The sequence below is a fragment of the Zingiber officinale genome, chromosome 3A (assembly GCF_018446385.1).
Source record: "Zingiber officinale cultivar Zhangliang chromosome 3A, Zo_v1.1, whole genome shotgun sequence".
In the NCBI taxonomy this organism is placed as follows: domain Eukaryota; kingdom Viridiplantae; phylum Streptophyta; class Magnoliopsida; order Zingiberales; family Zingiberaceae; genus Zingiber; species Zingiber officinale.
The window spans coordinates 152,437,692-152,509,780 of NC_055990.1; the positions used below are offsets into that span (position 1 = coordinate 152,437,692).

Sequence of the window (72,089 nt, forward strand, 5' to 3'; positions counted from 1 at the left end):
CTGCATGCATGACACTTGTGCTTAACATGCTCTAAGAATGTGTCATAAGCAACAAAACGTGGCTCGTTCATGTGGCAAGAAGCATAGAACAACATGTGGTGCGCCAAATGTCGCGTTTCTATTGAGCCACATAGGCTGAGCAGGAACACATAAAATAGACACGACAACTTATAACTGATACATGTGAGCACACTGTGCCCCAGTCGTCGTCTATTTCGTACAATAATGTTCACACAAGAATCCTTTGATTCGTGTAATCCAGGCTCTGAATTCACATCTCCTAATGCACTATCGAATAGTCGTAATGTCACTTAACTAATGTGAGACTAATACCTACAAGTTATATTTCCATTCATATTTTTCTAATAATTTTTTGGTTTCTTGATATAAAGATGATAAAAACATATAGATTAATATTTGAACTAAAATTCAATGCAAATGGAATTAAATTATTGTATTATCCAATTACTTGTATTTAATTTGGTAAAAGAGAGAGAAATTGTTAAATTCTTTAATAAGGATAAAATAACAATTTGGAACCTTTTAAACCAAATGATATTAACGTAATTGATAGCACTCCTCTTATATTCCTGCAAATCAGTATAATTTTCTTGGGTCGGTGGGAACTTTCTGTTAGGCCGGATTCATCATCCTTAATATTAGTCAGTTTGAAAAATTAGATATCAATACATTTACATCCAACATCACGTCTTTAAGATTGATTGTACCATCAAAGTATATGTAAAGCATACAACTTAATCAAGATGAATCCAATAGTAAAAATAAAATTTCTAGTTTGTGAGGAAGTATCCGTGTTTGACTTACTAGAAAATCAGTGATCCAACTTCATAAGATTGGTCATTAACAAACATTATCTATTACAAGGGAAGTGCATTAGATCTCCTAGAATTAAATTTATTCACGAGTGAGGATTCATATATGAGTGAAATTTGAAATTTATGAAGGTATTGAGGGAATCTTAAGCAGCGACTTGATTACAGGTATTGAGATACAATTCATATTATTGAATTTAAGGTATTGAGATACAATTCATATTATTGAATTTAAGAAGAACAAGAAATTTCTTCCGATATATTTCTACTCCTTTGCCGACCCAAGTAAACAAGCCTTGGGCTACCTAAGAAACAAGGATGGAAGTTATCCTATAGATATTGTATCAAAGTGGGTTCGAAATGTGAATCATACTAATTCATTCTTATGGGAGTGGGAAATTAGAAAAAAGAAGAAGAAATACTTTTTCTAGAAATATGGATAAATGGAAGTTTAACTCCTAAGGTTGGACTTTATGAAATGTAATTTGATTTATTTATTTTTTCTGTTTCTATATGGGAGGAATTGGACATTAATTTTAAATTAAAAGAAAATAAAAACAAGTTTATTCTTTGATTTTTTTTTTACTTTTCAAGATAGATTAATTAATCTAAAGAAAAATAAAAAAGAGTTACTTTATCTATAATTGTCTCGAAGGGTCAAATATACATTGATGACATTTTGAAATCAATTCACATAAAAAAAAGTTTACATTTTTTAAAAATCCATTGTAATTATTTATTTAAAAAAAATGGAAAATTGAAAGCAAAAAGAAAATTGGGTTTTTCTTTTACATATAATTATTATTTTCTGGAATGATTGTAAAAAAAACAAAATATCTTAAGAATAGTAAGAACAAAGTCACTGATCCTTAGACAGCTAGCGTGAAGATCTTCTCGATGTCCCTCTCGATGTCCCTCGATCTCTCAGGTTCCTTCTCCCTCCTCCCCATTCGATCTCTCGATAACGGTTTTAGCTTTGCTTTTGTTTTCTCAGAAAGATCTAATGACTAGCGCATGAAGTGTTATCATCATGAGATCTGGAATTCGAATCTCGACAAAGTCGAGGTCAATATCTCCTTTATGTGTTAGTCACTATTCCAAAGACTAATAACCGTTCATGATTTACCTCTTTCATATTGATTCTGAGATTGATTAATGAGTCCCCTCGGGGCGGAGCGATGGTTAAGACATGGGGTGTTGCCACATGAAGTCTTGGGGTCGAAACTCGGCATGACCGAGCATAACCTCCCCCATGTCTTGACCATTTGCACTAATAGCTATTAACCACCCGTGATTTACCTCCTCTGTATTAACCTAGGGACGTATTAACGGTGACGCTGAGGGCAAACGAATCACCTTTACTACCTGAGATCGATTAACGAGGTACTAAGACGAACGTATTTAACTTTTTGCCATTGATACAGTCTTAACCTTAATCATCTTTCTTGGTATTCCTCTAAAAACGTCATTTTGACACTTAGCTGCTCTGTCCTGCGGCTTCGGCTTCTATACTGAATAATTTCGAGATTCAACTAATGACTCGAAGTATGAAAGCTGTACACTATGTAGCTCAGATCATTCCAATTTAATGCGTATGTTTTCCTGCCTGCTCTTTCTTCCTTTTGGGTTCGTTAGGTTTGATTCATTAATTCCCTGCTATTATTTTATCTTGCACACCACAAAGCAATTAGGTGGAATCATTAGGATTCCGACGATTTGCTGACCAAAAGTTTGATACATTATTTGTTTATTGTTGGTGACTGATTAATTTAAGGGAATTAGCTGATCCAAGTTTGAAACATTGAATCATGTTGATTCAATGGGAACTTCGAACACGGTACCTATGAAATTGATCAGTCTCGGTTTACCAATAATGTAAACGGATCGATTTGGACATCCATTTATCCTTGCAAGTCAAGTATTGATGGTTGGTGAACACCTTCCTTTGGATTATGCAGAAACACGGACAGCAGATAGAGTGCCTTCAAAATTTTTGAAAAGGAGCTTCTAAAACTTGAGAAATAAACTGCAAGCCATACAAACTCGGGAGTAAACTTCTCTCTCTCTATATTTAAATCTGACATTACCTGTCAAAGAACAAAAGGTTAAACTTAAAACAGTGAAAATGCGCATCTGAAATGAATATTTTTTTTTAAAATAACAGACTCAAGTAAAAAAGTATATTGAATGAAAAAATGTGGCTAAAAATTCTGTTCTTTGAAAATATATTTTCAATTTGCAGGTGGAGCCGTGAAGGAAGTTAGGTCTTTAGAACCATGAAGGCAAATGTCCATTCTCAATTTCTCATGCAAAAACTTATTTGTGCATTTATAGAGTCAAATGAGCAAACAAATATTAAAAATGAAATGTAAATATAAGTTAAGCACCTTGTAAAATAAATAAATAAATAGCAGTAAATGGATTACATTATGTGTATGGAAGATGGCCCCGAAATAGCAGCAACTTTCTGAGCTTTTTGGCCTTCACATTTGTACAAGCCTTTCAGTTCTTTCTTGGCCCTCCGTGATTCTCTTTTCTCTTCTTTTACAGCAGCCTACATTAAAAAGATGTTCAAGGATGAGATGGAGATATTTGCAGAAGTAGAGATCAATATGAAAAATATTACTCAAATAGTCAAGAGATATACAAATTCAGAATGTATCCAGAACAGTTAACTTCCATTAGATGGAGAAAGCACTTTGAAGTACTCAAAGCTAGTGAGCTAGATATACTAAACATGTACAGACACTAAAACCATTAAACAATTGTATGTACCATTTACACAACAAAGTCAGACAAATGAAAAATGATTAAATCAAACCTTTCTCTCCTTCTTTTCAGTCTTTGACTCCTCGCTGCGTGATCTCCTCTTAGGTTTATCATCAATCAAGGATGCTGGCAATTTTACTTTAAGAGCTTTTGCCTTGTTAGGTAGATAATCAACTGGAAGCTTATCCTTTCCTCGAAGAGCAATCACATTACTTTTTATACTTGAATCTCCAGGAAATTTTCTTGGAAGCTTCTTGTTTAGATTTTCAGGAGCCAGAATTCTTCCAGGGTGGTTGTCAAGATTTGAATAAGTAGAAACAATTGTCTCACAGTCCCAACCTTCAGATTCATCACTACTTTCCTCAACAAAGACTTCTTCATCATCCTGACTTTCATTTAAGTATTTTTCAGCATACTCAACACATCTACGGATCACTTCAGGATCATCTACCACTGTGCCTCCATTTTTCTCTTGATGGTCATACTTTTTATCTCCTGGAACTTTGTACTTGCCCTCAACTTCTAATTCGTCTAGTGCAAACTCTTTAAGGGCATCATGAAGCTTAGAATTAAGCACTTCACGTTCAGCATCACCATAATGAACATCATCATCATCACTATCATTGTCATACTCTCGGAGTGTAAGCTGGGAGAAAACAAACCAATGAATATTGTATGGACATCAAAAAGGCAAATGAATTTTTTTCTTTTAAATACATGAGCAGAGATACATCTAGATATTACTGATAAGTAATTACCACAGATCAAGACACACTTTGAAGAGAGGCCAATCCTAGACTAGGAAAAAAAGAATTCCTTGAGTGTTCAAACATCAAATATTGGTTTACCTCATCTAATTCCTTATTATCTATTCACATAAGGCCAAGAAGACAGAAGAATTTACCAGTTATAATCTAAGTGCCAAAATATTATGCATATAGTAGATCCACCGATATAATTGCCAGAGGAACTTAGCAATCCAATGGTGGAAGTACCTAATAAAGAGTCCATTGACCTTCTTGCAATGCATGATAAGCTGATGTAGGTTGTAGCAGAAGCTCAATAAAATGAAAGGTTGAAGATTCAAGATGGATGTGATGCCTAAGACTAAATAAATTAAACGTTGACACACCTAAAATGAGAGACTAGGAATTAACACAGCTGATGTCAGTATTCCTCATGTCACTTGGCAATTGTCACATGCACATTTTACTAGAGCATGAACACTATAAAAACACACAAGTATGACATTACACCCTCTTTTAATCAAGAAGCAATTGCCCAGCTGGATCAGTCAACTAAAATGTTGCATTTACGTGATACTAAGCATTTTGGACTATGTGATTCGCACAGTTTGATTAACAAGAAAATTTGCTCATAGGCAAGTAGTTGCTAGGACAGAACCTGAGCAAAATACAATTACAAATAAAAAGGTAAACAATCACAGTCATTCTTCTAATTGTAGGGTAGACTGTATTTATCACAAATAGTGATGATTTAAGATTGATTATTCTTCAAAACTAGCCAGTAATTGTAGGATACATCATATTTATCATAAATAGTGATGATGTAAGACTGAGACGGACTAGATTGGGTTTTGAGTTTGGCAAATACATCAAGAAGATGCAGACACAGAGTAATCACCTAATTAGAAGTGGGAGCTTTATACTAGGATTTCTTCTGCAGCTTGCTACAGTTGGAGAAAATCCTATATGCAAGGTTACCGTTGACAGTGGACACAAGCCTAGTAAAAACATGCTCTTGACACACACAAGGGAGGTCCATCAGAAATGCTCAATATCTAAAAAGAGAATATATATATAGTTTTAATACTATAACCCAAATCCTAAAGATTAAATCCTAAATTCTAAATCCTATACTCTGTGTGTGTGTGCAGAGTGACAAAACTAGGGATGATATGCTGCACACCCATCCGAGAGCACATAGTGTTTTTTTCCCTTAGTTGTCACTTCCTGTAGCCTAAATACTATACCCTAAACTCTAAAAAAAATTAACACTAGGTGCTCACGGATAGGTGTGCAACATATATATATATATATATATATATATATATATATATATATATATATATAATTGTGATACAATTTAGTTAATATCTAAAGGCAAGATATCTGTGTTTAAAGTGAAAAAAAATATGAGAACATAAACTTAAGGAAAGACATACCAAATCAAACTGTTCATCCAAAAAGCGGCGTACTCTCGGTTTTTCATCACTTATAAAATTATCATTAACATACCCTCCCACTGTAACTGTTCCATCCACCTCCTGCTCCTGTAGATCTAAACCACCATCTGCTACTAAAACATCCTCTTCTTCAGCACCAGCCTTGACCTCCTCTTCTCCCTCTTCCTCTACATGTTTAACCTGTTCTTCCTCTTCTTCAGGAAGGTTTGCTTTGACCACAAAGTCCTCTTCAAAATCCTCATCCTCTGATCCAAACCGTGACAAATCACTGTCATCTAGCAATCTCAAAACATCTGGATCCACAACCCTCTGGACTTTGACTGATCTCGTGCCTGAAGCAACAGCATACATCATGTCTTTATCAGCATCATCAATAACCTCAGAATTAATCTGAAGCCTTGAAGCATCATAGGCCTAGCAAACAAGTCAAGGACATTATTGAAAGAACCAGTAAAAAGGTTTTTTTTTTTTGCTCTGTTGAATTGAAAAATGCCTTCAAATATATTAAGGGATCAACAATATGCAATGATTACCACTAAAAACATTTTTCCCATATACAAAGATAAAAACATTTTTTATCTTAGAAAAGAATTCACATACCTTGACATCGAGTGTCATATTGTCGAGCTTGGCCTTAGGGTTCTCCAAGTAGGAGGAGCCTCCACCTGTGTTCTTAATTTCACGCATGTGGATTAAATAGTTGTATCCATCATCAGGGAGGCCCAATTCTAAAATCTCCCTCCTGACATGATCTAGCAGCTCCCCTTTCTTAGAAGAGCTTGACATGGAAGTGCCAGCAGCCAATGGTGGCTGCAAGCTGCTTGCACACCCCTCATCATCTTCGTGATCACCTACAGCATCAGCAAAGATGGAATCTGATTCTTCATCTATATCAGAATGGCCAAAGTTGTCATCGTCATCGGAGAATCCAGGACACTGGAAATTGTTAGTGTCTACCCTGACAAAAACACGATCATTCACTTGCCCACCAGAGAAAAATGCAGTACTGTCAGAAGTGTCACGGGCGAGGAGGTGGAAGGTAGCCGACTTCTTCTTATCAATAAACTTCTTCTTCCCCATATAAAATTGACGAGAATGGACTAAAAAAAGGGAGATGGCAAGAGTTAAACAGCTACAAGCTCTTCTGGCCTATGATAGAATGTTCTAACCTGATTGTAAATCAGCAAACGAATAAAAGGTTAAAGTTTCCATAATAATAATAATACCATCGGCAAACTAACACGGTGAAGACAAGAATGAAAATAGAAATAATTGGCCTTCAAAGTGATACTAACTCCAAAATTTGGTTAAATTTTTTTTATAGTGTAAGCAACAAATGTTAGTTATTTATTCATCATTGGGAGAATTATTTTGAACTGGGAGATCAGTTGAGCTTCATCAAATTTAATCTATCACTTGAAGATACTGCAACAAATATGGGAGGACGGATGGTCAAACTACAAAATTTGTTCTTCACTGTGGAAGAAACAAAATCGAAACTCCTAAAAACAATCCAAATTTAGGGAGTGTGGAGTACATTCTTGAGAAAAGAAAAGTCAAAATTCAAGTGCTAATTGGTTCAAAAGTATGTAAGATATACCTAAGCGTTATGCCGTTTAGGACCTGTTCAAAGTAGGGAGGGGAGCAGCGCTGGTCCTCGAAGAAGCTGGGGGGAAGGTAATATGGAGAAAGAGGTGAGAAAATGGGAAAGGGACAGTTCTCCGATCGAAGGCGAAACCGCACTGGCGGCGCCGGCAAGCGAAACACACAAGGTGTGAGGAGGGATCGAGGAGAGCATAAACGGGGGCGGCGGGAAGATCAAAAGTGATGGAGTTTAGTCGTGGAAACAACTCGGGAAGGGAAAAGTAGCGCAGGTTGCGATTGGAATCTCGCGGAGAAGACGAGATCGTAAGATGTAGGCGAGGGCGATGAGAAAGCTAGAGAGGTGACTTACGGGATTAAATAGTTGAAACCGCACCCAAACCCTACCTTATTCCGCGGAACCAATTTTTTTCCAGTAAACCAAACCGAAGAACCATGATTCCACCTCTAAGTTGGACCAGGTACCCAGTAGATCCGGGCCTCAAATAGGCCGTGTGATACAAGGTCCAATGTGGTCCACCAATCGAGCTGGGAAGTGTGACTTGGACTGCATATTACTTTAAAATTTTTAAAATTATTTTTTTTTACAAATTTATATATAACTATATTGCAATTTTAAATATTTTTCTTTTTGTATTTATTGTTTTTAAATTTTCTATTATTTTATTTTAAAAAATTAAGCCTAATTAACTTGGGTTCAAGCTTACGTTTTATACAATTTACTAATGTGACGTCATATTAGAGATGTACCATAAGAAATCTTACCATGTTCAATAAAAACACAGCATACAAATGGGTTGATCGGCCTGTGTTATGCCTAGCTTAATTAATCTATACTGGCATCTCTCTTTCCACTTAAAATTTACCAATTTAAATCCATTTTGAATTCAATTTTATCTAATTTACTCTTATCCTTAATGCTATAATGATACTTATAAGGTGGTACGATAATTAAGATATGAAATATTATCATATGAAATTTTAGGATCAAAACTTAGACTCTCCGACCACTATACCTTGATATGTGCTGATCTGGATTTATTATTTTTAATATAATAATTTTCTACGTAATAAAACCTCATATTTTGCTCAACCGTGGATTTACCTCTGCTGACCTGGATTTATAAAGCATGCGATCCACTTTCTGAAGTTGTCAGTCCTATGGCTACTGCACTCTCGTTCCACAGCAGCGCTTCCATCAACGCTCATGGCATTTCCTCTCGCACATACCAGCGTAAGCGGCAGTCGACGCCTTCACTCGAGCCGCACGCTCGCCTCCTCACCGGTGCGTCGGTTTCCTCCACCGGGAAGCCTCGCACTTCCCGACCAAACCAGGCCCGCATCGCCCGCACGCTTCTGTCCTTCATAACTTTCGGCCGCATTCAGGAAGCCCTCTCTTTGTTCGAGAGCACCCAGAAGCCTGACACCTTCCTGTGGAACCTCATGATCAGAGGCTGCGCCACCGCCGAGCTCTACGAAAATGCCATCGGTTTGTATCGCCGGATGCAGGCCGCGGGCGTGCGGGCGGATCACTTCACCTTCCCCTTCGTCATCAAATCCTGCGCCAATGTCTCCGCTTTCGAGGAAGGGTTGAAGGTTCATGCGAAGTTGTTCAGGGTTGGATTGGATTCTGATCTCTTCATCTGCAATTCTCTTGTGGCCATGTATGTGAAATTTGGGTTTGTCGAAGATGCCGAGAATGTGTTTGATGAAATGCCAGTGAGGGATGATGTTTCGTGGAATTCACTAGTTAATGGGTATGTGTCTAATGGAGAAGGATGGAAGGCTTTACGCTGCGTGAAACAGATGCAGGAAAGGTTTGGTAGCAGACTTGACTGGTTTGGGATTACAAGTGCTCTGGCTGCTTGTTGTTCGGTAGGGAGTTTAAAACACGGGAAAGAGATCCATTGTTATGTGATGAGGAATGTGTTGGAGCTTGACATCAAACTCCAGACGACTCTTCTTGACATGTACTGCAAAACTGGAGACTTGGCCGGTGCTGAAAGGTTGTTCGACTCAATGTCTGATAGAAACGTCGTAACTTGGAATGCCATGGTTGGTGGCTACTCCCTGAATGGTGAACCACAACAGGCATTTGCTAGTGCTATACAAATGCAAGACAATGGCGTGGATCTGGATGTAATCACACTGGTAAATCTTTTACCAGCTTGTGCAGAATCTAAAAGCTTGCATCGTGGGAAATCAGTTCATGCATTTGCCACCAGAAGAGGCTTGATTCCTCATTTGGTTCTTGAGACCGCTTTGGTTGATATGTATGGTAAATGTGGAAAAGTACTGTCATCGCTATATCTGTTTGAGAAAATGTCTGAGAAAAGCTTGGTGTCATGGAATGCAATGATTTCAGGTTTTGTACAAAACGGGAGGAACATGGAGGCAATACAACTGTTTCTTGAACTACAGAAAAGTTCTTTGCTACCAGATGCCTTCACCATCTCCACCATCACCCTTGCATATGCCAAGCTAGCATGGCTATGGCAAGGGAAGCAAATACACAGCTATTCTCTTAAATTGGGTTATCAAAGCGACTCGGTTGTCATGAATTCCATCATATGTATGTATGCAATGTGTGGTGATATGAACACATCAAGACTAGTGTTTGACAGACTGACGCACAAGAATGTGGCCTCATGGAATATGCTTATAATGGGATATGGAATTCATGGGCATGGGGAAACTGCGCTGAGACTCTTTTCTGACATGAAGGAATGTGGATTGAAGCCTGACCAGAGTACATTTGCTTCTGTGTTGAGTGCTTGCAGCACATCAGGCTTAATCGATGAAGGCTGGTTGCATTTTAGTTCTATGAGACCGGAATATGACATGAATCCAGAGATTGAGCACTATCGATGCATGGTTGATCTCCTTGGACGGTCAGGAGATCTTGAAGCAGCCACAAACTTAATAAACAAAATGCCTCTGGTTCCTACTGCAAGAATATGGGGATCATTATTAACTGCAAGTAAAAACAATAGAAACATAGAAGTAGCAGAGTATGCAGCGGGGAAAATCTTTCAACTGGAACATGAAAACACTGGTTGCTATATCCTGTTGTCAAGCATGTATGCTGATGCAGGGAAACGGGAAGATGCAGAAAGAATGATGTCTCTTATGAAGCAAGAGGGGCTAGAGAAGACAACAGTTAGGAGTTTGGTTGAGCTTGGTCGTCGATCATACAGCTTTATCAATGGTGATAGATTGCATGCTCAAAGCAGCCGGATCCATGAAGTTTCAAGCATTCTCTTAAATAAGATTGGAGAAGCTACATATGAGCCTGGTAATGTGTTTAATCCAACAGATATAGTAATAAAGAAAAATAATTCACCAAATAGGCATAGTGTAAAGCTAGCAGTTGTATTTGGCCTGATATCCTCACCAGTTGGCGTTCCTGTCTTGGTGAAGAAGAATGGCACAATGTGTAATCGATCTCACCAGGCAATTAAGCTGATATCTGGTTTTAATGGACGAGAAATTATAGTAGGTGACACGAAGATCTATCATCATTTCATTAATGGAAGATGTACTTGTGGTGATTATTGGTGAATTTGAAATGGAGAAAATCTATTATATCAGCAGTTCACACTTTTCTATCAAGAAAACATGTTCCAGTTCCACTGTCCCAAAAGCAGGGGAGGGAATTAAATGAGAAGATGAGCATGCATGCATGCTTAAGAAGTACAAGGAATTAATGGAGCTTATAAGAAACTATGATGTAAGATAAAATCAGAGCACATACAGGATAATTACATCAAACAGCGGGTCTGAGCAAGGTATGGAGACCAATGGTGGAGGGTGGGTTGCTGTTTAAAGAAACAAAATCATTTTAGATACAAGCTCTAATATGAACTAGTTACGAAATTGAAACAATGTGTTTATTCATTACTGTGCTGATACATCAAAAAGACTTTTTCCCCTTACGGTTTTAAACAATTGAAACAACCCTATAAGTCCACCAATGTAACAGATCTTGGAAAGACTTTACTCTAATGTTGGAGCATTGAGTCTATGCAGTGAGTAGAGAATACTTTCGAGTTGTTTTTGTATAGTGTGTTATATGTAAGCTGCCTTTTCCTAGGTTAACCGTATTTGCATTTATGCACGAGTTTGTACGGAATTTTTTTTTGACCTAGGTTAACCGTCGCAAATCAGCGCGGACTAGCAGGCGTGTTTCCTTCCACCCAAGTAAACAAGGGCCTAGGCGAGGCGATCTGGCATTCTGGCCCATGTCACTTTCCATCGGCGTCTCAGATTATTATATATTTTGGCCCAGCATCGGCACTTCTTTCCCGCGACTTCACACTCACTTTAAGAACCAGCGCCACCACCATCTCCTCCTCCGCCGCAAGAAAAGAAGCTAATTCCTCCCTTCTCTCCACACCACTACCACTTTCATCCTCTTATACTTCCAGTTTTTCCTCCAATGCGTTCTTCTCTTCGTCGTCGCCATTGCCATTTCCATCTCCATCTCCGTCGCCATCGCCCCCAACCCTACTCCGATGGATTCGACACCGGACCAGCGCGTCCTCCTCCACGGCGACCTCGACCTCCAGATAATAAGCGCCCGTAACCTCCCCAACATGGACCTCTTTTCCGAACGGCTTCGCCGTTGCTTCGGCTGCTGCGGCCTCCCCTTCCCCCGCTCCGCCAATGGCGTCGATCACTCCCACCGCTCTAAGATCATCACCAGCGACCCGTATACCACCGTGTGCATCTGCGGCGCCACGGTCGCTCGCACCCGCGTCATTCCCAACTCCCAGGAGCCCGTATGGAGCGAGCGCTTCAGAATCCCGCTCGCCCACAACACTGATCGGGTCGAGTTCCAGGTTAAGGACAATGACGTATTTGGTGCTGAGGTTATAGGGACTGCCTCTGTGTCTGCCGCCCTTGTCGCCACTGGCAGGCCCTTTGAGGGGTGGCTTCCAATTATCGGGTCATCCGGGTTTCCACCGAAGCCAGACTCCGCTCTCTACGTTTCCTTTTTATTTACCCCTGTGGAAAACAATCCAATATACAGTCATAGTATCCCTTGTGATCCAGAACAATTAGGGGTGAGGGACACTTACTTCCATGTGAGAAAAGGCGGAAAACTAACTCTCTACCAGGACGCACATGTTAAGGAGGGAGAGCTCCCTGAGATTAAATTGGACGGAGGGACGGTGTTCAAGCAAGAGAAGTGTTGGGAAGACATATGTCATGCAATCATTGAAGCTCATCATTTAATTTATATTGTTGGCTGGTCACTCTATCACAAAGTGAAGCTGGTAAGGGAGCCAACTAGGCCATTGCCGGAAGCTGGGAACCTTACTTTGGGGGATTTGCTGAAGTACAAGTCGCAGGAGGGTGTTCGAGTCTGCTTGCTTATTTGGGATGATAAGACTTCACATGATAGGCTCTTCTTCACCAGTGTAAGAAGTTTGTATCTTCTGATTATTATTTTTCTTCCTTGATGCTTGTTATGTTTCAGGTGTTTTTACTGAACAATTGACTTCAAAATAAGGTGGAGCAAGGTATTATCTAGATCAATTATTGATGCAACATGAGCACGGATATATCTCTTAAACAAAAACATACCATGAGAGCATTTATGAAACCAAAAGAGAGAGAGGGTGGTGGCGGTGGTTGTGATGTGAGTTGTTAGGGCTCCTTCCATAGAACAAGTAAAGAGTTATCTCTTCTTAATCAATTTCCTAAATGGGTTCTTATTTAACCTAATGGAATATAATAAACATTTTAAACCTTAAACAACTTTTACAAATACAAAACTTCAAATTTAAAAATAACCCTAAAACTAAATCCCAAATTCTACTATTGCATTATTCTCCCTCTCAGAAGAACATGACCTTATCAAATATTAGGAAAGCAATAAGGTCAAATTCAATCATGACTAGCACAAGCGTTAAGTGGATGATGAAGGAGGTGCCTTTGGAAATGATGACTCTTACACTTGTGATTGGATCTCAACAAACTTTTCAAGAGCAATATGAAAAAAAGTCATCTTTGATGATCTCAATTCTTTCTAATTAATGAAGTATCTCTTAGTGCTTCTACGAGGGGGTTAACATTCTTTGTGTATCAACTATGCTTTCAATTTGGAGAAAGCTAACTATGTCGCATAGGGAAGATCAAGTACAATTAACAAGTTAACAACATAGCCATTATCGTAGTTTGTCTCACAATACGGTGATTGGGGAGGTCATAGTCAAGATTGCAGGGAACATATTTAGGCAGTCCTCATAGTCATAGAAAGTAGCTAAGACATCATAGGGATCATGTTCACTTTCACATCAATGGATCTACACATATGACCCTGCAACATTAGCAACCCTGCCGAAGTGTTTTAGATGTGGTCCATGAGACCATAGATTGTTCTTTGGATATGCTCCCAAATTGAGTCAACCCTTCATTTAGAGTCCATTCTAAATCCTAAACCTTTAGGCTAAATACGCTTTGCTCTACTCGAGCAAACCACCAAGTTCTTCCTCATTGTTACCTATAGGGTAGAGCATATTTAGCTCGAGGAGGGTTTACTTGATCTTGGATGGACTTTAAATGAAGGGTTGACTCAACTTGGGAGAGTCTAGGCTACTTTTCTTCACCAAGTGCTTTGTAGCTTATTATTTGAGGAGCTTTAGTGTTGTACATTCTCATTGTACAACCTTACTCTATTGTCCCATTCAAAGGAGTGGTTTAGTGGAATTTAGAGCGATGCACTGGACGTGTTGTAGGTCATGGATATTAGGAGTAAAGTCTTTGAATCATGTTATATACTTATTAGGGCGTGTGTAATTATTTTATTTATTTTTCTGCATTACTTATTACTTTGATAAGTAATAAACTGGAATTTTGGCGGGAAACACTAGAAGTGAAAGGTTTTAGGCTTAGTAGAGTAAAGACAGAATATATGAAATTTAAGTTTAGCAATATTAGACGTAATGAGATAATTGTTAAGATAGGATATGACGAGTTGTTTGGAATTGAGAGTTTTAAATATTTATGATCATTTTTGCAAAATGATGGAGGGAGTGAGAGAGATGTCTTACATAGAATACAAGTAGGATGGTTGAAATGGAGGAGGGGCGTCAGGTGTTTTATGTGATCGTAAAGTACCTCTAAAACTTAAAAGGAAGTTCTACAAAATGGCGGTTAGACCTGTTATGTTATATAACCCTAAATGTTGGGCTATGACTTTAGCACATGAGCAGAAGATGAGAGGTGCAAAGATGAGGATATTAAGGTAGATGCGTGGACATACGAAGATGGACAGAATAAGAAATGAGAGCATTAGAGAAAATAGGAGTTGCATCTATTCAGGGAAAAACTCCGAGAAAAATGTTTAAGATGGTACGAACATGTACTTCGACTAGGCGATGCGAAACTATGACAAATAAACACATCAAACGAGGAAGACCAAAAAAGACTTGGTTAACAACAATAAAACAAAGTAAAATTTATTTAAGTATAGATGATGGTATAGTAGGGGCTAGAGTCCAGTGGTGTAGAAGGATCCATATAGTTGATCCCACCTAGTGGGATAAGATTTGGTGCTTGTTGTTGTTGTATTACTTATTACTTTGATAAATTACACATTCACAAATTGTATTTACTGCACATTGTATTTGACGTTGAATTGATTTTTTGTTATACGAGAAAAAAGAAAGAAATTCGACACTGTCTACTCAACCCTCTAGCTAGACCGTCATTGATCTAAGTATATGTAGAGCTGTCAGACGGGTCAACCCGTGGTCGAGAGTCAGCCTGTGGCGGGACGGGGTGGGCTGACTCGCCATCTTGGCGGGGAGTGAAATCCTCAACCTAACCCAATCCAAGGCAGGTTATGGGTTAGGCGGGCCAACCCACAGGCCATCAAAAAAAAAAAAAAAAAAAGGTTTCATATCTTCAATGTTTTACTTTGGAAAGGTTTTATGAATCAAATGTATCTAGAAATAGGTATTTTAAATGTAAATGAACACAAATAAGTACTCATGTTTGATGAAAAATATTATTTTTATTTCAAAATTATAATAAAGAAAGATAATAAATTAACATAAAATTTGGCTTACATGTGTTTCTCAACACGCGGGTCAACCCAAGCCCATTGCGGGCCGACTCGTGTGGGTCGTGGTCCTAGGAGGGTTGGATCGCGGAGGATTTGGGTTGATAAAATTTTAACTCAATTTGCTTAAATTGTTTGGTGGAACGGGCCAACCCGATGGACTCAACCTAAATTGACGGCTCTAACTATATGTTCACCTTACTATCACACATATGACACACCAAAGATTTTATTTGTGGCTCTTTTTCTCCAAAAAGGACTTCACACATCTCTTATGGGACCTGAATAGATGGGCGCTTATGAACTTGATAACTCATGTGAATTTGACCAGGCTAAGTTTTAAGACAATGGAAAATTTCCATTTAAAAGAGAAGTTGAAACAATTAGTGATTGATAAATAAGTTATGTGGTTATGGTTTATGGAAAAAGGCTGAATAAGATTAGTTATTTGCAGATTCAAATTAGTTTGAAATTTCAGAAGAAATCAAATATTTAGAACCTCTTCTACATCTGTTTATTACAGCACATGTAACCAATATTTTGTCCTTTCTCCAACAGATTCAGTTGAGTTCTGAGATCATAGATTATGGCTCTTATAAAACTCTAGAAATACATTTCTTGTAGTGTAGTCAATTAGAAATTAGAATGCATATCTTGTAATGATAGTTAAATTAGAAAACATTCTTGTAATGTTAGTGAAATTCTTTTTAACGACATGCCTTCATTTTTCTTGTGTGAAATCATTTGACAGCAAGCAAATCCTGTTAATCAAGATCACCACATCTTGCATTCTTAATGATTCTTTTTAATGGCACGCCTTCATTTTTCTTGTGTGAAATTATGGCAGCAGCAAATCTCTGTTAATCAAATTCTTGTATGTCCCTGCAAATATCACCACGTCTTACATGGTTGATTCTGAACTTAATTGGTAAGTAGTAATATGAATTTAGATGTGATAGCTCAAATAAACAAGTATCTCAATCAGGTATTGTAATAAATTTGACTAGTAGAAGAAATAATTGAAACTAAAGTAACTGACACGTTGAACTTTATCACAGTTGAAGGTAGAAGAAAACTCTTACTGCACTAGACCTTTTCAATCAACCCAAGCTTGGACTTCTTCAATAAAGTCAGTCAAAATTATTTAAAATTTACTACACATGAATTTGATCTCTATAATAACAGCGACATTTTTGCCATCCAGTAACAGCTCTATATCCCCTTAATCTTCCATTAGGATATCACCACGAGTACCTGGTTCATATTTTGGTTAGGATGAACTTACGAGGTACTGCTAATAGAGCATGATATTGCTTGTTTGTTTGATAATGCATTTATTGGTGCAGGGGGGACTTATGCAAACTCATGACGAAGAAACAAGAAAATTTTTCAGGCATTCATCTGTGGTTTGTGTGTTGTCGCCACGTTATGCAAGTGGAAAGCTTAGTTTGGTCAAGCAACAGGCAAGTTATATGTAGCAAGTGACCTTACACTATGGTAGTGCCTTTGACTCAGAAAACAAAGTTCTATATCCCCACTCAAATTTTCTTCTCATCCAGTGAAAGAAAGCTTAAAAACTAGGATTATATGAAAAAAATCAAGATGTTCCAACTAAAGACTGAGATTTACAAAATTGATGCAACTCTAAGTCCATACTACTTGTTCATCTGTAATGGCAGCAGTTAGTTTCTTTGTTCATATCACAAATTCACACCTCTAAACCATCTTTGTGGCTAAGGATTTAATGAAACTTCCTATTAATAGTCTCAACTGCATGGAAGTTTAGAGCACAAGAATCTCCTACAATAGAATCCACAAGATTCTCACAAAGTTATATCTGAACATGTTATTTTGAATTTAATGTCCGAATAGATCTTATAGCCTCTCAGTTCAGTGACATTTTTGTCCATTTTTCCTTTACCACTCTCCTTCTTTGCTAGTCAATAATATTTTCCCTTTCACATTCCATCTACTCACAACTAGTTGAGATCAAAGAAATACCTGAAGAAAATATTTTTTGCAACTGGTAAATACATGAAAATAACCTGTCATTCTTATAAAAGCATAAATTTTCAATGTTGATGTATATGTTTTTTTGCCAAAAATTTTCTGTAATCATATGAAATGGTAATTTGTGACTTGGGTGACCAAGGTATGCGTCAGGGTAATAGCCTCTCCATTCCTTATGAAGAGGTTGTGCAATCAATTATCCCTAAATCTGTATTGGCAAGAGGCTTTTACATTTGATTGTTCTTCCTAAGTCTTTTACACATGCGTTCTAGCCAGAGTTCTATGTCTGAATATGTTAAATTAACCATGCAATTTAATAAGAAGACTTAGATAATCACTGTCAACAATGTGGGTAACCAACCAATTGAAGCTATTTAACTCAAATGTCTCTTCATATCAATGCTTTATGTTATTAATATGAGTAAGACAAACCTTGACAACTTGCTTATCCACAGGTGTTGCTTCAGGAAAAGAAAATAAGAAAGCATTTAAACTTGTATTGGTTATTGAAATTTGTTACATATAGATGTAGGTAGAAACTATTAGTGGCCATTGTTCATGAGTCTTATATATCATTATAGTGCATTTTCCCTCTATCCTAATTGAAATCTGACACATATTCTTGCATATTTTCATATTTGATGTAGATTGTGGGTACCCTCTTCACACACCACCAAAAATGCGTGCTTGTTGATACTGAGGCTTCTCTGAGTACCAGAAAAATTACAGCTTTTATTGGAGGTCTTGATCTCTGTGATGGACGCTATGATACTCCATCCCATAGACTTTTTCAGGACCTTGAGTCAGTGTATCTTGACGATTGTCACAATCCCTCAATCAATGTAAGTTTCCTTTACACATTTGATTTGCAATTCGTTAATCAACAGGTACTCTATTCCTTGGATAGGCTAAGAAGACAATTGAGAATTTTAATGCTAGGGATGGAGATTTTTTCTGTCCTTGTTTTTCCTCTTAGAATTATTAGAACTATTTTTAGTAATTATTTTTATAATATATTGACAAGATTTAGTTGACATTGACTATTGAATTATATAATAGGCTATCCCTTAAACAAGAATAATAATACAATATTTTATCCCTTTTAGCTTTGTATTAGAGCCATTTCTCCATAGGTTAGAGTGCCCTTTAATTTCCTTAGGAGGAGGTCACAAATTTAATATGGCAACGTGATTGTCATACCCCGCCCAAGGTCGATCCACCAAAAGATGGACTTCCATGGATGCTTATGATCGAGAGCCATCTTAAAGCAAGAAATCTATACTTTGATCAAGTATCAACAATCATCCAATAATATCTGCATAATCAACTTAATAGATTACCTGAAACATGAGGCAACATAGGGAAAGTAAGAAGCATAAATTGCAGAGTAAAAATAAAGGACAACATGAACAGAGGTAAAAAATAAGGCTCACCAACAATAAGATTCACAATAATGCATCAAGGTAGTCTCGGGCAAGGTTGTCAAAATCGAGATTCTACGTTGAAACGGAAGGGAGTTGTAGAATCGTAAACTCGTAGTATCGTAACACGAATCGTAAGTTTCTACCAAAATGTAAAATTATATATAAACATATATATACTCATAGAAAATAACATACATAAGATTAATAACCTCAAAAACACATTAAACATTTGATTAAACTAAACATTTATAAGGTCTTCTACAATCCACACATAAAATAAGTCATAAGTCACAAATTTTAGATAACATATAAGTCTACAACATGAAAAATAATAGTCAAGTTCTAAAGTCTAAACTTCATAAATTCATGAATTCATAATCATCCTCCATGTGTTCTTCATCTCCAGCATCCTCCATGGCATCTCCACCTTCTTCAACTTCATCATCATCATAACTAGGCAGCTCCAAATCATCATGAGGTGCTCCACTACTAGGTCCTTCTTCAACTGGAACCAAATCTTCATTTGAAGCATCCAAATCTAAATTTTCACTATCATCCACAATCCAATCATCATCAGAAGCTAGGTCATCAATGCTATAGTCATTGACTTTCCTCAATTCCTTCTTCTTGGCTAATTTTGAATTAGCCATCACAAAGACTACATCATTCATCGTTTTTGCCTTCAAACGATTTCTTCTCTTAGTGTGGACCTAAATAATAACAAAATCAATTAACACATACTCATATAATCACATACAACTAGGTAATTTCATTCAAGAATGAAATGCAATACCATCTCAAATGCACTCCAATTCCTCTCACAGCCAGATGAGCTGCATGTCAAGCTCAAAACACGAATAGCAAACTTTTGCAACTCAGGATGTTCATAACCATATGATTCCCACCATTGTGCTGGAGTTTTGGTTTCAATTCCACAAGTGGCTACTGCACTACCAAAGAATTTCTTTCGATATTTGAAGTCTTCCAGTTGAGCATCAATCTTCTTTACTTCTTCCATACTTTCAACCACCCTTTGTAGACAATCATATATTCCTCTTTTCACTTCAAAGTCAGCTTTAAAATTAGGACTGTAATGAAATTGAGGGTTAAGATAATAGCCTGCAGCATGCAAAGGCCGATGTAGTTGATTATCCCATCTTGCATCTATAATTTCCCATAGAGGCAAGTAACTAAAGAGTGAGAAAAAATTTGAATTAGTTTCCAAGAAATTATAAATTTATACGAGTATTTAATAATTAGTAATAAATTAAGTTACCTTTTCTTAATACCATTAAAGGCAGCTTGTATCTTTTCTTTGGCCCTGTCCATTTCCTCATAAATGAACCCCATGGCAGGCTTCTCATCTGAGTCTACCAAACGAAGGACTTTGATCAAAGGATAAGCACTCCTCAAGCATGTAATAATGCTTTTCCAGAAGTCCTTATCCATTACCACATTTTCAATAACCTTTCCATCTTTAGTCTTTGCAAATTGACTAGATTTCCATTCTTTGGATGTAAACATTCTAATCAATGCTCCCTTATTGTCATTCAAGCAACCCAAAGTCAAGTAAGATGTGGCAAAACGGGTAGTGGCTGGTCTAATCAAATCCTTTTCTTTGGTAAAATGATGCAATAGAGAAATAAGCGCAGTCCTTGAATAGATGTAAGTTGTGATCTTTTTACCTCGTGCAATTGTCTCTTTATGTATTGGTATCTTTTTTTCAAAATCCTCCAACATTAAATCGATGCAATGAGCTGCACAAGGCGTCCAATATAGCCTCTTTCTCTTCCCCATCAACATCTCCCCGGCTGCTTTGTAGTTTGCTGCATTGTCTGTGACAATTTGCACTACATTCTCTTCACCAACTTCTTCAACAATTTCATCCATCAACTTGAAAATCTTGTCAGCTGTTTTAGATATATCAGATGCATCAATTGACTTCAAAAAAATGGTTCCCATAGGACTATTAACCAAGAAGTTTAATATAGTCCTCCTCCTCTTATCTGTCCACCCATCAGTCATAATTGTGCATCCCATTTTCTTCCAAAATGCTTTGTGCTGCTCTATAACTTCTTTGGTGCAATCAACTTGTTGTTTCAAATACTTGACTCTAATCTCATGGTAGGATGGAGGCTTAAAGCCAATACCATGTCTTGCAACCAAGTCTAGCATCTTCTTGAATTCATCACTTTTTGCCACATGAAAAGGTATAGCATTATTGTAGAAAAAAGAGGCAATCCCTTGGCAAGCTTCCTCCCTCAAATTCTTCTTGAAAATGCCATTGATGGTAGTTTGACTACTCACACCCCTTTTCTTGAATAGATCAGCAGGATTCTTTGCAATTTCTCGCCTTTGTCTTTTTGCACCCTCCACCTCCTCATCTTCATATTGGCCAAGAGGACTTGAATCACTTGATCTTCCTTCAATCTCCTTTGCCCTCTTTATTAAATTTTCTTGCAATGAGGATACAATTTTCCACATTTCCTTCCTTACATCATCACTAACAGCCTTGCATGCTCCAACATCCTTTTGTGTTCCTGCCAAATGATGCTTGAGTCTATAAATCCCTCCATTTATCACCTTTTGACAGTATTTGCATTGCACTTTCTTTGGATTTTCATCAACTGCAATTCCATGTTTCCAACCTGGATCAGATCTATTTCCAGGAGCATTCACTGCCAATCTTTTGGAATCTGAAGTTCCACTAGTTGTGGAAGCTACGCTTGGAATGGCTGCACCACTATTGGAGCTTGCTTCACCAGACCCACCAACACTAGCTTCTCTACTCATTTTTGTGAAATTAAAGAAGAACAAGAACACCACTACGCAGCTTCAGCTTCACCAACGACACTGCAACTCTGCAACAGCAGCTCGCGAACCACAGACGTGGCCAACAGCCTTCAGAGATGCAGACGGGACAGAGACGGCCAAAGAAGTAAAGAACAGAGACCCACAGATGAGATAGATGGAGAAGGGACAGAGGCGGATGATGGCGTACCTTTAATTGAAGTCAGTCACAGTGCCGGTCGACGCACACCGGACGCACAGGGAGGAGGAGACAGACGCGTACGTGAAGGAGACGATGGTTGCTGAAGAAGAACGAAGCACAGCAGTTGCGGCGACAATGGCTCGCGACGCGACTTAGGAAAGTTAGGGTTTCTTGAGATAAATCTTTGATCGATCTCTCCTCCCTTCCGTCCGCAGAAAACGACAACCGACTTGTGAGAAACACGTGACGAAGGCGGAAATCAGGGATCGGCCCTTGCTGATCGGTCTGTGGACCGATCAGGCCATAGGTGGATCGGTCCACAGACCGATCTCCCTATTTTTCTGAAGGAGAAACGCACGTGTTATTTGGAGCGAGGTTTCTTGGACCCGTGTTTGATCGATCGCTGCGATCGACCTTCTGGTCTTGGAAAATCGCTGGACTCTTACGAGTCTACGATTTCCGCTACGCTTCCACGCGATTCTGCACGATTCCACCAGATTCCGTTTCCGCCTGGGCACGCAACGCGGAAGGCCACCAGAAATGCGTAGAATCGTGCGATTCTACGTTCCGACTCGCGATTTTGACAACATTGGTCTCGGGGCTGCAATGCAACGGTTAGATCCTCCGAACGGTTAACCAAACATCTAAGGCTTGAATCCCAACTATGGCGCATTGTCCAGTGGGATGATAAACCTAAGAACATTGGCCGCTTGGATGCGCCTCCACGAGTGCTTCCCGATTTATCTTAGTACCGGTGGGAAACTTCTGTGATTATTTGGATTACAAAAAAAAAAAAATAAATAAATAAAAAATAATGCATCAAGGTAAATGTTGAAATGAAAATATGTAAATCTGCAAAGGTCATCCATCATGAATATCATATTACATCCATCATGAATATCATATGACAACTGCTAAGTTAAACATGCAATGAATGATTTGAAATTGGAGGCTACATAGGCAAAGTGAGCACAAATATGTAAACTAGACATCAAGGACAACATGATATAGGTATAAAATATAACTCAACAACAACAAGACTCATAATAGTGTATCAAAATGCTCCGGGGCTAGGGTGCAGCGGTTAGACTCTCCAAGCGGTTAAACAGGCATCTAAGGTTCGAATTCCAATTGCGGCATATTACTGGGATTTTTCTTTAGTGGGACGACAAACCTAAGAAAGTTGACCGCTTGGATGGGCCTCCACGAGCGCTTCCCAATTTACTATGGCAGTCGGTGGGAAACTTTAATGTGGCTGGCCAGTCACCTCTAGGATTTGTTGATTCGAAAAGCTGGATTCCTGGATCACAAAAAAAACAATAGTGTATCAATGCAACTAATAAATGCAAGCATGTAAAATTGCAAAGGTCATCCATCATCCAACATGAATATATGACAAACTGCAACAATTGCTAATTGAACACGTAATGCCCCCCAAAAAATAATGCAATGACTTAAAGAGCTCCACATCTGCTAACTACAATCCACCAATAGCATGTTTGGACTTGTGACTTATCCAATGTGCGTAAGCCCTTACACTACGGAAGGCGGTCCTTGGGTGTTGCATCCAACACATCACACTAGTCGGTAGGCCAAACACAATCAAGGTGAGAAGGAATTGGTATAAACTATAAACTACTATATAATTCAAGATCATCCTTATGTGTTGAAGGCCGTATCCATAATAAATCCTTGCCAGATTGCCTATTTGCTTTTATCAACAATGTGCAGATCCAAGGTAAAGGTCCACGGCAGCCATGGCATGATCTACATTGTAAAATTGAAGGGCCTGCTGCTTACGATGTACTTACCAATTTTGAGCAGCGTTGGCACAGAGCAACAAGATTGCATGCTTTTGCAAAAAAATTTGCAAAGGGTGGCGATTGGCATGATGATTCTTTACTAAAGATAGATCGTATCTCTTGGATACTCAGTCCACAAGATCCTGAACCATTTGGTGATCCAAATTTGAAGGTTTCAAGTGAACGAGATCCAGAGAATTGGCATATTCAGGTTGCTTTGTTAGTAAGCAGTTTCACTTCTTATTTCTGTTATGGTTAACTTTATTTATTCTTATCAGGTTTTCCGGTCTATTGACTCTGGATCCGTGAAAGGATTTCCTCAATCAGTTCATGATGCACAAATGGTGGTATGTTTAAGATGACACATTTATTTAGCATCTATTTTGTCTGTTATTATTCATGCATTTTCTGTTAGGATAACATTTTAGCATGAAAATCTCCTGGTATTAGTTAGTCTAGTCTTGTATTTGGCTTGGCATATTCTGTTGACTTCTTACTAAAAATGACAGAATCTTGTATGCGGAAAGAATCTGATGATTGATAAGAGCATCCACACAGCATATGTGAGAGCCATCAGATCTGCACAACACTTCATATACATTGAAAATCAATATTTTCTTGGTTCATCTTATGGTTGGCCATCTTATGAAAATTCAGGTTTCAAACCTTTCTCCTTCTGCCTAACTTATTTTTGTACCTTGTTTTAGTTTATTTAACATACTAGGGTAGAATGTCTGAATCCTTTTCGTAATGAACTCTTGGAAATTTTGACTAATTTACTTGAAACTGTTATCCCCTAACATCCACAGCCTTTTCATTAATGAGATATTCAAGAAAACCCATACATTTTAGATTGTGCCGCCCATTGTATTCTATCACCAACTGCATCTCATTGCTGATTGGACTTAGCCATTGATGCTCCATGCCAACCAAATCTCTCTTCAACTCCAATCTTCCTCAGGGTTGCCATCCTGCATTGACATTGTTTCCGAGACTGTTTTCTGCTCAGATCCTCAATGCACCACAGCTTGTGTCATTGTTCCCCAGCAATGCTTCCGGCACAATTCTCACCATGTTGCCATCTGCACCATTGCTTTCCACACCATCTTGATCCCAATACTACCACCTCTGACGTCCACTGTGCTTGACAGATCACAATTGCAGCTGTGAGCTTGTCCTCGTGTCTCATCTTAACGGGATCCCAAATCTGAATTAAATTCACTTAGACAAAAGAGTTAGGTGTGCAGTTTCTGTAGCACCTCTAGCAACCAAAAAAAGCAACAACAGAAAGAAAAAAAATTGCAAAAAAGGGAAAAATATTTGGCAGAAAGAGAGAAAAAAGCTTGTGCTGTTGGGTCCTACTTGGTCCAAGTCTAGGAATTGGTCCACCTACAACTACAAGAGAGAATCTCCTTTATCAGTTGATAAAGATTTGAACATCATTGCAAAATCCATCATCAAAATAGGCTCGCTTCACTTTGGTAAAATCATAACCTCTTTTTTTGAAAATTATTTTTGGTTAGTTTGTCCATAATTTTAATTGCTTGTATTTAATTAATTTTCTCACTAGTTTTTGCACATCATCATCTATTATTCATTTAGAAAATACAAAACTATCATCACTTAGTTTCTATTTAGTTTTAAAAAAATCAACCTAAGCATGACTACTTGCACGTTAGTTTTATCATTATCATCCAATCTATTATTGTATTTCAGGTTTAATTTGTCGCATTGTTTTATTTTATAATTAGTGTTACAAGTTTTTCATGGTGAGAGATCACCACAATTACTAACACATACATGAGATTGGAATTACCAACAATACATGAGAGTGGAAGGTATAAACCCAACTACCCTCGTATGGGAAAAGATCTTAGATTCATGAAACTGGAATGGCTCATCTAAATTATATTATGTTTAGAAGTGGTTCAAGTCACTTCCTAAAATTAATGATCGATATAGGCCTAAACATGACATTATTACTTTTGATAAACAATTAAACCCTATCATATTTTTAGATTCAATAGACAACATCAAAGACAAGTTTCGACCTCAATTGAATGGACATGATTTGTCAACATCAACACAAACAATAAATAATGCTAATAGAGTTATTTGGCATGGGAGCCTAGCTCCTACTCCACAACCTAATTTGGTAGGTGAATCATTCTCGGAATCCACCATAAAAAACTTATCCTTTCCCAGAGGTAGAGAAATCTCGTATATATTGTTTCTTCTCTTGCCCTTGGACGTTGTTTTGCTCGAGCAGTATTGTTGGAAAAAATTACTAAATAATTCGTGCAAACTTGTTGTTTGAACAAAACAACGCCCAAAGCTTATATAGAACAACCTCCAATGGCTAACCAACAACTAATTTTTGAATGCCTCTAGTTGACTGGAAATATGGTCCAGTCAATTGGACTAACATAAGCAGTCGTTGTGAGACAACACTCAAAAGTTTAGTCAAGTGGAGCCAGTCCAATCGATTGGAACTCAGTCTAGTCAACTGTACTGGATTAGTCAACTGGAGCTCAGTCTTGTCCACTAGAACCCAAGTCAAATCAATTAAAACTCAAATATAAAAATTTTATTTTCGAACATAGAGATTTCAATCGACACCCAAATCGACCAAACATTCTAGTCAAATGATGCTCTTCTCCACTTGATTGGATACACTTTGAGATCCCAACTTCACTCGACTTGCACCCTCGTGGGCCTTCTCAAAGCTTGGGATCGAGCTTGACTGGCGACTATAAGCTAGAACTCAAAACATGGAACATATTGTTTGTTAGTCAAATGCTCTGTACAGCTCAATTAGGGTGTCCCTACCTAGTTTAGCCACATCATCCAAATAGTGCCAAAAGAGTAAGCCTCAGATTACAATTTATATATTATGTTTCACATCTCACAACTTCCAGTATTTAAGCTCCCCATCATTGTCAATGATGTTGTTCAAGAACTCGTCTCTAAGTTTTCACTTTACTTTGTTGACTAGAGACTCCTCACCTCTAGGTCTTCACCTCTTTTGCTCAAAGACTTGCCTTCAGGTCTTCAACCTCTTGCCCAAAAATGCTCGCTTTACACCAATTACTTTCAAGTCATTGTTCCAAACCACATAGAAATATGTGGGGAAGTTCCAGATAATTAGCTTTGCCCTTGTAAGCAGAGAGAGTGATTGCCCCTAATTTTTGGCCTATGTTGTGTGCTCCTATGCATTAATCTTGAGTTGGTTAGCCTTGACATTGTTTGATTAATCTCATTGACTCGAATGGAGTTTATATTTTTGATCTTTCTGTGCTTGTCCATTTAAATTCAGTTCATGCATGACTTTAGCTGTCATGAAATAGACTATTTACAATTTAACCGAACTTGGCTTTTTCTTATTACAATAGGTGCTGACAATTTGATACCAATGGAGCTAGCACTGAAGATTGCTAGCAAAATTAGAGCTAGAGAGCAGTTTGCTGTGTATATAGTCATACCAATGTGGCCTGAAGGGGTTCCTACATCTAATTCCGTTCAAGAGATCCTATTTTGGCAGGTGAAAGTTTTGCTTGTACAGATTTCACATGTAACACGCAGATTGCATGGTGTGTTAGTTATCCATCTTTAATATCAAGATATTTTATAGCTCAGTAATGGGAGAATCTGAATTGTTAGTTGTGATTCTTGCAATTACATACCCATTTCCCTCTTGTTTATTTGTTAACTGTAATATCCATATAACTGTTAACTCTATATTACAGGCCCAAACAATGAAGATGATGTACAGGATCATTGCTCATGAGCTTAAATTAGCAAACTCTTTTGAAGCACATCCACAAGATTATCTTAATTTTTACTGTCTTGGAAATCGAGAACCATCAAGTTATATTATCCCTCCAACTATGCAACCCTCGAATGAAGTATTTCCTCAACTCCTACCAACATTTGACTTCAATTGCCTAAATATTTGGTTATTAGATAGTCTCATGATAGAGAAGTTAATCTTCAGTTAACTTTGGTTTGGTATCTACAGTGTGTGTTTTAACGAATGCATTGATACTTCCTTTGCTTATACTACAGATATTTCATTCATGCACAATATATTGCTGGTTCATAAACATGAAAATTTAAGAATGCTTATTATATAAGGACTCAAATAAGTTTTTTTTCTCCACAATTCCACTATATAAAATACTAATATTATTAAGTATGAAAGCATATGCAAAGAAAATAGACAGAATAGTTTATATTGACAATGGTAAGTGTAGTATAGACATTGAAGATTTTGGAATCTTTAAACGGAGACTTTCTTATGCTACAAATACCATGGTCTGCCGCTTAGAAATGAATGTGTAAGAGGATACTTCTTGATATTAGTTTTTTTTACTGCTCATGTTATGGTGGGTGCTCAAGACCAATTTGTAAATAGATAAAATTGTAGGTGTATATATAACATTCTTATATATGCCAATTTATGGAGAACACATGCCATAGACCTTTGGGTAATGACTTTAAGAATTCTATGACAGCTCAAAATGATCATGGTTTATCTTGAGGTTGTGGGTTATTTTGATGCAGATTAGGTAAGTTCTTCCATAGCTAGATAAACTACATCTAGCTATTGTACCCTCTTGGAGGTAATCTGATCTCTTGCAAGAGTAAGAAACAAACTGTTACAGCTAGATTGATTGTAGTAACAGACCATGACCCTAGTTACATATGAGCTCATCTGCATCAAATAACAAGCTAGGATATGTCCTCCATAGCCAATGAAGATGTATCGCGACAACCAAGTTGCCATACACAACTTTAAACCTATTTCATGAGATAACAAAATACATAGAGGTGGATTGTCACTTTATCAAGAGAAAGTGCAATAAAATGTAATAATCACTTAATTTGTTAGCTCTAATGATCAGTTGGTGGATATTAACTAAATCTGTAAAAGGACCTAGAGTTGATATTTGTAGCAAGTTATGTTTCTATAATCATCCGATCAAGTTTGAGGGGGGCTGTCATGGTATTATGGGGTGTTACAGCCTAATTTGTGAATAGATAAAACTGTAAGCTTTACGTATAACCATGGTTTAAAGTGTCGTGCCGAGATGGACGAAATGGGCGAAACATCTCGTTTCGCCTGGCGATCGACACTGACACGACCCCGACACCAAACCCGCAACAACTGCGACGTGTTGCGCGACCCTGTGGCTGTAGCGGAGGGGTCACATAACCCTTTCGCTACAGTTGCAGAGGCGTCGCGCAACCTTGCGGCCGCTGCAGAGGGGTCGCACGACCACCGCGGTAGCACTAGAGTAGTCACGCGATCCCCGCGGCCATGGCTGAAGGGTCGCGCAACCCTGCGGTAGCGCCGAAGTTGTGCAAGCTCGCGAGTGGTGCCGGATTTTGAATTTTTTTAATTAAACTTAGATTAATTATTTTAATCAACTCCTAGCTATAATGGAGATAATCTAAAGAGGTTTTATTAAACCCTAATAAAATTATCTAATTAATTTTATATTCCATTTATTTTAATTTAAAAATTATAATAAATTATTTATTTATCTATTTTTATATCTTTTTCTTTTTTAAAAGATTATTTTTTATATTGTTTATTTTTTAATTAATATATTTTATATTTAAAAAATACCGAAACTATATCAGCATGGCACGATACGGTACTGAAACTGTATCGTTCTGGTCTAGAACCGAAACCTCGGCACGGGTCGAAATTTTAAACCTTGAGTATAACATTCCGTATCGATCTACAAATATATATATAAGAGGCTACCTTGGAATTGTATAGAATTTCCTGTACAGCACTACACAACTGAAGAAACATGCAAATAATGCATATTGTGCTAATATCCCGCCGCTGTGGTTGTGGATCCTTGTGATATTGGACTTTAAATTATTTTTTGTCTGCCAAGCTACTTATTGTGCATCATTAATTTTTTACTATGCTATTTTTATTCGCTTATCTGCTTCTAGTATAAAATTATCTCAGTTCCCTCTATCAATCTTTATGTGTAGCAGCACATTATTATATACTGTCAAAGTAAAGATTCAGAAAGAATCTAGGATAGGTATACATCCTAAAAAACATTTCATCATCATCATCACCATCATCAATTAGTATAAATCCCAACTATTTGTGGTTAGAAGGATTGACCCTTTACTGAACTTCATGAAAGACTAAGTAGTAATATTCAAATAAATTAAATTTTGCTCTCGCTATACCCTTAACACCTTCTATTTTAATCAATTCAATTATAAAATTTATTAGTCGCCTTTAAACATCTTAATACTTTTTCAAGCCATTTTCTCTTATTTTATTGCCTATTTGAGCTACACCTAATTATTGTTAGATATCTTGCCTAATAACCCACCACATCCTTTTAGTATTCTCATCTATTATATTATTTTTTCATATGTTGTTTCCAAATTGTCCAATACTCTTATAGTCTTATTTATATAATATGGTGAGTTTTATAAAAATTTTCATATGGCGAGTTTTATAAGTTTTTTATTTTAACCTAAGGGGCATATGATTTATACAAAAGTGAAGAAGTTCCTCTCTCTCTTCCAATTATTCACTCTATCCTATATTTATTAATGATATCTCATCAACATGTCCTTGTTAAATAATAGATTTTATTTAAAACTTATGACAATGTCCATTGATCTTAACTATTTCTTTTATTGCTGAGATTATATTTCATATCTCTAGCTTTAGTTCTACTTAACACTTTACTTATTTGTTATAGGAACAAAATGGAGTTAAATTTTTGGCGTGACATATTTAAATAGAGATGATAAGTCAGATATGGAAAAATGAGTTTGAAATTAGACTCTCTCCCGATCCAAGAGAAGTTTATCTTGTTCTTGGACTTTAAATACAATTATTTTTGTCTGTCTTTGGTGCATGGATTTCTTGCTCATTTGTGGATTCACTTCTTGTCTTATGATACACTCCTGATAGTTTGTGTATCTCAATTCAGATTGGGAGCTGTGGTTGCTTCAGCACTACAATAATACATTCTTCTCTTTATTCATCCAACTTCTTCGGTCCTTTTTTTTTTGCTTCCAGAAAATTTCCAAAGTTCATTTTTGCACTTACTGTTGTGAACATTTACATCCTAATATTCATTATGGTGTTGTTCTGAGAAATAAGAATTACATCAACACAATTTACGTTGAGGACATCTTTTAGAAACATAGTAAAAATTCATCTTTTGTCATGATGCTGTTTAGGTCTTGTCGACGAAATATAGACGTTTCATGATTTATGTCCATTCAAAAGGGATGGTAGTGGATGACGAGTATGTGATTTTGGGATCTGCCAACATTAATCAAAGATCAATGGATGGTTCAAGAGACACTGAAATTGCTATGGGGGCATATCAGCCCCAACACACCTGGGCAGGGAAAAAACTTCCACAAGGCCAGGTAAGGTTGCTTACTATTTCTTACTTGTTTTTTTGCCTTACTCTGAAGTTCAGTTTTGGGAGTTATGATGGTTTTGGAATGTTTTTAAAAAATGACGTGTATAAATATCTGAAAATATCTAGAGGCTACATAAATTATGAGAAAAGGAAAATAGTATCTAAGCATGATTGGTTGATATATTTGTCTTTAGGAAATTTGTGATGGTTCTTTTCATAGGTTTATAACAGAAGTTTATAACATACCCATCAATATATGTGCATATATACAAAAAGATTATGTAATGATTTCCTCTTGAACTCAAAGATAATTTGAGTCTGAGTTCTTACAGTTGTAGTGCAATACTTTTGGCCTCATAAGTCTCCTAGTGCCTATCTTTTTCATTGTTCTCATGGAAACAATTCAATCAGATAATAGATGCATAATTATGGTAGTATGGTTATGGCATTCAGAATATTTTTGATAACTGGAAAATTATTTGGTGTGTAAAGCGCTTAATTCCTGAACTGCTATTGAAAAGGTTGCGGTTGGCATTATAATTTACAATTACACATGAATTTATTTGATTACTTTAAATGTATGAATATGTCAAAAAGGCATTCTATTCCATCGTGTACAATTCTTTGCTTCTTTCGGTGTGTAATGCATGTATTAGAAAGTTTGAAATATCAGTTAATGATCTCAATTTTCAGTTTATACTTGCATAAACCTTCTGACATCGGGACTTTACCTCATTTTTATTGTAGGATTGTCTTGTAAATCTGGTGTGACATCCAATTAAAAATTGTAGACTGATGAATACAGTTATAAGAATTAAATGAGTGAAATACCACCGGCTTAGACTGAAATATTTTAGGCTAGTGGTTGGTTTCTCATCTAGGCAAGTTGCTTAATTGGTATTGAGGTTGGCCTTATCCTAGGCACGATTAGGTGTTCTAATTGGAAAGAATTGTTCTTAGTGGTGGAATCATAATGTCGAATATCATTGATGAAAATAATTTCGAGCCATGAGTTAGGCTTCAGCCTTAATGAGTGTGTCACGCCCAAGTGGGTGAGACTCTGATATGACAATTAATTGAATATGGGAAGTTTGGGCTAATGAAGAAGACTTATATGACTTTTGTTAATGGACTACTATTAGCTTATGCTTAATACCAAAAAAAAACAAGGGCATCAGCAATGATAACTGTGTTTGCTATTGTAGATGACTTATTGCAATAAGAAAAATCATCACAAGAGTCATGTGGCCTACTTTGTCGCAAGTTCATTGCAGTTGATTATCATTTGTGATGGTATGTGACAAGACCTATATGACACTAGTTGTTGTGAATGATATCTGCAACAGAATAAATTGTCACAACAGTACCATAAGTTGCATATAAGCCTTTGACAATAGTTTTAACCCCCTTGACATGCCTTTAACCTCCGTTGCCATCCTGGCCAATCTCAGCTATATCTAGCTGGGGTTTCTTTGAGCCCCCACGGGCGTAGTTGAGTTGGTACTCAGATGCTAGATTTATAACCTAGATGGGGGTTCTTTGAGGTAATTCAATCTCAAGAATGCCAATGGTGAGTATGATGCCTGAGAGTGAACACATTGAGTGAACACATTGATTGGTATTCCTGGTCTTATGTAGCCAAGTCTTGGCACTTGATTAAGCACAGGCGATCATTGTTCCCGATATTGTCACCCAAGTTTCAACTTGATCCCTACGGTCGAGGGGGAGTGCAAAGTTTGTGTTTCAATGCTAAAGAAGACGACACATGAGAGACTAAGCGAGAAACTAGGGCTCCAATACCATGTTATGGGGAAAGATAAGATTATTTTTCATAGCCTCTACCTATGTATTTTGTTGATCAACATAAATATTACAAATAGGTCCATGCACTATTGATATGTATATTTAGCCCAGACCAAGAGTTATGCCAAACTTCTCGTGCGTGCTATGTTCCCTTAGCATGCAAAAAAATCTTTGCCTAAAATAGTGCAACGCTCATTTGAGAATTTTCCTTTTTATGCAAAGGTCTAAATGCCAGTAGACCTTAACAAGGTAAAAGAAATACATTAATTTTTTTCTTCAAATTATCTGGGATTGAGATTAATAGTGTAAGAAAGATGAACTGCTCTGGATAATGTATAATGTGATTATCACTCGCCAAACTAAATGTGACATTGATGATGATTAAAAGAATTAAATCTATCTTAAAGGGCAGCTCGGTGCACGAAACTCTCGCCATGCGGGGTCCCGAGGAAGGATCCATTGTACGCAGCCTTACCCTGCTTTTTGCAAGAGGCTGTTTCCAGAATTAAATCTATCTTAATATAAATATATTCTAATATTCAGTTGTTTGAACACAAACTTAGATGCTATCTGTTGAAATTTTCCCATGCTAGGCTATTAGCAAGATGTACCATAATCGACACATCAATCTCTAGTTCTCTTGGTATGCCCAGTTGTGTGTTTAGCAATTTGTTTTGACATAATTAAGCGTTGTAGCTTTGGTGCTAATGGGAGATAATGAAGCCGCTTATAAGACATTGATTTGTTTTGTTAAGAAGATTATAGTGTTTCCTCATTTCATAACCAATATAAGATGATATATTATATGTGCAATTTGCTTATAAAGTCAGTTTTCAATAAAATAGAGCATAGTAAATATAGATTCTTGATGATTAAGTTGGCAAGAGCATATTCTATTAAGGTATAGTGGATTTATTTATTTATTTTGTTCAAAATAATTAAATGCTACATAACTAGTTAGCAAAGTTGAGTGAAATAAATTCCAGATGACATAATTATGTGGGGTTAATGTGTACTTGTCTGTTATTGAACAATAACAACCAAGCCTTATCCCACTAGGTGGTATCGGCTATATGAATCCTTTTACGCTATTGGGTTCTATCCCCTACTATATCATCATCTATACTTAAATAAATTTTATCTTATTTTATTATTGCTAATCCTTTTACGCTTTGATGTGCGTGTTTGTCATAGTTTCACATCGTCTAACTGAAGCATTTATTGATCGTCTAAGTACATGCCCGCACCATCTTAAACGCGTCTCTTGGAGTTTTCCTTCAATAGATGCAACTTCGATTTTCTTTTTAATGGTCTCATTTCTTATTCTGTCCATCCTCGTATATCCACACTTCCACTTTAACAACCTCATCTCTGTAACTCTCTTCTTCTGCTCATGTGATCGAGCCATAATTGAACATTCAGTTCTATATAACATATCAGGTCTAACTGCGATTTTGTAAAATTTTCTTTTAAATTTTAGAGGTATTTTATGATCACATAAAACACCCTACGCCCTCTTCCATTTCAATCATTTTGCTTGTATTCTATATAAGACATCTCTCTCAATCCCTCCATCATTTTGCAAAAATGATTTTAAATATTTAAAGCTCTCAATTTCTGGCAACTTATTATCTTCTATCCTAACAATTGTTTCATTACGTCTAATATTTCTAAACTTAAATTCCATATATTCTGTCATTATTTTACTAAACCTAAAACCTTTCTCTTCTAGTGTTTCCCCCAAGGTTCTAGTTTAGCATTTACTTCTTTATGTGTTTCATCTACCAAAACAATATCATCTACAAACATGTACCACTGTATGTGTGCAGTGAGTTCGTCCATTCAGTGAGTTCGTCCATAATTAGTGTAACAAGATAGAGACTTAAAGTTGATCTTTGATATAACATTATCTTTATTAGAAATGTTTCAGTTATTCCGCCTAAAGTCTTCACTCTGGTTGTTACATCCTTATACATATTCTTAATTAGTTCAATATATGTTACGTTAACACCTCTCTTTTCTAAAATTCTTCATATAATTTTTCATGGGGCTCTATCATAAGTATTTTCTAAATCAATGAATACCATGTGTAGATCTGTTTTTGCTTCTGATATTTTTCAATTAGTTGTTTAAGAAGATATACAACTTCTATTGTCGACCTTCTAGGTATGAGCCCAAATTTGTTTTCGATCACCATAGTTTCCTTATTTTTTTTTCTATCACTCTTTCCCAAAGTTTCATGGTATGACTCATTAGTTTAATACCCTTATAGTTTGTACAATTTTGTACATCTTCCTTGTTCTTATATAAAGGAATTAGAGTACTTACCTCCATTGATCGAATATTTTTTTTTCGTTTTCAATATCATGTTAAATAATTTTATAAGTCATTCAATACCTTATTTCCCTAAGCACTTCCATACTTCTATCGAAATATCATTTGGTTTAATGACTTTTCCATTGTGCATCCCATTTAAAGCTTGTTCTACTTTTGAAGTTTGAATTCTACGATAAAAATTTAAATTTCTATACTCATTTGGGACCTAAGTTAAGTTGGCCACCTAAACCTTCATTAAAAAGTTGATGAAAATACTTCTTCCACCGTTCTTTTATTTCTCCATAGTTTACTAGTACCCTATTGCATTCATCTTTAATGCATTTTATTTGGATAAGATCTCTTGTCTCCCTTTCTCTCACTTTAGCTATTCTATAAATGTCTCTTTCCCCTTCTTTTGTATCTAATTTTTGATATAATCGTTCAAAAGTTTCATTCTTTGTTTCATTCACTATTTTTTAGTCTATTGTATATATTTTTTTTTTAAGTTTTACTCGTTCTTACAAATATATAATTTCTTATAAGCGGTTCGTTCTTCTTTTATTTTCTCTTGTATTTTTTCATTCCACTGTCAAGATTCCTTACTTGGCGGTGCATGTGCCTTTGACTCACCGAATATACTCTTAGCTACTATTTTTAAATTTGATACCATTTTATCCTATGTCATATTAGAGTCACCGTATATTTTAGCTAATGCTTGTACTCCTAACTTCTTAAATATGTTTTGCTTTTCATCCTTTAACTTCCACCACTTAATTCTAGGAGTTGTATATATTTTCTTTCTATTAATACTATGCTTGAGGCGTATATCTAACGCTACTAACCTATGTTGGGTAGTTAAGCTTTCTCATCTTATAATCTTTACAAATCTTTCGAACCTTCTTCCTAACCATCTAATCATAAGAGGGATAGAAAGATTTGCATTATAAGTGGATGATTTTGTTGGATCAACTCAGTGGATGATTTTTTTTTCTCAATTTGGATGAGTTGCTTTAGTGTGATCTTTGTGTTATGTTCAAGAGGCTACAATTTTGAATTAATTGTCATGTATTTTATTGGCTATCCTATTTCCATAGATATGAATAATTTTTTATTTGCTATGTACACTTGTAATGTTGAACTGCCTTAACTTTACATGTGAACTAGTTTACTGTCCATGCAAAATCCACATATGGAATTGTGTTAAATTTCAATGAATCAATTGCTACTCAAGTATTCCGTGTCTCTAAATATCTTTATTCATGTTAAGCCTCGAATGTAACTTTCCCAGATTATTAATGAAATAGCTTCCTTTGAGAGAAAAGTTCCCTTTAGTCCTGCATTGTAAGAGAACGTAAATTATGCTAGTGATATGCAAAGACAACTTTATCTAGTCAGTTATTGTTTTTATCCGATTTGAAAATCCACTTATTTACGATGACCACAAAGGTCATCATAATTTGACAAAAACATACAGTTCTTTTTTTTTTCCCAGAATCTCCTCCATTCCTATTTATTTATCTGTTCAACAGCGCACAACTATATCTTTCAATGGTCTTACGTGATAAATCCATTGTAGGTACACGGATACAGGATGTCATTGTGGGCGGAGCATCTTGGTATGGATGCCCACTTAAATGATGCTCACAGCCTGGAATGTGCTAGCCACATCAAGAAGCCTTACAGTTTGGAATGTGTAAAGTTTGTTAACAGGGTAGCCGAGGAAAACTGGTTCCGATATACTGCTGAAGATATAATTCCATTGAGAGGCCACCTTCTCAAATATCCTATTCAAGTCGCTGCTGATGGTGAAGTGATGTCGCTTCCTGGGCAAGAAACTTTTCCTGATGTTGGAGGTAAGATTTTAGGAGTATCCACTCCACTCCCCGACGAGCTAACTATGTGATGTGGTTTCATCATTTAACGAGCAGCCAATTTAGATCTAATTCTTTAATGTTAGAGCTCTTGTGGTGCTGCTAACAATTCAAGTCAAACTTTAATTCTAATGCAGCTTGATTGTAATATATAATGTTTAACATAATTGTATAAACGTTCAGTTATTGATGTACGAGATTTACTTTTGCAGCTAGAGTTAATGGCATTGTGGTGAAACCATGTAAAGTTTTCAAAAAAGGAAAGGGAAAATTGGAAAAAAAACTGTTTGTTCTCCGAAACAAAATGCTGCACTAGATCTAAGTAGGAAATCGAACAATCAAACCAACACCTCCCACCTTTCAGTCCCTCGTACTTGAGATGAAAGAAAATCAGAAGAAGAAAAAATAGTCTAATCTTTGGATCTCTTCAAGAGTGCTGTGGAGAGCAGGCATCCATCCACCACCACTTGCAGCGAAGACCTTAAATTACACAGCACCTGCTCCAAGCTCAGTGCCTCAGTGGCGCTATAGCATTTGCTCTGTAGTAATTCATCTATGATCATGGATGAGAGTCGCATTTGCTCTCACCATGGACGAGAGTAGCATCCTAAAAAAAGCTTCAGCTCATGTTGCTGACATTTAACTTGACAAGTCAGTTGCATCATTCCATGATTGCTTTTCACAAGAGAAATTGCATAATCATTTTTATTTATTTGTGCTTAAACATATTCTCATATTCTAATCTGAAATGCTTAGAGCTACATTATCCTTGTGATGAGGTGATAGAGAATAAATAAAACAGCCAAAATCCTAATCCGAATAGGACCGAATATTGTAGGGGTAGGAAGACCGTAAAAAAAAAAGAAGGAAAAAGTGTCCGTTGCAAATGGCAGATTTTTGGACGTTAGGAATCCTGGCAGGTTGTTTGCCGTCATTCAGGTGTCGCAAAATGGTTAACATTTGACGTGCTACGGAATTTTCTGCATCTTTCACTCTTGGCTCTACGCGTCTTGAAATCCTTCGATCCAACTATAACCGAGCATATGAATTTTTGCTATGCGTAGAACCTTCTTACTTAACAATTCTGCACGAAGAAATAGGCTCAAGGATATTTAAGAAATCCTTAAGAAAACAACTGATACTGTTCGGAAGCTAAGTCAGACGAAGGGGCCGGTGACGAGGGCAGAGGGTTGACAGAGAGAGGACTTGGGGGGCTGGAACTCAAGGGTGCGCTGCAACCTTCAGATCCTCATATAGGCAAGGAAAAACAACCGAAAATAGTACCCACGGGCTTACACACACCACAGAGAGATAACACAAGAGTGTTAGGGCAAGAACTAAGAAAGAGGTCCCTGACACAGATACTCCAACGCTCAAGTCAGAACGAGGGCCAAGCAAAAATTGCGAAAAGAAGATGAATAGTAAAATAATAGTAGATGCGTGTATCCACGTGTGCTTGGCCAACAGAGAGGACCCTTTTTTTATACCGTCTTTCATAACCTCCGCAATAATGAGGCGTCAGAAAATGTCAGGTGTTAGGATATGTCGGATGAGGGAAGATGTACGACGAACTTCCATTGGATTAGGGAAGGTTTCCCGGCATGCATATGACAGAGTATCAGAATATTCTCTGACAAATAGTCATTATTTTCTGATAGGTTATTGCGATTCCCTGACCATGTTTTTCCCTGGTGATAGTCCGACCGGCATGGAGACTGGCTAGGAGTAGACTAGGATGTTGATGCAGTTGGCGCCAATGGTCAAACCTAAGTTTTGATGAATGACAAATGAATTAAAGTTAGGTGTGCTGTGATCTAACCTTTCTACCAAATGTGAAGAACTTGACTGGTATCACCAGGTTGACATCCAGCTAGGTCTGGAGGACCTAATGTCTGGTATATAAGTCTAGATAGATCAATGAGTGACCCGATGTCTGGCGGAAAGTCAGGCTGAGTTCGCGGGACTTGGCATCGGGATGAAGTCCAGTTGAGTCTGCGGACTTGACAATTGGTGGGAAGACCTGGTGGACCAAAGTAGAGTCAAGTGATTCTGTATGGAAAGTAAGGTAAGTCACTGGAAGAGAGTGTTCCAGTGAGGATGAGTACCAATTAGGGATTGTAGGCGCTAGTCTAATTTAGGTCTCTTTTGGAAACTTAAATTAAGATCATGACTAGATCCTGGTCTCGGGAAGACAGAGTCTAATTAATACTACTGTTTTATAATTGTACTAGTTTTGTTTTGTAGGTTATATATTTTCTTATTGAACTAACATGTATTACAGGAGCAAAAATAACAAGAAACCTTAAGTGAACAGTCCTCGAGGTGCCTCATGTGCCGCTGAAGGCGCCTCAGAGGCTTGGTCGCAGACTTCGCTTGGGAGGGCGCGGAGGTGCCTTCAACATATTTGAAGGCACCTTGAAGCTTAGCGCTGAAGGCACCCGGAAGCTTAGCGCTGAAGGCACCTTGGAGAGCTTTAAAGGCTCCTTCGATCAGATAAGGCAGAAGGCTTCGTCGACGATAAGAGCCGGCTTTTTTGGGATATAGATTGAGGTTGAAGGTGCCTTCAGTCCTCTTTAAAAGGGATGTTCGACCTCTTCTTCAAATACAACTCTTCTACAAACTTCTACATAATCGTTCGATGCTCTGATTGCTCTGACTTCGTGCTATTGTTTTTGTCACGCCCCAAAGGAATCCTTGCCAGACAAAAATCCGACAATATCTCCCCTGTACGGGTGACAATCTGAAGCATTACTACATACAAAATATACCTCAGCCACACTCGGCGGGAATATATATACAAAATAGAGATAATATAACCATGCAGTTAATATACACAGCCTACCCGGCTGGACATAAATGAATAAAACATATAACATAATACAACAGCCCACACGGCTGGATATAAGCACAACCACACAGTTAATAACAGCTCACTCGGCTGGAACAAAATAAAAACATAGCAGCGGAAGACATAAAATGATACGAACGTAAAACCAACAATGATACTAACAAAAATACCTGCCATCACAGACTTGACCCAAAATTCACATCGACTTATTGAAAAACAAAATACACAAAATCAATATACCACCCCAAACGATAACAAAACCAAAACGAAAACTATCCTCGGGTGTGACGTGGGACTGACAGCCGGGACTCTCCAAGCATCCATGACTCATCTACCTGCTACCTGACGAAAGAAAACCAAATTGCGAGGTGGTGAGTATTGGAACTCAGTGGGTAAAGATAAGATAGTGCATGAACGTAATATACAAATAGAAAGTGACCCAAGAGTATACAGTCTCATAAGAGGAAATAGCAGATACTACAATAGAATCAAAATAAATGCTCATACCTGAAACCATATCCTAGGCTAGGTATAGTAGGTCAGAACTGGTACTAATCTGCTACAGTACTGCTCATAACTACAGAGGTAATAAGCAAGGTATATACAAATTTCCAATGACTAAACATCTACAATGAGAATATATCTCAACACAAGTAAGCATATCAGTATATGTGAACAACAGCAGTAAGTAAGCAATAACAGCATATATAGATAGCAGCAGCCAAAGCAAATATAATAACAGCAACGTATGCACGGATGGTCACTCCCGCCCACCTCTCTGCACCATGACCCCTGTATGGTCGAGACGCCGGGTCAGTGATAGACTATACACCACTCCAGCTACCACTCACACGAGTGGCTGAGGGGACAGTTGCATAGTAGCTAACTAGCTACATCTGCGACGGGGTCCCTGCTGCTCGTAACGCCAGCTACCACTACCCATGAGTGGTCGAGTGCGGCATGACAGGACAAGCGACATCAACTCCAGCTACCACTCTCTCGAGTGGCCGAGGATGTGACCCTTGTCAACGACTCTCTCGACCGCAAGGGAGAATTGGTCGTTGACATGCATGCCATGACATGATGCGCCAAATGCAACAATCATCATACAAATATAAACAAAATTAGGTATGCTACATGAAGCCAGCATGCTCATTATAGTACGTAATAAACAATAGTCAAAGCATACAAACATGATATCTAGTATCTGCGACTAATCATGGACAACAACAAGAGACTGTATCGATATGGAAATGAATATCTCAAAGATCGAGTGGAAGTATCAAGCACAAGAAAAATTATGAGTGGAGTCAAGGTTAAACAGTCCTTATCCAAAATAGCTTATCCACTAAATTCAAAGAACTAAGGAATCAAAGTAAGAAGTACCCGCCTCAGAAAATGGAGATCATATCCGAAAGACCCCACGTCGAGACACACGTCTCGAATCCAAGTCCTGCAAATCATATATTATACAATTTAGCTAATAAATAAGCAACAAGCGGCTAGAACTAAAGATCCAAACCCTAAGGAAAAATCCTATTCAAACCGATCATTATTTATCCTCAAACAAGGGTTAGCTTCTCTGCCGACAGCTGCTAAGGACGCCTCTGCTGCGATGATGAACCCGAGCAGAGGGCAGCGACGATGGAAGACTTGGCTGGCGACCGATGTTGGTCATGGCCACCGTGGCGACACGAGCAGGAAGAAGAAGAAGAAGAGCTTGGCGTCAGGGACAACTAGGGCACAGGTGAGGGGTCGACGCGAGAAGGCATTTGTCGTGGCGAGATCGCGAGGGAGAGGCGAAGGCTGGTGCTCGCCTGAGGGAAGGAGAACCGGTGGCTGGGGCTCGTCGTGACCGGCGCTGATGCGACGTCTTTGGTGCTGGCGAAAGGAGGAAAGGCCGGCGGCGTCCGGGGGTGCCCGTGCAAGGGAGAACGAAGAAGGTAGGAGTTCGACAGAGGGAGAGGTTCGGCGGCGCGAGGAGAGGGCGCGGGACGAAGGTGGAATCGGGAGAGGGAGTTCGGGCGGCGGTGCTGGCTAGGGCACGAGGAATAAAACTTAGGGTAATTAATATAAACCTTAGGTTAATTAAAATAATCAACTCCCTAATTCATAGGTATTCCAAACAGACTTTTTCTCAAGCCCAGTAATGCATCCCTATTAAATACGTCGTACGAGCTCTGATTAATTCCAGAAAAATTTCTAAAAAGTCCAATAAGATTATTCGCCTATTAATCTTATTATTTAATTATTATCTGGTTCGGTATTTTACAGTTTTGCTACGACATTACCACACCCGACTACTGTTGAGAAGCTGTCCAACATCAAGCTCGATTCGATTATCTTCAAATGTGTTGGATAACGAAAGTTTATTTTTGTACTTAATTACTACATAAAGGAAAGTGTAGCTTGTTACACTTATCCTTATTTTTTCTATTGTACTCGATTCTCTCTTCCGGTAGTTCTAGAAGAGAATTATAGTGGCTTGCCCATTGATATAGTTCAAGGGATCATGTGTCATGCAGTAGGAGTCGTTGAAGGTTCCGAACCAAATAACTCCTCGAGTTATTGTATTCATTCTTTTTTGATTATATTTCTATCTTTTTCGTTGCATATTCATTTTTGTAAAACTAAAAATAGAGTTTTTAAAATACATGTGATTCACCCCTTCTCACGTGCGCTTTGATCCTACATAGGAGCCATGCCCATGAGATGGGGGAACTGAGCCCTGAGGGTTCAACCGACTCTTGGACTTGCTAGGAGTAGACTGGGGCAGTGCTCAAGAGAAGTGGGGTGGAGCCCTAGGGTTGGAGAGACAATTGGGCCGACAGGGAGTAGACTGAGAATCGTGCTCAGGAGAAGTGAGAGTTTGAGCTTTGTGGGTCCGATCGAAACTTGGGTAGACCAAAAGTAGACTGGGAGCCATACCTAGGAGAAGTGAGTAACTGAGCCTTGTGGGTCCGATGGATATTTGGACCGACTGGAAGTACACTGGGAGTCATGCCCAGGAGAAGCAAGAGAATGCGCCCGGGAGACCCAACTGGCATAGGGCTGGTGGGGAGTCATAGAGAGCTGAATCCCATATATCAAACTGGCACTTGGACCCAGTTGGCTATGAACCACGATCGTTAATCAGGAGTGATGAGGAGTTGAGTCCCAGACCAAATGGTTCGTTATGACACGTACTTCTTGATCTTGACTGTCACCTCCCCCTGATTTCTAACCTCCACATCACCTTGACCCTTGACCCCACACCATCCCTAGGGTCATCCATAATACGCTGTATCACAAGTCTGCCCTTCAAGTTTAGTCGAAGGAGGTGCAAGTTTGACTGAATAGACAGTCCATTGCACAGGTTGAATCACTCCCGAGTATAGAGCTAGATTGTTGGGCTCATCATATGATGTCAAGCTCATAGTTGTGGTGATGTTGAGCAAAAGGTGGAAGTGACACCGAGTGAGCGATGGTAAAGATACCGATTGGACAGTCAGGGGAATGCCGAGCTGGCAATCGGGTCAATGTTGAGCTAGCAGTGAGCGAAACGGGTGATGACTAAGTGGTGATGTAAGAATTGTGCCGAGTAGACCGTCGCTTGAAATGATTGCTAGGTAGAGCGGCAACGTAAGAATGGTGCCGAGTAGAGTGGCGCTTGAGATTAGTGTCGTACAGAGCGGTGACGTAAGAATAGTGTCGAGCAGAGCGATGCTTGAGATGAGTGCTAGGCAGAGCAGCGATGTAAGAATGGTGCCGAGCAGAGTGGCACTTGAGATGAGTGTCAGACAGAGCAATGATGTAAGAATGGTGTCGAGTAGAGTGACGCTTGAGATGAGTGTTGGGCAGAGTGGCGACATAAGAATGGTGTCGAGCAGAGAGATGATGTAAGAATGGTGTTGAGTAGATAGGCGCTTGAGATGAGTGCTAGGTAGAGCGGCAACGTAAGAATGGTGCTAAGTATAGTGGCGCTTGAGATGAGTGTCCGACCTGTTGGTGCAGGTTGCACAAGAATCAAACCTAAATTTTGATGTTGTCAAACGTTCAAGTTAAGTCTTGTTGTGATCTAAAAAGTTGACTAAGTGTACAGGTTGTTTACTCAACCGGAAAAGACCTAGTTGGAGGCTAGGTAGGAGAAGTCTTAGCAGATCATGGAACCCAGGTGAAAGTCCAAGTGGGTCGAGAGGACCCAACGCTTGGCATTGTGATCGAGAGGTCTGGAGGATTGAAGATCAAGAGAAAAGTCCTGGTGAGCCGATCAAGGCTAAGTGAAAAGTCCAAACAAGATATAAAGGATCAACGTTTGGCAAGTAGATTGAGGTAAACAACTGGAGGAGTGACAGTAAGATCGTATTCCTGAAGGGAACAACCTAAAGTCGCTGATCCAACTAAAGAAATCGGGAAGGTTTCCAAGTTGAGATCAAGATAGTTATACTATCTAATATTACCCATACATTATATATCACTGTGCTAACCTTTGTGTCGCAGGAATACTTTGTTTAACTCTGTGTTGTAGGTTCGGCCTGATCGGTCAACCAAACGTAGAGATTGATTGATCGAACCAGCTTGACTCAGACCAGAGATCAGTTCAGACCAAAGCGGAGCACATTCCGATCGAAGCTAGATCGGTCGACCGAACCAAAGGATCAGTCGACCGAACCATGATGACTCATCACAGTTCAGATCGATTAGAAGTAGAGAAGGAAGCTACACTGATCGGTCGACCGAACCACAAGATTGGTCGACTGAACGATCACATCATCAATGCGACATTAAGTGCATATCTCGGCAAATCTCGATGAATAGGGAAGGATGCTGGTCGGTGGCCTGAAAAGAAGGATCGGTCGACCGAACCCTTAATAGGCATTAAATGCCGAAGATCGATTCAACATCAGATCTCGACGAAGATGGAAGGGTGTTGGTTCGGTTGATCGAACTCAGGGATTGGTCGACCGAACATCGACAATTCTTATAAAAGAGAGCTCGAGATCAAAGGCTGGGGCAACACGGTTTGGTTTGAAATTCATCTCTGTGCAAGCTTCTACTGATCGTGCTAATGCTCTACAACTCGCAAGCTGCTCCATCCAGAAGTGCCAACCAAGCTTCGTCTTTATTATTCTCGGTATATTTATTTAAACATGCATTGTACTTAAACTCTTACAAGATAATAGGGTGTTACTATCTTGCATATTGTACGCATTGTTTCTTTCCAAGGTTTTCGGAAAGAAGAGTTTTGGTAGATTGGCCATCGGTGCGGTCAAGGATCGCGGGCCTTGGAGTAGGAGTCAACCTAGACTTCAAACCAAGTAACCGAATTGAGTATTTTACTTTCTGTTGCATATTCTGATTATTTTTAAAATATGATAAGAAAAGTTTTAAGCGTGATATTCACCCCCCTCTATCGCACTATTTCGATCCAACAATTGGTATTAGAGCCTCGTAGCTCTGAAATTACTTAACCATTTTTCAAAGCACTTTTAAAACTTTTCTTTTCATTTATTCTTTTTCTTTTTCTTTTAGAATTTTCTTTCATTTTTTTATTTTTTTCAGCACTACTAATCCCAAGACGAGAGTCTTAGAAATTTGTTTGTTATTTTCTTTGATTTAAGGATGTCAAACTCCTATTAAGAAGGATACAACACCGTCTGACCTCCTCTTTTCAAAGGGGAAAACTTCAGCTATTGGAAGAACAGAATTGAGTGCTACCTTAAGTTCGATATCAAGCTTTGGTTCACAATATTAAAAGGCTACACACCTCCGATGAAAGACGGAACACTACTAGAACCAGAAGATTGGACTCCTCCAATGATCAAGAAGGCACAACTAAACTACAAGGTGATCAATACTATTCACTGTGGGCTTACAATGGAGGAGTTGAACCAAGTCGGCCCCTACGACAATGCTAAAGAACTATGGGACTGCCTGGTTAAGCTACATGAAGGGACTGATGAGTCCAAGGTATGTAAAAGAGACCTTTTATTAAACAATTTATATAACATTAAAATGCTCCCCGGAGAGACGGCTTTGCAACTACACACTCGACTAAAAGACATCCTCAACAGCCTCCATCTGATCGGACACAACCTAGAGAACCACGACACTATAAGGTATACACTAAATGCTTTTTCACGGATTGCTTTGTGGGCATAAATAGTGGATGCTTACAAAGTTTCTAAGGATCTTTCAATTCTCAAACTAGATGAGTTATTTTACGAATTAAAATTACACGAACAAGCTAACTTGAGCTAAGTCGAGAAAGGAGTTGCTTTGTATGCAGGTCCGAGCAAAGAAATCAAATCAAGAACAAAGGTCGAATCAGAAAGTGAATCAGACGCTGACTCAACAAATGAAGAAGAACTAGTCAACATGGTCTGAAGATTACTGACAAAGAAGAAACTCAAAAGAAGCACTAAGAAGATACCACTCAACCAAATGCAAAACTAATAAAAAATGATTTGTTACGGATGCAACAAGAAGGGGCATTTCAAAAAGGAATGTCCAAATCGGAAGGAAGAGAGACCCAAGTCGACAAGAAGAAAGAAAGCCTTCCAAGAGACATGGGACGAGTTATCCTCCAAGGAATCCAATGTGGAAGAACCGAAGCATTCCAACCATCTTGCCTTTATGGCAAGAAACAAAGAATCCGATTTTGAGGAAGAGTACGAGTCTGAAAACTACACTGAGTCCAAGGTCGACATCAAGTCCGAGAGAAGCCACGGATCCGCATTCATCACCGAAGGTCCAAATATGGCAACGATTTATTCGAAGTCAAATTTACTTAAAGTTGTTAAATATTTATTTAAAAAATTATCAAAATTTAAAAAACAAAATAACTTGCTACTTAAGGAAATAGACCACCTTAAGAAGCAAGTTAACTTGAGTGACTCGACCAACCAAGTTCAAGTCGGAACTTTAACTCAAGTTGCAAAACTTAAGGAAGAAAATTATAACTTGAAAGGTCAAGTCAAGTGACTCAAGAAAATGTTGGAAAAGTTTGAACTGGGGCCCAAGTGCCTATACATGGTACTTGGATTGCAAAGAGTCGTGTACAACAAATTAGGACTTGGCTATAAACTAAATCAAACAAATAAACCATACTTATCATTAATAAGTCAAAATGTTAGAAGTCAAGTCCAAGCATGGGTCCAAATAAAATATTTAACCAAACCAATTAAATTAAATCTCTACTTGATCCCTAAAAGTCAGATTCATTACTTAGATAGACTATATCTAAGGTATGACTTAGGGGGAGCAATTAGAAAAATAGTTCAACCAACATGATTAATTAATCTTACACTCTTCGGATTAGGTTTACTTTCTACTTAGAATGGTTAGTTAAAAAGGTTTACCAAACCTTACAACATAGCATCAGAATGGATTGAGATGATAGTACATTAAGGAAGCTTTGTCGAAGGCATGTCTAGGCTGAATCTTGTGTATTCTACCTGGTGCATTTGACTTAGTGGATCTAACCGAAGTTACCCCAATCAAACATGAGCTAGTTAGACCAAAACTTAGTATTAAGTTTTTTGGGTAGGACTATTTTGGAAAGTATTCAGCAAGTGGTCCACCATTGATACACAAGAAGGTTATATGCCTCGCCACTGAACTGAAAACTTATCTTTAGGAAGCCTGTTTGATTAACCCAAACCTAAGTTTGAATTTAACAAGGGTTCAATGACCTTTTTCAAATAAAAAACTTAATTAAATTCATTTTAAATTATTTTAAAAAACTTAATAAAAATTATTTTAAAAACTTAATTAAAATTATTTTTAAAACTTAATTAAAATTATTTTAAAAAACTTAATAAAAATTATTTTAAAAAACTTAATTAAATTATTTTAAAAACTTAATTAAAATTATTTTAAAACTTAATTAAAATTATTTTTAAACTTAATTAAAATTATTTTGTAAACTTAATTAAAATTATTTTTAAAACTTAATTAAAATTATTTTAAAACTTAATTAAAATTATTTAAAAAACTTAATTAAAATTATTTTAAAAACTTAATTAAAATTATTTTAAAAACTTAATTAAAATCATTTTAAAACTTAATTAAAATCATTTTAATTATTTTAAAACTTAATTAAAATTATTTTAAACATTTAATTAATTCATATTTATTTTAAAATTATTTTAAACGCTATATTAAATTAAAATTAAAATCATCCTTTAACCAAACTTTGGTTTAAATCCTAAGTTATGTGTAGGAATCCAAAGCTTTGGATAAATGGATCTTGGACAGCGACTGCTCCAGACATATGACTGGGGATCGACACAAATTTACCAATATCAAGTTCAAAAACCTAGGATCAGTTTCCTTTGAAAACAATGACAAACTAAAGGTAATTGGTACAGGTGAAATTCAATTACAATCTAATATATCAATTAAAGAGGTTTTACTTGTTGAACACTTTCATTGTAATCTGCTTAGTATAAGAGAATTATGTGATTCAAGATTTAAAGTCAAATTTCTTTCTTCTGAATGTCTAATAAGTTACAATGACTCAACTAATATATTGCTAAAATGATTTAGAGATAAAAATATATACTCAATTAATCTACCTAAAACATTACTCAAGTGTTTTTTAACACATCATGAAGAAACTAGGTTGTGGCATAGGAGATTAGCTCACACCCATATTAGGAATTTACTAAAATTAAACAAAAATGGATTAGTTAAGGGTCTACCAAAATTAGAAAATCCTGAAAATAAATTTTGTAATTCTTGTCAACAAGGAAAATAAATTAAATCAACTCATAAATTAACTAATAAAAATAGAACTAATAAAATACTTGAACTATTACATTTAGATTTATTTGACTCTCATGGAATAAAATCACTAAATGGAAGCCTTTACTACTTAGTAATTATAGATGACTACTCGAAATGCACTTGGGTTAAGTTCTTATCTAATAAAATTGAAACCTTTGAAACATTTATAAATTTCTACAAACAAATAGAAAATTAAAAAGAAATTAAAATTAAGAAAATTATAAGTGATAATGGAGGAGAATTTAAAAATCAATATTTTACTAATTTTTGCTTAGAAAATGGTTATCATTATGAATTTTTATGCCTAAATACTCCACAATAAAATGGTCTCGTAGAACGTAAAAATAGAACTTCACAGGAATCTACAAGAACAATGTTAAATGAATATAATTTATCTAAATATTTTTGGGCTGAAGCTGTTAATACAGCTTGTTATGTCCAAAATAGAATTATAATTAACAAAAATCTAAATAAAACATCTTATGAAATTTATTTTAATAAAATTCCTAACATAAAATATTTTAAAGTATTTGGATGTAATGTGCATATTTTAAACCTTAAAGATTACTTAGGAAAATTTACTTCAAGAACTCACCAAGAAATCTTTCTAGGGGTTATTCATCTACAAGTAGAGCCTATAGAGTTTATAATAAGTCTACTTTGAAAATTGAAGAAACCACCAATGTAACTTTTGATGAGAATAATATCATAACTATTAATCAACAAGGTTCAATTAATCAAGAAGAAGAACAATTAACACAAACCACACAACCTGAAAATTCTAATTCATGAATATTAAAATCAAACCCTAATCATCCGATTGACCAAATCATAGGTAATCCTGCATTAAGGGTTCAAACCAAATCCGCCTTTAGGAACTTAAGTCAAATATCACTAATATCCAAAATTGAACCTAAAACCATAATTGATGCATTGTCAAAGCCCGACTGGGTAATTGCGATGCAAGAAGTGTTAAATCAATTTGAACAAAATCAAGTTTGGGATCTAGTACCTCCACCAAAAGGAAAGACAATCATTGACACCAAATGGGTATTTAGAAATAAATTAGATGATCAAGGAGAAATCATAAGGAATAAAGCCCGCCTAATTGCCAAAGGTTTCAATCAAGTCGAAGTCTAGATTACGACGAGACTTATGCCCCGGTAGCTAGACTTGAATCAATTAGAATGTTGCTAGCCTACGTAGTATATAAAGGATTCAAATTATACCAAATGGATGTTAAATCCTCTTTCCTAAGTGGACAAATTAAAGAGGAAGTCTACATGGGTCAACCATCCGGTTTTGAGGATCTAGAGAACCCAAACTATGTCTTTAAACTAAAAAAGACATTATATGGATTAAAACAAGCACCTAGGGCTTGGTATAAAAGACTGTCTAGCTTTCTAAATTCAAAAGGGTTTAAAGAGGGTCAAATTGATCCTACACTTTTCATTAAAACCCTTAATTCTAACATTTTCATAGCCCATGTTTATGTAGATGATATAGTTTTTGGTTTAACCAACTCAAAATTCTTAAAAGAATTTGTAACTTTAATGGAAAATGAATTTGAAATGTGTTTAGTTGGAGAATTAAACTATTTTTTGGGCCTTCAAATTAAACAAACTAAAAAAGGTAACTATGTACATCAAACTAAATACACGAAAGAGCTTCTTAGAAAATTTGGTATGAAAAATTCAAAAGAAATTAAGACACCTATGGCAAGTAACATTAATCTAGATAGTGACCAAAATGGTAAATCCATTAACTTAAAATATTATAGAAGCATGATAGGTAGCTTACTCTACTTAACTACAAGTAGACCTGATATTTTATTTGCAGTGAGTATGTGTGCTCGCTATCAAACTTGTGCAAAAGAGGCCTATTTATCTTTAGTTAAAAGAATTATTAAATATCTAAAGGGAACCATTAATGTAGGAATGTGGTATCCTAGACAATCACAATTTGAATTAGTTAGATATTCTGATTTGGATTATGCCGGGTGTAAGTTAGATAGAAAGAGTACTAGTGAAGGCTGTCAATTACTAGGGTCATCTTTGGTTGGTTGGTTTAGTTGAAAGCAACATTGTGTAGCCTTATCTACTACTGAAGATGAATACATAGCAATGGGCGAATGCGTAGCTCAATTGCTATGGATGTCGCATACCTTAAAAGACTTTAATTTAGATTATAAGAATGTAAAAACTTGCATTGATAATATAAGTTCCATAAATCTAACCAAAAATCCAATACATCACTCTAGAACTAAACATATGGAGGTTAAACATAATTTCATTAGGGATCATGTCTCCAAAGGGAATATTGAACTTAACTATATTGAATCAAAATCTAATCTAGCTAACATTTTTACTAAACCATTACCTGAAGTTGAATTTAGTCACTTAAGAAGACTTTTAGGAATGTGTTTTATAGAATAGGTTTCTTAATATGTTTTTGAAAATGTTACTTAGTAGTTTTTCAAATTTATTTTTTGTAAAATTCCCCTTTCAAAACTTTGCTTTTCAAAATTCTTTCAATAATTTTCTTTTTCTGGAGTAGCCTAGATCTTACTATAGAATTGCATGATCCTATAGTTTTAGGAGCTAGCATCTCACAAGCACAGTAGGATCCGTTGCCTGTATAACTTAGAATGGGTGAGATGCTTATGTCTTAGCCTAAGATTTCAGATGCTTATATCAGTGCATCGTTATAAATCTGGGCTTTAACCAACATACATCGATCAATTTGAGTTCACTAGCTAGTAACAACCTAGTTAGTCCTAAATGCTCAAATTGACCAACCCGAGTCTATAGCTACTATTTTGTGGTAGATAGCTTTGTACAAAGGTTGGACATTTCATCATAAGGATATTTTTTTAAGTTTTTAAACCATACTTAGACTTTTAGGAAATTCTCAATTTTAGGGGGAGCTTATAACAATATTTTCAATTATTTCCACATAATAAAATATTTTGCATAATTTTATAGATAATTTTCAAACATTTTTTTCAAATTTATTTCCTTAGTATTTTTTTTAATGTTTACTAAAATTTTATATTTTCTAAAATTTTAATTTTGATTTTTTTAAAAAATATAATTCTTGCTAAACCTTTATGCAAGTTTTACTTTAGGAGATTTTCAAAATTTTAACTTTGTTACAATCTTCATAATTTAAACTTTACCCTCAAATTTTAAAATTATTTTCTTTAGAAAAACTTTAACTTTGCTATAATTTAAGAAATTTTTATTCAAATCCTTCAAACTTTTACTTTGTGAATTTTTTTAAAAAATTTAGCTTCACTTTTCATATTCAATTCCTTAAGTTTTCAAACCTTACAGGGTGTTCAAAATTCTTATTTGGCTCTTAGACGTCTTCAATTTTTAAAAGAACCTCATCTTACAAATTAACTTGTGCTTTACTTTTTAAAAACTGTTTGTTAGCTTCCTTTATTTTTGATGTGTGTCAAAGGGAGAGTTAGTGAATTTAAGCGGAGTTGTTCAACTCAGTGGGAGAACGAAAATGCTTGTTTATTTTTATACAATTTAACTTAACTTTGAATCTTGTTTATCAAACATCAAAAATGGGGAGATTATTGGTGTAGGTTGCACCAGATTGTTGGAGTAGGAGCGACCTAGGCTTCGAACCAAGTAACCGAACTGAGTATTTTACTTTTCGCTGCATATTCTGATTATTTTTAAAATACGATAAGAAAAGTTTTAAGTGTGATATTTACAACCCCCTATATCGCACTATTTCGATCCAACACAACTGAGGATGGGGCCCGGTCGGCTGGTAGTTATGTACGTGAACCTTGTACACTTATAACTCTAACTGGGGAGAGAGTTTGAGATCCAACCAAATGGTCATTGGATGCGAGAGCTCTACTCGCTTATAACTTGCACTAGGGCGAGAGTTTGGGAGCCGACCAGACGGTCTTTTGATGCTAGAGCCCTGCTTACTTATAACTCACATTAGTGTGACAGTCTGAGCGCTGATCGAATGGTCGTTGGATGTGAGAGTCAAGAGTCATGCTCACTTATAACTCGCACTGAAGCAAGAGTATGGGAGCTAACCGGATGGTTGTTGGACGTGAGGGCTCTGCTCGCTTATAACTAGCACTAGGCCAAGAGTCTGGGAGGCGCGTGTGCCATACACGCTTATAACTCGTATTGGGGCGAGAGTCTGGGAGCTTACCGGATGGTTGTTAGACGCGAGAGCCCTACTTGCTTATAACTTGCAATGGGGTAAAAGTCTGGGAGTCGACCGGACGGTCGTTGGACTCGAGAGACCTACTCGCTTACAACTCGCACTAGGGAGAGGGTTTGGGAGGCGCATGAGCCATGCACACTTATAACTCGCACTAGGACGAGAGTTTGAGAGCTGATCGGATAGTCGTTGGACGTGAGAACCCTGCTCACTTTTAACTCACAATGAGGCAAGAGTCTGGGAGCCGACCGGACGATCGTTGGATGTGAGAGCCCTGCTCATTAATAACTCGCACTGGGGAAAGAATCTGGGATCCGACTGGATGATCATTGGGGTATGAGAGCCTTACTTGCTTATAACTCTCACTGAGACAAGAGTCTAGGGGTTGATCAGACGGTCGTTGGGGCATGAAAGCCCTGCTTTCTTATAACTCACACTGGAGCGAGAGTGTATGACTCAACTGGACTGTTATTGGGGCATGAAAGCCCTGTTGGCTTATAACTCACACTCGATCGAGCGTCGGGGGCTGACTGTTAGAGTGTATACTAAAGCCTAGCTTTTACAAACATTTATTTTGAAATAAAGAATCACATTGGTCAAAAATATCTACATTTATGTTAAGTGTAGTTATTCAATTAATTTATATCGTAGATAACATGGTATGTGGTGTCACACACAGAAGATCATGATTATCAGTTCTTTATAAATTATAAATAGTTGCTCATGACTAAGATGGAAAGGAACAAACCGTTGGAATAGTCATAGTGTAATTAGGTATTAGTTTATCTTGACTAATAAATTACACTAGTACACTCTAAATGTATTGAGTAGGACCAATTAAGGCAAGTTCTTTATACTGACTTAATAAAAGAACAAGACTTTAGTTATTATGGAAGTGTGTGCTCTTAATCCTAATATAATAAGAAGCAGATATATTTAGTATTTATTTCTTTAACTTATCAAAAGGCGAGATTTAGCTCGATAAATCAATAGGCCCGATAAGTTGGGAAATGATATTACTTATAGCGTGTGTTGTTGATTATAGAAGGAAACTGTGTCCTAGTAATCTAGGTTGAGAATGTCCCCAAGAGGAGCTCATAAGAATTGTCATGTTAAACCCTGCAGGTGGACTTAGTCCGACATGACGATAAGGTTGAGTGGTACTACTCTTGGACTAGATGTTAATTAAATGAGTTGTTAGTAACTCATTAAATTAATGGGCATTCAATATCTTAAACACAGGGAGATTAACACACTCATGATAAGAAGGAGCCCATAATGTAATTTGGGATTGGTGCGGTAGTGCAATAATAACTCTCTAGTGGAATAAGTTATTATTGATGAACTTGAGTTGTGTGTTCAGGGCGAACACGGGATATTCGAGCTCGTCGGGAGGCCAAAACTAATTTCTCCTCTAGGTCCTTGTCATAGCCTCATTAAATGTCTTATATCCACCCATGAAAAGTCCATCTTAGTGTCCAAGAGGGGGGCCGGCCTAAGGCTTGGTGACCAAGCCAAGGGCTGGCCACTATCTTCTCAAAAAGGGTCGGCCCCTTGCTTGGTGCTTGATAACCATGATTTTGCTACATTATTTTAATTCATTATGCATGTTTTTATTGGACTATTCACAGCATAATCTCACATTTAGATTGCATTTCATAATTTGCATATGATCTTGGACTTAATTGCAAATTAGCCTATTTTCATGGTGTTTTGGTGCTAATATTTGTTTATTATTTTGTAGGCATCAAAAGGGTCATGGACCCGATCAAATCAGACCGCATTTGGGCTCAAATCAAGGGCTTAACGAGGCGATCAAACCTTGGAGCATTATGGACCGTCCATTGAAGATCAAGCAGATCTGAGCCATCCGTTGAAGATCCGGCTCATCCAATCTAATGAGGAGTACATCTGGACCATAGATGAAGATCAGTACCCTTTGATCTAGATTTGGGATGTTTTCCACCGTTGATCAAGCGCTGAGAATCCTCAGCCGTCCGATCAGAACTGAAGTGATTTAAAACCCGCGTGAGAAGCTACAGTGCCTGAGCTCGGTTCCTCGCGATTTCTCCACTGTAGCGTCGTCTTCTTCGCACGACGGTCGCAGCTCCCCATCCTCTTCCAGATCTACTTATCAGTGAGTCTCATTGGCGTCGGAGCTTCCATCCGTTGGCTTCCAAGTTCTGATCCTCTGCACGCGCCGGCGATTTTCTCTCCGGAGCTTAGATTTGTTCGGATATTCTCTCTGTTTCAGCCATCATCGAGGAGATCTTTGGTGATAGTGGCTCGCTCTCAATCTGAGAGCATTGATCCAGAGAATCCAGATTTCAGATCTGCAGAATTTAGAGCTTGGCAGATTCAATCTTCACCAGCTTTTCCGGGAAGATTTTCTTTGGTGCTGGAGAATTCTGAATTGAGTTTAGTGTTTGAGAGCTTCTTCTTCAAGTCCTAAGTGAGGTTTCATTAAGGATCCTTGTGTAACGGCAGGGAGAGATTCATTAGAAGAGTAGATTTGATTAGAAGATGGCTTAGAATTTAATTCTGCAGTTTATTGTTTCTGCATCTTGTTTCTTTAAGAACTTGTTAACGAATTCCTTGTTTCTGCAAATTTGAACTGAGTAGTTATAGTGTTGTTACTCTAGATCTAATTTATGCAATTAAATTCTGTTTAACTTGTTTCTTTCAATTCTGAATTTGTTAATTACTGCTTTGCAAACCCCATTTCTGATTTCTAATTGAGATCCTGATTTTCTTTGAACTTCTACAATTCTAACCAGTAGTTAGCTGATAACTTAGCTTGAATTCTAGTTTTAATTCCATGTATCAGTTCACAAGTTAGGGGTAGTTTTAATTCAAAAACTTCAATGATGCTCGGATCCGAATTTGTTTGTGCTGTGAATGAATTTGATTGTGGATACTTAATTTGAGATGATGAATGTTACCTCTGTTTTGTGTGTACTTGAAAGGATGGAGTAGAATCATGTTTGAATGAGGTTGATCTTTCTTGTCTCTGTTCTTGATCTTATTAGATGAGATTAGTTTGAAGTGTGAGTTGAATGGAAAAAGTTTAATTGACCTTGATGATATAATGAATTCAATTTGAACCAATTCTAGAGTACTTACACATTTATTTTGCTAGTAACCCTTGGAAAAAAATACGACTTGGGACTCGTTGCTACAACGCTTGTATTAATTTTAATGAGTTTCAATTTTAATTAATTTGATGTGTCACGTGACATGCAAAAAGGTTAACACTAGTGCCCAAGCAAGAAGGGGGCCGGCCACATAATTCAAAATTGGAGGGGTGTTTTGAATTTTTAAAATCTTCTCTTTGTAGACATCTACAAGCTTTAAAAGAGAGATTTTAAAATTATAAAATTTTCCTTATTTGAATTAGGCCACATGGTTTAAAAGAAAGTTTTAAAAGTTTTTAAACTTTCCTTTTTTAACCATCCATATGATTTTTAAAAAGAGAGTTTTAAATTTAAAATTTTCCTTTTTTGTAATCATGTTAAAAAAGAAAATTTTAGAAGAGAAGTTTTAAATTTTAAAACTTGGTTTTAATTTTTAAAACTTTTCTTTTTTAACATCTACGATAGGAATTAAAAGAGAGCTTCTAAAATTTTATAAGAGCTTTCCTTATTTCCTTATAAAATTTTTACAAAAGTTTTTTTCTTCTTCTAAGGGTCGACCACCCTTGCTTGGTGTCCAAGCAAGGGGTCGGCCAATCAATTAAGAGGAGAAAAAAAAGGAATTAAAAAGGAGGAAAGGAAAACAAGAGGAAGATTTTAATTTTTTGTAAAAATCTTTCCTTATTTGCCTTGGGAAAGTATTGTAAAAGAAGGGGAGGAGAGGCCTCATGGTGATGCTATTCTTTTCTCTCTTCTCTCTAGTCTTCTCCTAAGGGCCAACCCTTGCTTCTCTTCATGCTAGGGTCGGCCACCTCTTGTGGTTATTTTGTGTGGCCGGATACAAAGAGAAGGAGAAGAAGAGGAGAAGTAGGGATTGCATCTATTCTTATTCTATTACTTGTGTTCTCTCTTGTGGCCGGATCTCTCCCCTTTCCTTTCCCCTTGCTCTCTTTGTTCCTTGGTGGTGGTGGTGGCTGAATACTAGAGAAGGAGGAGGAGCTTTTGGGTGGTGTTCATCTTGGAGGATCATCGCCCATACGACGTCCAAGAGGAGGCGAGGAATACGGCAGAAGATCTCGAGGTTATTAGCATACAAAGAAAGGTATAACTAGTAATTATTTTCTACATCATGCTAGTTTTTCTTTGTATGAATTCCAAACACAAGAGGCATTAGATTCTAGTTTTTCGAATTTGTAATTCGACTTTGCATTTTTTTTTTTTGTTTTTCGAATTTGTGATTCGATTGTTCCTTTTGGTTAAACCTAGAGTTATATAAGAAAATTAAATATTAGATTTCTTTAAAAGACTTTGTTTAGGCAGTGGTGGATGATCCCATACCCAAGAAAGACTAGTGCCTCGCCATGCAGTCCTGGAAGCCAATTTTAGAAATTAATATTTAATTGAATTTATAACATAGGTGGACTTGGATCAATAATGTTAAGCATCGTTTGCGATCCAAGTCTAAACCATTAAGAACAGATAAATTAAATTTGGAATCAATAATGTAAAGTTTCGTTTGTGATTCCTAATTTAATTTCTAAAGAACATAATAGGTTATTAGGAAAGATTCGACACTTGTATAAAATTTTTGTACAGTGGAACCGGTACGATCTTCCTAGGACTAACCAACACTGACCAGATGGTCATTGGGGGCGCATGAACTCTACTCGCTTATAACTCGCATAATCTCATTGGGTTGAGAGTTTGGGACCTGACTGGATGGTAGTTGGGGCGCAAGAGCCCTTATAACTCACACTGGGGCAAGAGTCTAGGAGCTGACTGGATGGTCATTGGACTTGAGATCCCTGCTTATTTATAACTCGTACTGGGGCGAGAGTCTGAGAGCCGACCGAATGGTCGTTGGACACTAGAGCCCTACTCACTTATAACTCGCACTAAGGTGGTTGATATAGATTGAGGATGCTCCTTAAGTATGGTAAGGCTGGAGGTAATTCACACTTCGCGGGTGATCCACTTCGCCGAACACACAAGTTTCTTGATGATTTTATATGGCCCATCCTATTGGGGTGCTAGCTTAGTTACATCTTTATCTGACTTGATCCTTTTCTAGACAAGTTTCCCTCTTGGAAGAATGGGGAACCCCCCGCCGATCATAGTTTTGCCGCATTAGCTGTTTGTAGGCTATCAGTCGGGCAACAGTTCATTCCTTGGTTTCGCTGATGAGCTCTCGCTCGAGAAGATGCCGGTTAGCATTGTCTTGGTCATACAACAATCGCCGAGTAGAATCCTCCTCGACTTCGACTAGGATGACTATTTCACCGGGTGGCCCCTACGAGCTTGTAATCTAACCAATGAGGCTTAATATTTGGCCTCATTAGTAGAAACTCGAAAGTTTAGCCGGATGACCAACTGTATGATGTCTTCTTACGGGGTAATGAGAAGAACACCTACACTGCTTTCCTGTCAATAGAGGACCTATCTACATAATGTCCCGAATTGTGGCATTTCTCTGGTTCTCCTCCTCCTGGGTCTCCACCAGATCCTTTCCTTTGCCACTTAAAGAGCCACTAGAATTTTCCCTCCCTTTAGGCTGATTGGCTAGTCGGGTAGAGGTGTTGGGGTTAGTGGCCTGCTATCTCAGGAGTTGAAGCATGATTTGGGGTGGCGACATGCCTAGTTCAGTCGCTCGGCGGGAGTCTCAAGCAAACTGAAGACAATTTCCCATGTCGTGAGTATGGGACCGATGATAAGTTCAATGCCAGGATTTCCACTGGAAAGGCTTGTTGATAGGGGCCCGAACTGCCTCAACCTGTTGTTCCATCACTGCTTCTCAAATTGGCGGAAGATTTTGTTAGTTAGAGCCCTAGAACCAATCATTTGATGATTGTATGGACTCACTGTATCATATTCTTGTATATTAATAAAGGTATTTGTTTGGTTATTATACTTATTTGTATTAGTGCCAAATAGACTAAGTATAATAGCGTCCTTGAGTAGAAGGTTCATACCTATATCAATCGATTAGTTGAATCGATAGTGAGATGATATAGGGAACACTACTCTAAATCATTCATAGTCGAGTATTAACATTCAGGGACAATGTTAATACAATAAGACTAGCATGTAGGTCAGCTCGATGACTTGATCTCACAAGTCATGAATATAGAGATATCAAGCTGACACATGGGTATGCATTAGAGAATGTATACTGAATGACCCGCCATGAGAAAGTATCATGGATCGTTATATGAGTGTCATATACTTTCTCATTTGGCTATTAGTATGACTATTAGTCCTTTGACCTGAAGTCATCATGGATCCCTACATAAGGAGTTATGTACTTTGGTTTCGTCAAACGTCACCCGTAACAGGGTGGACTATAAAGGCGATTACTGGGTATGTAACAAATTATGCAGAGGGATGTGAGTGATGTAGATGGGATCTATCCCTCCCATATGACGGGAGCGACATCAATATTCTTGATAGAGTTAGACCACGAAGTGCATGACCATGCCCAAATGAGTCAACATTAGATGTTGAGCTCATTTGATCGAGTGAGTCTACTTGGAGTTCAAGATTTAGATTGATTAGAGGATGACACGGTCTATGCCTCACATTGATCAATCTAGATGTCTAGGATAGAAGGACAATGTCACATATTGTGAGGAGTCACAATTAGTAGTCACAAGGTGATGTCGGATCTCGATATTCTTGTAACTTGGGTAGTAATGATGTGTTGCTAGATACCGCTCATTACTTATGCTCCTAAATGGGTTTAGGGCATTGCCAACGTTACAAGAACCTATAGGGTCACACACTAAGGACAATTAGATGGAGATTTGGTTCATATGATGAACCAAGAGGATTAGATTCATTTGATGAATCATATTGGATTAAGAGTAATCCAAATTGGGCTAATTGAGTTGGACTCAAGTTGATTCATGTATTCAATGAGTCTAATTTAGATTATGACTCATTAAATCAACTTAATTTAATGAATTAGATTCATTATATTAAGTTGGCTTGAATCATATGGTTGGATTAGATCAACCATATCAAGTTTGACTTGATTTGAGAGGAAGAGAAAAAGTCATGTTTGACTTGACTTTTTGCCACATCACTAGTGAGTTGGCAAGATGTGGACCAATAGGATTGCTCCACATCATCAATGTGTGCCACCTCATGGAGGTTACAAGCCTCCATAGCATTTAATGTGGCCGTCCCATATTAAATGAGGAGGTTACACTTGTTGCCATGTCATTTAGTGAGGTGGCAAGATGTGGACCAATAGTGTTGATCCACATCATCCTAGAGTGCCACCTCATGGGGGTTACAACTCTTAATGGTCTCCACATTAATTGGAATTAATGTGGGGGTTACACCTCCTAGAGTGGCCGGCCACTTGATGGCTAAGGGGTTTTTTGATTTTCCTCTCATTGATTCATTCACTCTTTTTCTCCCTAAGGTGCTCTCTCTTCTCCTTCTCCCATTCCTTGGCCGAACACTCCATTGGTGCTAGCACACCTTGTGTTTTGGTCATCTCCTTCTACTTGTGTCCGTGTGGATACATATAGAGGTTGTCTACTTTGACAACTAGAGATCCGGCGACATCTTGGACAAGCGGGAACGCGAAGGGCTTCGCTACAAGGGTAATGATCTTAACTTTAGTGTAGATCTAAAGTTTTTACAAACTCGTACAAGAAAAGGTTTTTCGAAAATTTTGTTTACGAATCTTTGCACGAGATCCATGGCTTTGGGTGACTCGGGGTTTCCGCGACGCGAAAAAGCGGTTTTCGCGGCCCGAAGAACCCAACAGATTTGACCAGGGGTCTCTAAGGTGAACTAGAGGCGACGGTGGTCTCCACTCGGCTTGCCCGGTTGGAGCTGGGGCCTTTGCTTTCTTCTCTTGGCCAGCTTGAGCTTCTTCCATATTAATATATTTAGCCGCTTTCTTCAGTAACTCATCAAAGTCCTTTGCGGGCTTTCAGATGAGGGTTCGGAAGAAATCCCCCTCCAACAGGCCTTGAGAGAAGACGCTTATTAATATTTTAGAGGTGATGGGGGCATCCAGCGCCACCTAGTTGAAACTCTTGATATACGCTCTCAAGGACTCCGTAGTTCTTTATTTGAGAGCGAATAGACTATGATTTGTCTTCTAGTATCTCCTGCGGTTAGTAAAATAGTGCAGGAGAGCATTTTTGAACTCTTTAAATAGGTAATAGATATGACTGGTAGTCTATTGAATCATTTTTAAGCCAAGCCCGAAAGAGTATTCAGAAATACTCGGCACTTTATTGCGTTGTTGTACTGGTTCATCAAAGTGCCATTCTGAAATTTCCAGAGGTGGTCTCCGGGTCATTATTACCTCCATATTCTCCAATAGACTGGGGTTTAAAACCCCCAGACAGTTTTTCGTCTAACACTTCCTGGGAGAAAGGCACGCTGTGTGGTTAAGGTATTTCCTGAATGACTAGGGCCTTTCGTTTCTTTGGGTCCCTCGGGGGTGAATTTTCGGCTAAGGAAGCTTGTGATTGCTCTATTTTGGTGCCATCTTCTCCTAGCACTCGAAAAAGTGCTCGGGGGAAATCATACAGCTATTTATTCTCAGACTCTCCCTCCGAGATGGGAAGCACGCCCACTAAGGTCACATGCATTCGACACGGGTGAGAATCAGCAGTTCGCCTTTCCGAAAAAATCCGTGCCTTAGCAACCTTGAATATCTCATATTCCTTAGGAGTCATGGTGACATTGATTTTGCCGGGCTTTTCTATCTTCATGTTCTAAATCAAGCTGAGAAGTTCCCACAAATGGTACCAAATTTGATCCTGCCCGGAAGTTAAGTCAGACGGAAGGGCTGGTGATGAGGGCAGAGCATTGACGGAGAGAGGACTTGGGGGGGCTCGAACTTGAGGGTGCGCTGCAACCTTTAGATCCTTATACATGGCAGGGGAAAATAGCCAAAACTAGTACCCGCGGGTCTACACACACCACAGAGAGATAGCACAGGACACAGGAGTGTTAGGGCGAGAAACAGGGAAGAGGTCCCTAGCGTAGACACTCTGACACTCAAGTCAGAGTGGGGCTCGAGCGAAAAATGCGAAAAGGAAATGAACAGTAAAACTGTAGTAGATACGTGTATCCGCGCATACCTGGCCAATGGAGAGGACACCCTTTTTTTATACCGCCTTTCATAACCTCCGCAATAATGAGGCGTCGGGGAATGTCAGGTGTCAGGGTATGTCGGATAAGGGAGGATGTATGATGTACTTCTATTGAGTGAAGGAAGGTTTTGCGACACACATGTTATAGAGTATTAGAATATTTCCTGATAGATAGTTATTATTCTCTGATAGATTATTATGATTCCTTGACCATGTTGTTCCCTGGTGATAGTTCGACCGACATGGAGACTGGCTGAGAGTTGACTAGGACCATATACCCATGAGATGGGGGGACTGAACCCAGAGTTCGATCAGCTCCTAGACCTACCAGGAGTAGACTAAGGCAGTGCCCAGGAAAAGTGGGGGACTGAGCCTTGGGGGCTCGACCAATTTTTGGGCCAGTCGGGATTAGATTGGGGTAGTGCCCAGGAGAAGTGAGGGACTGAGCCCGGGAGACCCGACTTGCACAAGGACGGGTGGGAGTAGATTGGGAACCGTGCCTAGGAGAAGCGATGGACTTAGCTCGGGAGACCCGACTGGCGTAGGGACGATCGAGAGTAGACTGGGAGTCGTGCCCAGGAGAAGTGAGGGATTGAGCCCTGTGGGTCCAATCAGCACTTGGGTTGACCGGGAGTAGACTGAGAGCCGTGCTCAGGAGAAGTAAGGGACTGAGCCTTGTGGTCCGATTGACACTTGGACCGACTGGGAGTAGATTGGGAGCTGTACCCAAGAGAAGTGAGGGGCTGAGCCCGGGAGACCCAACTGGTGCAGGGTCGGTTGGAGTCATGGAGAGATGAGTCTCAGTATCCGACCAGTACTTGGACCCGGTAGGCTATATCCGCGATCGTTGATCAGGAGTCATGGGGAGTTGAGTCCCCGACCAAATGGTCAGTTATGACACACACTTCCCTATCTTGATTGTCACCTCTTCTTAACTTTTGACCTTCTTATCACCTTAACAGTTGACCCCACATTATCCTTGAGTCATCTAGACATTAATAGAATTTTGGCTTTTTACTTCGCCACTCTTTACTTCGGAGATTGTTAATTACGAAGTAATATATACCAATCAACTTCGTTAATAATACTAGCGAAGTAAAATATTATTTTTTACTTCATAATTTAAAAAACAAGGGCTTCACTATTAATTTTTAATAATATTTTACTTCGATACCTTAATTTTGATAAAGTAAAAAGGTTTAAAATATATATATAATTTTTCTTGTGTGAAGTAAAAAGATGAACCGGATAGGAATTAATTAGACTTTTAATTTCCCATCTCACTTCTAATTTTTACAAGTCTTAAACATTATAACCTCGCTAATAAATAACCACTCCAAAAAATCCCAAGCCCTAACAGTTATGCGTCTCCAGCCTTCCACCACGCCTCCGTTTTTCATCTTGAGCTTACGTCTCCGTCCTCCGCGTCTCCAACCGCACCTCTATTTTTTTCATCTCCAGCTTGCGTCTCTGTCCTCCGCGTCTCCAGCCTGCATCTCCAGCCTTGCATCTCCATCCTCCGCGTCTCCAGCCTGTGTTTCTAGCCTTGCGTCTGCGTCCTCTATTTTTGCATCTCCAGCCGTGCGTCTCCAGACTTATGTCTCCGTCCACCATTTTTGTGTCTTCAGTCTTGCATTATAGGGTCAATCTTCTACTGTCCTCTCTCAAATCTAGTTTGATGCTTGTAGAAATATGCTTTCTAAGTTCTTACTTTGACTGATTTCTAGTTCATCATCTTCGATTCTCAAGGAATTAGTGGTCGTCGAAATTTTGAGGCATTATTTAGGATTTGATGTTCTTTTTTCAAACCTATTGATCTTTGTTATTTCAAACCTGCAATCACTAATTTTATTTTTCATGTCGATCTTTGTTATTTCAAACCTGCAATCACTAATTTTATTTTTCCTATTCTTGTCACAAATCTGTTCCTATTGTTTTATATTTTTCACGTTACTCAAATGATGGAAGGATTGGTGGTATGTGCTGAAACTAGTAACTAGATGATAATGCAGTTCATTAAAATTCTATAATTTTTTGATTTCATCTTCTTTGAAAGAGTTAGTAATTTGTATAGTAAAGTAACATCATATGCATTCTTGTGAATAATACTTTTGATTTGATTGGTAAAAGGGAATTAGATGATCTTTTACCTTTATTTTTTTGTAAAAATAAACAATATTGTTCTACCATCAGATAAATACATGATTTAAGCAGATCATTGAATTGATTATGTTTTGTGATCTTCTAAGTGTTGGATTCTATAGCTTTATACAGTCTTACTCTAAAACTTTTGCTTTTTTACTATAATATTTTTTAGGAAGTTGATAGATCAATGCTTTGGTGTAAAGCCCGGGAAGACAAATCTGGCAACATAACAAATGTGGAGACGTCAAAAGTTGCAGAAAAAATTGTAAATGTTTAGTTTTATTCAATCTTCATATTGCCTAGATAAATAAAACTATAGTTTTTGGATTGATTTGTTATGTCTTTAATTGTAGGATGACTTGTTGGAAAATAAAGAGAAAGAAGAGTTTAAATCTTCTGGAATGAATGATGTGCTAACCACTACCTTAGGAAGCCAAGAACATTATGGAAGGGTTTGAGGTGTGGGAGGGTTCGTAAAACCTCAAGTCTACTTTAAAACTCCAAGAAAGAAGAGGGAATCAACCCCAAATACTATGGTTGAAAACTTCAAAGAACAATTGGAAGAAACTAAGAGGTTAAAGGCTGAATTGGAGAAATTGAAGGCTCAACTTGCTAGTGTTATGCTAGTCATCAATGATCGAACTTCTGAGACTGCAATATCAAACAAGTGCTCAAACATGAAAGATCCAAAGGTGTTACATGATGTGGAAGAAGTTTATGAATGCGACATTTCAAATATGAAGGTTCTATATTTCTTGAATTCTAGTCAAATTACTTTTTTTTCACTATATATATATATATATATATATATATATATATATATAATATCTTTTTATTCTTAAAAGGGGAAGAAATGCCACCTAGCTGTAAAACAACTTGAAAACGTGGTGGCATATGACACAATAATATCAGAAGGAGGCAGACCTTTCAATTTTTTCCAGGTATCTGTTGATGTTGTCTTAGATGAAGAAGCAGAGCTTCCAATCCCAATTAAGTCTGGACAAAGAATCATCAAAGATGCAGTTGGAGTCATTGTTGGTTGGCCTAAAGAGTTGGTAATTTTTCCAACAACAAAGGCACTTTAAGTATCACTTGATTTTGTGTTTGCAGTTTTTATATATGTTGCTTGGACAATGGTTTAGTTTATAATACTTGTATAAATATTCTAAACTGTAGAAGAAAGGAAAACCTCAACCATTTGCTCTATCGGATGTTCTTGGTCATCGCGACAAGTTCAAGGATATTGAAAAGACATTACCCATGATATGCAAGTATATCTACTCACATGTTGTTAGATTGATGAATGAATTGGAGAACATATACATAGAGTTTAAGGACATTATGTTTGGATGTCCTAAAAGTATATGGTTGTTAAGAGAAGATATCTTGTGCTTTATGGAGATGAGAAAGATAGGTGCCAGACAAATTTTGATTTACATGGGGTATGTTATGTCTAACTTACAATGTTTGTTTGCATTTTAATATTTTATTTGGAACTTACCTACACTTTGAAACATTTCTAACCAAGTTATATAATCTTTGAGTGCAGTTACCTCTATAAATATTTGAGAGATGAAAACAAGGCTAATTATGTTTCATTTGTGGATCCTGACAACATACCTACATGCCCACTTGGTAAAGATGGTCGTGACATATCACAACATATTGCTGTCAATTGAAAGCAGTGTGTAGAGATAGCATCTGCCTCATCCCATACAACACTGGGTAATATTTTAATTATTTATCGATTCTTACTAGATATTATTCAATGTTATATTTTTATTTTTATAGGTACCATTGGATCTTGACTATCATCAATGAAAATAAAAATATGATATATTTATTGGACTTTATGTCTAATAGAAACCGAGATGATGCATGGAAAACTATGGTGACCAAGTAGGTTGTAGATTGTGTTGATTTTGAATGCATTCACTTATAAATATAAAAAATATAACTTTTTTAATTTTAAAAATGTAGTGGGGTCAAGATGTATAATGCCTCAAAGGGTATTGCTAAAGCACCAAGTCTTAAGCAATTGACGATATGAATGTACATACATATTAAGACATGAATGGGTAGTTCTTATTATTTGGATTGTAATTATTACATTACTTTTTTTTATTACATTATAGGGTAATCTAAAATAAAGTGGTTTTGTTGAATGTGGATATTGTGTGATGAGGTACATGAAAGAGATAGTTGAATGTGAAAATCTACAGTTGGAGAAGATGGTGAGTTTCTTCTTTATGATATATAATGAATGTAATGATTTTATAAATCTAATGCATTTTTGTATTTTTTTTTATTACATAAAAGTTTGTAGGAACAATCAAGAATCAATATTGCAACCACTCTCAATATGATGAAGTCAGAAGTGAATGAAGCGAATTCATCTACTCATATCTAGATGCCTAAATGGGTCGTGTACGTTAGGATAAATATTTTATTTTAGATTATAGATTTTTGGACATACATATTTGTGGATGTATTTTTAGTTATGCTTGTGGATTTATGGATATATATACTTATGGATTGATGGATAAATTTCTGGATTGTTATGATATTTGTCATTGTGGATCTAATTAATACATTATATGATATATATATATATATATATATATATATATATATATATATATATATATATATATATATATATATATTAATTTTGATGAAGTGAAAAATATGTTTTTACTTTGTCACATTAAAATTGTGCCGAAATCAAAGGTAACATTTACTTCACCACAGTTTAATAATTGCGAAGTCGTATCTTATCAATTACTTCAGTATAATACAAAATAATGAAGTCTTGACAATCAATTACTTTGTTAATAAATATAAACTATGAAGTAACATAATACCAACTACTTTGATAAATAAAAAATATGGCAAAGTTATAGATTATATTTACTTCACCAATTAATATAAACCGTGACGTTACATATCATCTATTACTTTAGCACGTTACATAACCGACGAAGTAAAAGATATTTTTTTTACTTCAATAATCAATTTAAATTGTGAATTTATATATCATTTTTTACTTTGGCACTTTACAAAACAAATGAAGTAAAAGATGTTTTTTTATTTCAGCATCGGTCCAACTTTGAACTGATTTTACCTCCTTGAACCGGTCAAAGAATATAGTTAAGAATATACATATAAATAAGAGAGTAATTATTTTAAAAATAAAATAATAAATCACGAATTACAATTATCAAATAAGGATTCTGTTACTGAGTAAATATTCTCATGAATAAATGCACTAAATTTTTTTTACTTGTTACTAACCTGTTCATATCTTTATTACTCCTTTTGATAATTCTTTTCCATAGTAGCCCGATAGGATTATCGATTGAATGTATTTGTGGCAAATTTGAATAAGAAATCTAAAAGGAGGACAAAAATTACTTGTATAATGGTTTCCTCTAACGCCTTTTGTCACAGTAAACGTATAATCTCTGCTTGTGGAGATTTTGACCATCATCCACATCATTATCCTGGAAACTAACAGCCTCCACACCAGAAAGCTTTGGCATCGCATCTCGGGCACGTTTAGCTTTGCGATTGCCTAGCCGATTTAGTGCTCATAACCATACCATGCCATCGACAATAGCATCCACCATGCACGGAGAACTGAAACTTGAGCTACAAAACTCCAGATCTTTGCCTATAACCATGCCATCGACATAGCATCGACAGTAGCCTCCATATAAGAAAACTTCTACATATCGTTTCAACGATCCATAGCCACTGTCTGCTTGAAATTTATAGGAAGTATTATAGTGCTTACAATTTGCACGCAATTCTCCTGACAAAGAAGTAACCTTATCAAAATGTTTAGAAAAAATAGAAGATAAGGAGAAACTTCTCAAACCTTACAAGTAATTGTATTGGTCCTTGTGTTTTGGGTGTCGAAGTTGGATTTAGAAGTTGCTTAGTCTTATGATCGGTGGATTGAATGTTTGGATTCGCTATTTCCTTGTCCCTCCGAGATCGAGATGATGAACCTCCTCGCCCTTGGCCTCCTTCTTACCCTCGATCTCCTTCCATTGTAGTCGAAACTATGAAGAAGAAGTTGAAAATGTGGAGAATTGGAGTCAAAAGTGTGTAGAGATTGCGAAATTGAGAATAAAAGTAGATAAGATGTGTGTGAAAGTAATGAAATGAGTTTTCTATTTATAGAGTTTGGAGAGTAACAGACACTAAATCATAGTCATTGATAAAAAACGGTCAAATGATTTTAACCGTTGAAAAAAATATAAAAAACACCCTCTTTTTTTCATCCTAACAGCTAGAACTGCTGGTTTCTAACGGTCCAACTGGCGGTTAACCGCCGGTTTGAATCGGTGGTTAACCGCCAATAGACAGTTTTTGGAGGGGATGAACCGAAATTGGGTCAACAGGTACCTGACCCTTTGACTCGATTTTGGGTCCGGGCTTGGATCGATTCGGACCTGATCTGGTGTCGGGTCTAGACCCATGGTTCAACCCGAGTCAAAATTGTAGTATCTCAAAGTTTAGAATTTAATATTCATGTTGTAGTATAGTTGTAATAGCTACAAAACTGTAACCACTATAATTACGTGATATCTCAGTTGTAGCAGTTACTAAATCGCATTATTACATTATAGAAAAAAATTAACACTACAATTGTTATAGATATTTAAACGAGTTTTGATTTAGTATATATGGGTGTAATAACTAGATGCTATAATACATCGATTTAGATGAGAAAAAAATAAAAGAGAGAATAATAAAAAACAAATTAGCGGAGAATAATTTTATTATTTTACACGAAAATGGGATTCCCGTTTACAATAAAAACATACAGTGGATTATTCATTAATTGATTTTTGTCTAAAATTATAGAGGCAGGAAGACCGACAAAACAAAGAAAAACAAAAATAGAAAGAAAAGAAAGTGCCAGCTGCAGACTGCAATTTTTTTGACGTTAGGTATCCTTTCAGATTGTTTACCCTCATTCGAGCGCCGCAAAATGGATAACATATAACATGCTACGGATTTTTCGACACTTTTCACTCTCGGCACTATGTCACCACAACGAGTCCTCAAATCCTCGGGTCCAACTGTAACTGAACATATGAATTTTTTGCTATGCGCAGGACCTTCTTCCTTATCAATTCTGTATGAAGAAATAGGTTCAAGGATCTTTGAGAAAACAATAATGAGAATAAATGAAAAAGTCAGAATTGAGATTCTATCATTCTATGTGTATATATACATACACAAAACAATTTTTTTACTTAGCTTGTCGATCTGGTTCTCATGAACAAATGCACTAATATTTTTTGACTTGCTACTAATTTGTTCCATCTTTATTGTTCCTTCAAATAATTCTTATCTTTAGTAGCTCGGTATATTGTGTATCTCGTGGTTCAATTTGAATAAAAAAATTATGATCTCTCAAAATTTATCCCGTATACACATAGTAGTTACGAAATCATAGTTATTACAACTACAAATTATAACTTTGAGAGATCATAACTTTTGATTCGCATTGAATCACAGGATGCACAATATGTCAAATCAAAGATTTCTAAATGAACTTCAATTTGATATATTGTGCATCCTATGGTTCAATCCGAATTAGAAGTTATAGCCTCTCAAAATTTAAGATTTAATATTCACGTTGTAGTACAATTGTAGCAGTTACAAAACTTGCTATAATTTCATGATATCTTAATTATAGCAGCTATGAAACCGTATTTACTACAATATGGAAAAAAAAATTTAAGACTAAATCTTTTTCAGAACCTCCGAAAAAGATTTAAGCGATATTTTTTGAACCTAAAACATGACTGTTATGGATTCCACCACATAATAAGTTGTAGATATTTGAATTAATTTCGAATATATAGTTATAGTAGTTACAATTTAGTAAAAAATATATTATATTGATTTAGATTTTAGATGGAAAAAATAGAAGAGATAATAATAAAAACAAATTACTATTTATCATGGTGGATAATTTTATTATTTTTTCAACATAGAGAGATTGATTTTTGTCAATGTGAATAAGTTTAGATTTGACATATCGTTATACGTTTAGTAAATACTATACTATGTCGATTTAGATTTTTGATGAAAAAAATAGGACAGATAGTAATAAAAATAAATTACTATTTTATCATGGTGAATAATTTTATTATTTAATCAATATAGAGAGACTATTCATTAATTAATTGATTTCTACCCCTGAAGATTGATAAATAAAGAAAAATAAAAATAAAAGAAAATGTTAGTTGCAGACTGTAGATTTTTGGCTGTTGAATCCTCTCGGGTTGTTTGCCCTTATTTGGGCGTCGCAAAATGGATAACATATGACGTGTTGTGGATTTTTTTTTTCACATCTTTCACTCTCGGTTCTGTGTCACCGCAATGAGTCCTCAAATCCTCAGGTCCAACTGTAATTGAGCATATGAATTTTTTTGCTATCCGCAGGACCTTCTTTCTTATCAATTCTACACAAAGAAATAGGTTCAAGAATCTTTGAAAAAACAACAATAAAAATAAATGAAGAAGTCAGAATTGAGATTCATACATATATATATACACAAAACCGTTTTTTACTTATTAATCTGATTCTCATGAACAAATGCACTAATATTTTTTACTTGTTACTAATTTGTTCCTATCTTTATTGTTCCTTCAAATAATTCTCGTCTTTAGTAGCTTGATATATTGTGCATCTCATGGTTCTCTCAAAGTTTATCCCATATATACATAGAGTTATGAAACTGTAACTACTACAACTACAAATTATAACTTTGAGAGGTCATAACTTTTGATTCAAGTTGAATCACAGAATGCACAATTTGTGAAATTGAAGATCTCTAAACGAGCATCGATTTGATATATTTTACATCCCATGGTTCAATCCGAGTTAGAAGTTATAGTTTCTCAAAATTTAAGATTTAACATTCACATTATAGCACAATTGTAGCAGTTACAAAACTATAGTTACTATAATTACGTGACATCTTAATTATAGCAGCTACGAAACTATATTTGCTATAACATGAAAAAAAATTTAAGACAAATTATTCAGAGCATTCAAAAAAGATTTAAACGATATTTTCTTAACCTAAATTGTGATTGCTATGGATTTCACCACATAATAAATAGTTGTAGATATTTGAATTAGTTTCAATTTGATATACCATTATAATAGTTACGATTTAGTAAAAACTATACTACATCGATTTAGATTTTAGATGGAAAAAATAGGAGAGATAATAATAAAAATAAATTACTACTTATGGTGGTGGATAGTTTTATTATTTTATCAATGTAAAAAGTGACTAGTGTGATCTAGTTTTGATTATAACAGTTACGGTTTAGTAAATACTATACTATGTTAATTTAAATTTTTGATGAAAAAAATAGGAGAAATAAAAATAAAAATATCTTATTGTGGTGGATAATTTTATTATTTTATCAATGTAGAGAGACTATTCATTAATTAATTGATTTGACCCAATGAAGACCGGTAAAAAAATGAAAAAGAAAAGAAAATACTAGTTGCAAACGGTAGATTTTTGGCCATTAGGAAACCTCTTGGGTTGTTTACGCTCATCTGGGCACCGCAAAATGGATAACATATGACGTGCTACACATTTTTCTGCATCTTTCACTCTTAGCTCTGAGTCACCGCAACGAGTCCTCAAAGCCTCGGGTCCAATTGTAACTGAGCATATGCTTTTTTGCTATCAGCAGGA

At 37.0% G+C, this 72,089-nt stretch overlaps 4 protein-coding genes across 6 annotated transcripts; 2 read left to right on the forward strand and 2 right to left on the reverse strand.

The window, feature by feature from the left end:
- Positions 1 to 2,520: 2,520 nt before the first annotated feature.
- On the reverse strand, positions 2,521 to 7,766 carry LOC122052853 (protein LTV1 homolog). Of its 2 annotated transcripts, none has more exons than XM_042614584.1 (6): positions 7,409 to 7,766; positions 6,409 to 6,908; positions 5,788 to 6,222; positions 3,655 to 4,248; positions 3,260 to 3,387; positions 2,521 to 2,920 (listed from the first exon to the last, which is right to left on the reverse strand). In XM_042614584.1, exons 2-6 carry the CDS (start codon positions 6,886 to 6,888, stop codon positions 2,917 to 2,919), a joined length of 1,641 nt encoding a protein of 546 aa, XP_042470518.1. In that variant the 5' UTR covers positions 6,889 to 6,908; positions 7,409 to 7,766; the 3' UTR covers positions 2,521 to 2,916. The 2 variants fall into 2 exon arrangements, with proteins under 2 accessions (XP_042470518.1, XP_042470517.1); XM_042614583.1 differs by having other exon boundaries at positions 6,409 to 6,977; positions 7,409 to 7,765.
- An 802-nt stretch (positions 7,767 to 8,568) lies between these two features.
- On the forward strand, positions 8,569 to 11,361 carry LOC122052854 (pentatricopeptide repeat-containing protein At4g35130, chloroplastic-like). Its single transcript, XM_042614585.1, has one exon. The coding sequence runs from the start codon at positions 8,572 to 8,574 to the stop codon at positions 10,969 to 10,971; it is 2,400 nt and encodes a 799-aa protein (XP_042470519.1). The 5' UTR covers positions 8,569 to 8,571; the 3' UTR covers positions 10,972 to 11,361.
- Positions 11,362 to 11,606: 245 nt separating this feature from the next.
- On the forward strand, positions 11,607 to 37,341 carry LOC122052855 (phospholipase D delta-like). Its single transcript, XM_042614586.1, has 10 exons — positions 11,607 to 12,833; positions 16,828 to 16,944; positions 18,139 to 18,333; positions 23,639 to 23,920; positions 23,988 to 24,056; positions 24,219 to 24,366; positions 27,102 to 27,250; positions 27,456 to 27,614; positions 30,946 to 31,140; positions 36,832 to 37,341. The coding sequence occupies exons 1-10, from the start codon at positions 11,925 to 11,927 to the stop codon at positions 37,156 to 37,158; spliced, it is 2,550 nt and encodes an 849-aa protein (XP_042470520.1). The 5' UTR covers positions 11,607 to 11,924; the 3' UTR covers positions 37,159 to 37,341.
- Positions 19,193 to 22,074, reverse strand: LOC122052856. Of its 2 annotated transcripts, XM_042614589.1 has the most exons (4): positions 21,917 to 22,074; positions 20,192 to 21,816; positions 19,709 to 20,105; positions 19,193 to 19,625 (listed from the first exon to the last, which is right to left on the reverse strand). In XM_042614589.1, the coding sequence occupies exons 2-4, from the start codon at positions 21,706 to 21,708 to the stop codon at positions 19,272 to 19,274; spliced, it is 2,268 nt and encodes a 755-aa protein (XP_042470523.1). In that variant the 5' UTR covers positions 21,709 to 21,816; positions 21,917 to 22,074; the 3' UTR covers positions 19,193 to 19,271. The 2 variants fall into 2 exon arrangements, with proteins under 2 accessions (XP_042470523.1, XP_042470522.1); XM_042614588.1 differs by having other exon boundaries at positions 20,192 to 22,074.
- Positions 37,342 to 72,089: the final 34,748 nt, after the last annotated feature.

Excerpts from the sequence above, each read along its gene's own strand:
- LOC122052856 (XM_042614589.1), bottom strand. The coding sequence starts at position 21,708 with ATGAGTAGAGAAGCTAGTGTTGGTGGGTCTGGTGAAGCAAGCTCCAAT. Across the intron at positions 20,106-20,191 it reads TTTAATGGTATTAAGAAAAG|TTACTTGCCTCTATGGGAAA; the intron begins GTAACTTAATTT and ends CTCACTCTTTAG. Across the intron at positions 19,626-19,708 it reads ATTGGAGTGCATTTGAGATG|GTCCACACTAAGAGAAGAAA; the intron begins GTATTGCATTTC and ends GTTATTATTTAG.
- LOC122052854 (XM_042614585.1), top strand. The coding sequence starts at position 8,572 with ATGGCTACTGCACTCTCGTTCCACAGCAGCGCTTCCATCAACGCTCAT.
- LOC122052855 (XM_042614586.1), top strand. The coding sequence starts at position 11,925 with ATGGATTCGACACCGGACCAGCGCGTCCTCCTCCACGGCGACCTCGAC. Across the intron at positions 24,367-27,101 it reads GCCATCTTATGAAAATTCAG|GTGCTGACAATTTGATACCA; the intron begins GTTTCAAACCTT and ends TTATTACAATAG. Across the intron at positions 27,251-27,455 it reads AAGAGATCCTATTTTGGCAG|GCCCAAACAATGAAGATGAT; the intron begins GTGAAAGTTTTG and ends TCTATATTACAG.
- LOC122052853 (XM_042614584.1), bottom strand. The coding sequence starts at position 6,888 with ATGGGGAAGAAGAAGTTTATTGATAAGAAGAAGTCGGCTACCTTCCAC. Across the intron at positions 4,249-5,787 it reads TGGATGAACAGTTTGATTTG|CTTACACTCCGAGAGTATGA; the intron begins GTATGTCTTTCC and ends GTTTTCTCCCAG. Across the intron at positions 3,388-3,654 it reads CTGAAAAGAAGGAGAGAAAG|GCTGCTGTAAAAGAAGAGAA; the intron begins GTTTGATTTAAT and ends TTTTTAATGTAG.